Below are 72089 nucleotides of genomic sequence, written 5' to 3'. Positions count from 1 at the left end.
ATTTAGCGAATATATCTCGAATATTCGAATATATATTCGAGATATATCGCGAAATCGAATATGGCATATTCTGCTCAACACTAGTGTCCACTCGCACAGTTGCCGTCCGGGTCGCAGGGGGTGCTGTATTTTGCGTACCCACCGCCCGGGTGCACTTAGACTGGGGAGCCGGGTCAGGAAAGACCACAGTTGGTATCATGGACAACCTACCTGCCGAGGTGGTGCTGGGCAACGACATTGGCCCTCTGACTTCGGCTTATTTACCTACACCTGCTGCTGCTTGTCCCGTGACCACCCGCGTTGCTGGAATCAACCCACTTGCTGCTGAGAACCGGGTAAGACTACCTTCCCCCGACATGTACTGTAGATCCGGCACAATATCACAGTCTAAAATGGGAATGTGACAAGTTGGCCAGTGAGAAATCAGAGATGCACCGACACTATGTCATGTATTATGAGATGTCCCGTGGCTTGAACATTGAAATACACAAACAGGCGGAAATTGTCAAAAGATTAAATGGGATTTGCATCCAGGTGGTGCCGTATCTGTCCCAAGAGCATCAGCAACAGGTTTTGGGAGCCATTGAGAGAGCAAAGCAAGTGACTGTTCCAGAACTGAATTCTATTATTCACCGTCACCATCAGCTACCGACCTGGTAGGCCAATGGGAAGGCCGACGGACTGTCCAGGCAAACGGAACTTTTACCCTAACAGCAGACCGGACATCCCCAAGTTGATCCGAAAAGGATCAATCCGGGTCTGCCGGAGTGTTCCACAAAAGGGGAGTAGTGTAACAGACATATGCATGCTGCCGGGACATCGATAATCTTCATGCAGGGAGGACTACAAGGAACTGCATGGCTTGTCACAATTGGATGTACCACATTGTATTCTGAGCTCAAAGGGTTAATTGGACAATGGTCTCTTTCACTGCTAATTGCTAATGTACCCTTCGCATAGCTAATGAACTCTCTTTTGTGTAGGTAACAGCCCCCTGATGCTGATGGAGATTATGTGTGAGTGATAATTGTTTTAAAGGTTAATTGAATTCTATTGTTTGATCGAGCTAAGTAGGAGCCAAAATGTCTAGCGGCTGATTGGCTCAAGGAAATGTCATTGTTTCAAAGTATGTGTATTGAAGTCCCCCCTGGGGGGGGGGGTCATTTGTTTCTGTACAGTTTGTAACCAGATATAAGGAAGAAAAATGTGGCATTAAAAGTCAGTCCTGCTTGACTCTGCAAACGTAGCCCGTCTCGTTTCTTGGAAGGGCGTTCGATGGGATATACCGGCGGTACCTGCATATCGCAGCTTGCCAGGGAAAAGGACGTCTCCAACGGCTGATACCCTCTCCCTAGCTGGGTAGCCGTTACACAGGGCATAAGGAAAGAGAAAAATACATTGTATTTCCTCTATTTCCTCTCCATTCACAGTGACTGGTTGACCAATTAGAGGCTACCACAGCAATCAGGCAACACAGAATCGGGAGATCCAGGTTCCAATTGTTAGTACGGCTTGGTGACACCCCAATCCCTGTGCTGGGAGCTGGCCATGCAGCACACTCCCAGCACAAAGGGATATACGCATATATGCGGCCCCACGGAAAAAAGGCTTGAAGGGGTTACGTCAGGCTTGAAGGGGTAAAAAAAAATGTCAAAAGACATCCCCTAGACTAGAGTTATTGGAGCCAGTTTGCATGTATTGGTGCTTGTGGGGACAGACAGCCTCTGTACTAATTGGGAAGAACCAGCTATTACCAGCCGACCCTTCAGAGGTATCACTACAGAGGTTTTCTGCAGTCCACAAAAGAGGACTGGGTAGGGCTAATTACACTACCTGAAATATCAGTACAGCAGAGGCAGAGTGGAAAGTAAGTTGGGAACTCATTTGATTTCTGGCAGGATCAACAGATATTCTTCTGTATTTGTGTTCTTAGAAAGACAAAATATCAAGAATGGCGCATGTAATGTACATATGTGTTGAATATGTTTTTTTTTTATTTCATCCTGACATATACTTTAACTTTCTATCAATAAAGTGTATCTAGTGTTGGACTCACAAAGTTATACAAACATAAGTAATTAAATAGTTTTTCTTTTCCTATCACATTGTTTGTTAACTAACTCAACATTAGGCTAATACACCTATCTGCAGTAAGAATTTCAAGCATTCTAAGACAAGCTAAGTACTTATCTAGATACAGGATTACTTGGGCTTTCCTAGATTTATTTTTATTATACAATGGCTTTATTGCTAAATGAGTTTTGTATTATTTATCAGTTGTCTTAAAATGTTCATGACAGTGGGAACGTAACGTTTAATGCTACTTAAATTTAAACAAATGAAAATGGATACTGTATGAATAATGTAACACTCTGTAAATTTATTTTTGTTTTACGTTTTTCGAAAAATGTCCACATGGACATTTACAATAGATACAGGTTAACATGCATAGTAATTCATCTCACATTCTTTATGGGTGAAGACAGTTTAGAATACAGCCCTATAATGTTTTTTTTATATATATATATCAATTCCATTATTTTATTATATTGTGTGTATATATATACAGTCCTGATCAAAGGTTTAAGACCACTTAAAAAAAGGGAAACAAATCATATTTTACATTGTTGGATCTTAACAAGGTTCCAAGTGGAGCTTCAACATGCAACAAGAAGAAACTTTTTTTGAGCATTTAAATTAATGAAAACAACGAATAAACTAAAACAGGCTGTTTTTCAGCTGATCAAAAGTTTAGGACCACACCTCCAAAAAAAAAAAACTAAACCCCCCCAAAACAGAAATCCAACTTCCAAACATGAACTCAGTCATGAGTAGCTCCGCCGTTATTGTTGATCACTTAAAAAATTTGTTTCGGCATGCTTGATGCAAACCTTTCCATAAGGTGAGTGGGAACATTTCTCCAAGTGGTGAAGACAGCCGCACGAAGGCCATCTACTGTCTGGAACTGTTGTCCATTTTTGTAAACTTCCCTTGCCATCCATCCCCAAAGGTTCTCAATTGGATTTAGATCAGGGGAACACGCAGGATGGGCCAAAAGAGTGATGTTATTCTCCTGGAAGAAGTCCCTTGTCCTGCGGGCATTGTGTACTGTAGCGTTGTTCTGTTGAAAAACCCAGTCGTTACCACACAGACGAGGGCCCTCAGTCATGAGGAATGCTCTCTGCAACATCTGGACATAGCCAGCGGCCGTTTGATGCCCCTGCACTTCCTGAAGCTCCATTGTTCCACTGAAGGAAATTACCCCCCAGACCATTATGGTGCCCCCTCCACTGTGGCGCGTAGAAAACATCTCAGGTGGGATCTGCTTGTCATGCCAGTAACATTGGAAACCATCAGGACCATCAAGGTTACATTTTTTTCTCATCAGAGAATAAAACTTTCTTCCACCTTTGAATGTCCCATGTTTGGTGCTCTCTTGCAAAGTCCAAACGAGCAGTTCTGTGGCGTTCAAGGAGACAATGTTTTTGTAGAGGTTTTTTGTTTTTGAAGCCCTTCAGTCTCAGATGCCGTCTGATGGTTATGGGGCTGCAGTCAGCACCAGTAAGGGCCTTAATTTGGGTCGAGGATCGTCAAGTGTCTTGATGAGAGACCCTGCTTATGCAGTTCAGCAACCAGACCACGTTCAAAAAGGAAGAGTTTTTTTGTCTTTGCCATCACAACGTGTGACTACCCGACAGATAATGACAATGAATCCACATCTTTGCACAGATTTGGCCTTTTAAAGGCATGTGGTCCTAAACATTTGATCAGCTGAAAAACAGCCTGTTTCAGTTTATTCATTGTTTTCATTATATTGAATGCTCAAACAATGTTTTGTCTCACTCTCATTTCTTCTTGTTGCATGTTGAAGTTCTACTTGGAACCTTGTTAAGATCCAACAATGTAAAATATGATTTTAAACTTTTGATCAGGACTGTATATATATATATATATATATATATATATATATATATATATATATATATATATATATATATATATATATATATATATATACATATATATATATACTGGTATTTCTATTGTATATTGTTACAGCTCATGTTACATACAATAGATTAGAATATGATGGTCTTAAAGGTTTTCAGGGGATTTAATGTTAAATTAAATGTTGGCGATGTATTTAATTTTAAAGCTTGCAAAGACTTGTGTATTCCATCAAACTACATTGAAGCATGAAAGTCTCATTGCTTTGCTACCTGCACCTCACTGGAGATTGAACATGGAAAAATGAAGTGAAAGACAAGATTGGGCATGTTATCTGTCATTCAATGTAAAAACTACTATAAAAAATGTTTATTATTTATTATACAAGCAGGTCCTAAAATGCATTATTGGTCAGCTTGGGCACTGTCCTCTATTCTGTGGGAACCCATCCTAAATCTCCATAGATGGATCAAAATTTGGCCAGTTCAATAGGACTGGCTGAATTTCTATTAGTGTGTGGCCATCTCTATTCAAATCTTTGACCTACCTTTGTCAAATGAATGAGTCTGAAAAACTTTTCTCAGTAAGCAACTGCAGCCACTGATCAGTACATTGTGTAAGGAGTGGGAGCTGCTGTCAGAATACAATGTCCCAGTGAGGGGTTTCTCAATCCACCTTGTTTGGGTGGGCGAGGGAATCATTTTTTTTTCTTTCAGCCCACTGGCTGTACAAAAAAGAAACAAATCATCTTTGGCCAGTTTATGTTTTGACCAGAGGCAGGAGGATGGAGCCTGAGGCTTGGGTACAACCCTACATCTGCTGTTAGGTGTGAAAGTCTCCTAGAAGCTATACAGTTCTTGGTAGCTTCCTTCAGGATAAGCCTGCTTCAACTTTCTAGGAGACCAGAGCAAACATTAGCAATGGGGTTAAGCTAAGAATGCATTTCTGAAGCCAGGTTGAGTTCAAAGAATCACTATTTTGAAAACTGCATAATAAGTGCCACGATCCCAAGAAGGAAAGTAACTGTAAATCACGAATCATTCACCCAACAAATAATACAATTCAATCAATTAATTTACCTTGTCATGAGTTTTGTGTAGTGTACCAGTTAAGTGTAACTGCTTGAAGTATGCAAACATAGGCTGAAGAGAAACCTTTATGTGTGGGATTAAAAAAGCCTAACTTTCAGAATCAATGGCTCATAATTAGGGGCACTGTTCATGTTCAAGAAAACATTCAATTCTTCATTACAATTGAAGATTCGGTACCGAAAAACCTCAACCAAACATCTGCAATGTTTGAGTGCACTGAAGTTGAGGTAAAAAATGCACCAAAAGCCTTGCAGCATGCATAATCATATGGTTCTTTAAATTCCGGGGGGTTCATTAACATTGTTAACTTATACAGGAAACATGTACAGGGCTGGCTTATAATTTGGCAATGTATTGTCACTATAGATGGGTATGTAGTATTTAAAAAAAGTTGGGTTCCCCATAATATTCCAGACAGACTTTTAACCTGGGTGGCCAGGAACTAAAGGCCAGTGATCGTGTAGCCCCCTCACCCACCTATACCAGGCTGCATGCCTTTTAACATTGAAGGGGATGGTAAAGACTTTCCTCCTTACAATGCAGCCTTATACCAATGTTGAAGAGGTGGCCAGATATTGTTCCCCTTCCCGGGGAATGTCTACAGTGGTTCATTAGTGTCTCTTAAAATAAACAAATACACCAAGTTACACTCTTTTAATACAATAGAACACAAATTCATACTTACTGGATTTGATTTTAAAGTAATGTTTATTAATGTCTCAAGAAGTAAACCCAGTGTCAATCACATTATTTAGCATAATAATCTCTGCCAATCATATTGATCCATCACCTGCCAATCTGCACACACAGCATTCCTGCTGCTAAATGACACATTCCTGGTGGTGTTAATTTAACCACTTCCATACAGGGCACTTATACACCTTCCCGGTCAGACCAATTTTTAGCTTTCAGAGCTGTTGCATTTTGAATGACAATTGTGCGGTCATGCTACACTGTACCCAAACTAAATTTGTATCATTTTGTACCCACAAATAGAGCTCTCTTTTGGTGGTATTTGATCACCTCTGGGATTTTGATTTTCTGCATTATTTTTTGTTCCTTTTATAAAACATTGTAAATAAGTAAGTTTTCTCCTTCACAGATGGGCACTGCTGGTACTGCACTGATGGGCACTGATAAGGCGGCACTGATAGGCACCGATGAGATGGCACTGATGTGGTGGCATTGATGGGCACTAATATGCGGCACTGATGGGCGGCATGGATGGGCACTGATAGGCGGCACGGATAGGCGGCAAGGATAGGCAGCACGGATGGGCACGGATAGGCGGCACAGATGGGCACGGATAGGCGGCACTGATAGGCGGCATGGATGGGCACTGATAGGCGGCCTGGATGGGCACAGATAGGTGACACGGATGGGCATAGATGGGCACTGATAGGTGGCACTATCGTATGTGTTGTACTAAAGGATGCCAATCAGTGCCAAACAATGCCTGTCAATCAGTGATGCCCATTGTGGGCACTGATTGGCATCCATTGCGGGCACTGATTGGCATCCATTTTTTGTATCATTTTCATCCCTGGTGGTCTAGGGTGGCATACCTGTGTTTTTTGTTTGGCATCCCTGGTGGTCCAGTGGGCATCCCTGGTGGTCCAGTGGGCATCCTCGGGGGGGGGGCTGTGCTGATTATCGATCAGCACAAACCCCCCCTGTCAGAGGAGCAGCTGATCGGCTCTCCTCTACTCGTGTCTGACAGACGCGAGTGAGGAACAGCCGATTACCGGCTTTTCCTGTTTACACCGTGATCTGCCGTGATTGGACAGACTGACACCCTGCAACAACAATCGCTGCGATGCGTGCCCCCGGGGGCGCGCAGCTGTCAATCTGTCATTGGCGGGCGGCAAGTGGTTAAATTTCTTTGAGGTAAATGTAAGCTACCACAGCTGGGAATCTGTCATTTAGTGGTGGGAGTGAAGCTTGTACATCCCAACTGAATTCTGTCACTATTGACTTTAACAGTGTTTAGATTTGGGTTTAGAATTTTTGTCAATTTTCAACCTGTTTGGCCAAACACAGTCATGTGAAAACATTTCTAACTTATGGCCTCATTTACACTCTGTAATCTGTTTTGGTTGGAATGGCCCTTTTATCACTGGAAGATTTGAGTGCTTTTATGATAATTTTTTTTCTATATAAACACATTTAGCCGGATTCAGGTAGAGCGGCGTATATGTGAGCGGGCGTAGCGCAGCTCATATGCGCTACGCCGACGTAACATAGAGAGGCAAGACCAGTATTCACAAAGCACTTGCTCCCTAAGTTACGGTGGTGTAGCGTAAATGGGCCGGCGTAAGCCCGCCTAATTCAAAGTAGGCAGGTAGTGGGCGTGTTGTATTAAAATTAATCGTGACCCCATGTAAATGAAGCGCAGAACGAACGGCGCATGCGTGCGCATGCTCAGAATCACGTCGAATTTACTCCCTAAGATACGCACGCTCAATTAATACGACGTGAACGTAACCTACACCCAGCCCCATTCACGTACGACTTACGTAAACGACGTAAAATCCGACGGCAGTTCCGACGTCCATACCCTAACATGATTTAGACCAGCTATTTGGTGGTTTATCTTTACGCCTGACGCACCCCTTACGTAAACGGCGTAGCTTACTGCAACGGGCGCAAGTACGTTCGTGAATCGGCGTATCTCGCTCATTTACATATTCAATGCGTAAATCAATGGAGGCGCCCCTAGCGGCCAGCACAAATATGCACCCAAGATACAACGGCATAGGAGACTTACGTCGGTCATAGAAAGCCAAAATTCAGGCGTATCTTGTATTGTGAATTAGACGCATAGATACGACGGCGCATTCGTGGACTTTCGCGGCGTGTCATTAGATACGTCGGCGTAAGTCTTTGTGAATCTGGGCCATACAGTGTCATGTTTCACATGCTTGAGATATGCCTTTAAATGTTATTTGTATTCTGTTACTGGTTCCTCCCCTTCCTGTAGCTCAGTTTTATCCTGTATATTTAGCTCCAACTTTTGTCAATTTTCCCAGTAATGCATCTTAGACCCATGTCTCATGGAGTGGATCACAAAAGATATAAACATAAAGTGGATTCAAAAAACAAAAAAAAAACATTATGATCTTTTGACCTTTCCAATGTTCATTGTTGTAAGATCCTCACAGTTTATGCATTAAACTTCACAAGGTTTTCAAGATGTCGTCTGGATTGAGTCACTGTCTGTTAATTCAGCTAAGATTGGGTTATCGATATCTCATCACAACTGTAAGTTACAGAAATCACACTTTCAATACTTATGCCGCGTACACACGATCGGTTAAACCGATGAGAAGGTCTGATGGACCGTTTTCATCGGTCAAAACCGATCGTGTGTGGGCGCCATTGGTTAGTTAACCATCGGTTAACTTGTTTTAAAATTAACCGATGGATTCCTAACCGATAGGACAAAACCGATCGTTAGTAGGCACGACCATCGGTTAAAAATCCACGCATGCTCAGAATCAAGTCGACGCATGCTTGGAAGCATTGAACTTTGTTCTTTTCAGCATGTCGTTGTGTTTTACGTCACCGCGTTCTGACACGATCGTTTTTTTTAACCGATGGTGTGTAGGCGTGACGGACCATCAGTCAACTTCATCGGTTAACCGATAAAAACGGTCCAGCGGTCCGTTCTCATCGGATGGACCAATTGTGTGTACGCGGCATTAGAATGCAGAGTAGGGATGAGTCGAACACACCCTGGTTCCGTTCGCAGCAGAACATTTCACAAACAAGTTTTAAAAATGTAAGAAAACACAGTACACAGCTAGGGACAAGTCCTTTATTAAAAATAAAAGAAAATAAAAAAACATTGCAGCTATATAAGAGCTGTCATGGCGGGAGAGCGTTATATGGCGGGTGCCTCCCATGGAGGCAGGATCGAGTCAGCGTTTTTTTCTTTTTCTTTTTCTCCATATCCTCGCTTTAGAATGGATTACATCGCTGGAATTTATTTTTTTAATAAAGGACTTGTCCCAAGCTGTCTACTGTGGTTTTTAACATTTTTGAAGTGGTGGGGGTACGATTCACATAGGGGGCGGGATCTGGGGGCCTGGTACAGTTCAGGAGGGGGGCTGCTCTCTTGTCCCCCTCTTTTCCTGCGGCCTGCCAGGTTGCGTGCTCGGATAAGGGTCTGGTATGGATTTTTGGGGGAGCCCCACTCCATTTTTTTTTATTTTGGTGCAGGGTTCCCCTTAAAATCCATACCAGACCTGAAGGGTACAGTATGGATTTTAAGGGGGACACCTATGCCATTTTTTTTTAAATTGGTGCAGGGTTCCCCTTAATATCTATACCAGACCTGTATTTAAAAAAACAGTAAACTTAGCCCAATTTTTTGGCATAATGTGAAAGATGAAGTTACGCCGAGTAAATAGATACCTAACATGTCACGCTTCAAAATTGCACACCCTCGTGAAATGGCGCCAAACTTCGGTACTTAAAAATCCCCTTAGGCGATGCTTTAAGATTTTTTTACTGGTTACATGTTTTTAGTTACAAAGGAGGTCTAGGGCTAGAATTATTGCTCTTGCTCTAACGTTCATGGCAACACCTCACATGTGTGGTTTCAACACTGTTTTTATATGTGGGCGGGACTTATGTATGCGTTTGCTTCTGCGTGCAAGCTCACGGGGACAGGGGCACTTTAAAAAAAAATTATTGTTAATTTTACTTAAAAAAAATATGTTGACACTTTAAAAAATAAAATAAAAAAATATTACTTTTATTCCTAATACAAGGTATGTAAATATCCCTTGTAATAGGAATATGACATGACAGGACCTCTTTACAGTGAGATATGGGGTCAATAGGACCCCACATCTCACCTCTAGGCTGGGAAGACTAAAATAAGAAAAACAAAAAAAAGATCACGCTTCACAGCCAAAGCGGCGTAGTTTTTTTGAATGCAGAGGCTGGGTGTGACGTCATAACATTGCGCCCGGCCTCCGACGATCATAGAGACGCCGGCGACCATCTGGTCTGCTGGAAATCTCTATGATCAACATCTGAGGCCAGCAGATCATGTCAATGACTCACCAATCGCACAGGTGAGTCGGTAGAAGCACCGGTAGGTGGTGGGAGGGGGGGAGGTCCTCTCTCGCCGTCCTTAAGAACGATCAAGTGGCAGAACAGCCGCTATGATAATTTTTATGGTGTAGGGAATCGTCGGCTGAAAATGCCGATATCTGAATGATGCCTGTAGATTCCACCTGCAATTCCAAATCGCTAGGTGTGTACGGGGCCTGAGGCATATCTGAATGCAAAAATGCAACTTACCAGACCTTAGATGTGGTAGCTGCAATTCTATTGTTGTTTCATGTTTTGTTTTTTCCACCTGGCGATCCTGCCAGTAACACACTTCCTTTTCTAGGGTGACAAATGCTTACTCACTGTACTGTATCTATGAAGAAACAGTATTGTCACTCTAAGGCAGAACTACACAACACCTCAACCTAGACCTTTTCAATAGCAGGAAAGTGTTCTGTAGCAGTTGCGGCTGTTGCTCAATCGGTCGGGGGGCGTCAGAGGGACCTGATCTCCCTGACCCCCTCCATTGCTCCAGCCTGCACCTTGCACCATACCACAAACTCCCCCGATGTTGGCCAATCATGGCTCATGGGGACTAAGTCCACGCCCCACACTATACAAGGCTGCCTGCACAGCAGCCCTGTGTAGTGTGTTGTTGGTGTGGACAGAGAGATAGTGTGATTTAAATTGAGCAGGTTATTCAGTTAGCTGCAGTGTATTTCATATATATATATATATATATATATATATATATATATATATATATATATATATATATATATATATATATATATTTACAGCTGGTCTAATATCGATATATATATATATATATATATATATATATATATATATATATATATATATATATATATATATATATATATATATATATATATATTTACATATACTCTGCATCCTGTGTAGCCTATATCTGACTGCAGTGCATTCCTGGTGTACTTTTTCTACTACACTTCACAGCCATAGTGCACAATACAGTGCAGCCATAGTGCACTTGCTACTACACTTCTGGTGGTGTACACAATACAGTGCACCCATACTGCAGTTGCTACTACTTTTCTGGTGGTGAACACAGTACACAATATAGTGCAGCCATAGTGCACTTGCTACTACACTTCTTGTGGTGTACACAGCACATTGCACCTGTAGTTGCTACTACCTTTCTGGTGGTGTACATAGTACACAATACAGTGCAGCCGTAGTGCAGTTGCTAATACTACTTTTGTGGCAGTGTACACATTGCAGCCGTAGTGCACTTGCTACTACTTTTCTGGTGGTGTATACAGTGTCTAATACAGTTTAGTGTGGTGTTGCAAAACAAAATATACATCATGTCTGGAAGGCCACCAAGGAGAGGCAGACACTCACAGGCCACTAAAAGAGGGCAAGCAGGCTGTGTCCACAGTCACTCCTTCCATAGCCCCACCATCATGCACGGAGGAGTCCCCCGAACTATTTGACCACAGTGTCGGATACATGCTGCAGGAGAATGCACAGCGATTTGAAGGCTCTGATGTTGGTACCCAGGTTGAGGAAGAGAGTAACGTGAGCCTAGAGAGAGGGGTGCCCAAAAAGGACAAGAAACCGTGAGTCATGTTCCCCCAGCTGCAGCATACTGCCAAGTTTGCTCCAGTGATGAGAAGGGAGATGATGAGATGATGAGGTCACTGACTCTACTTGGGTGCCTGACAGAAGAGAGGAGGAGGAGGAGGCACATCTCCAATGCCCTCCAAGAAGCAGCTAAGGCAGCCACCCTATTGCATCACACCGCAGAGTTCCACAGGTGCAGGGTGCTGCTGATTCCCCGCTGATTTTGAAATGTTCTTTGGTTTAGGCCTTTTTTGACACATGTGCAGCACCGCTGCTGTTTTTAATCTATGTCTAAAGCAGATCAAGCATGGCCAAAACTTTTCTTGTGAAAAAAAAAAGCATGGCCAAAACAGCAGCCGCTTGGGCACCACATGCTTGACCAGACATATGATGACCTCCTATGCAGTCAGTCAATTGAAAGACACACATCAAAGAACAAGGCGGACTTCTGTTTAACAGGGGCATGTAATTACATTTTTTGATCGTATATTTCACAGTAGGGCATGTTCCTGCGCTCAACAACAGTATCTGTGAGGACTTACAGTGTTCTGGCGCCACCAAAACCAAAGTCCCAATTTTCTGCCCCTGTTTAACGGGGGCATGTAATTACAATTTTTGATCTAATATTTTACAGCAGGGCCCGTTCCTGCGCTCAACAAGAGTATCTGTGAGGGGTTACAGTGTTCTGGTACCATCAACACCTAAGGCCCAATTTTCTGCAGAGTATATAGGGCAGGCCGTATAGTATATATACTGCTGTTCAGAGTATATAGGGCCTGGGGGACCCTCACGCCTTTCCATTTATTAATTGGGTGCAGGGTACCCCTTAATATTCATACCAGACCCAACTGGCCTGGTAATGGACTGGGGGGACCCATGCAATTTTTTTCAATGAGTTTTATCTGTATTTCTGAGACCCGACAATTCATTACAGCCGTGATTTTGCTGCGGGACTGTTCTACATTACAGGCATACTACAGGCGCTGTCCATGTGACGGTGCCGACCAATTTGAATGCATCCTATCTGTACATGCAGAGAGGTATGGATAGGAGATTAAGGCACAGTTATTTCAAATCCCCGGACCAGTAAAGCGGCGACCCAATGTTTTATAGCATGTGATCGTGAGACTCAGGGTGAGCGGGACTAGGGGAGATGAGGAAGGGGGTCCAGTGTTTTCTGTTAACCACTAGCCGACCGCGCACCGTCATTATACGGCGGCAGGTCGGCTCTCCTGGGCGAGAGCCCGTAGCTATACGGCGGCTCTTTGAGCCGCCACTAGGGGGCGCGTGCGCGCCGCCGGAGGCGCGCGCGCGCCCCCGCTCGCCCCCGACTCCCGTGCGTGTGCCCGGCGGGCGCGATCGCCGCCGGGCACACGCGATCGCTCGTTACAGAGCGGGGACCGGGAGCTGCGTGTGTAAACTCACAGCTCTCGGTCCTGTCAGCGGGGGAAACGCTGATCTTCTGTTCATACAATGTATGAACAGATGATCAGTGTTTCCCCTAGTACGGCCACCCCCCCCACAGTAAGAACACACAGGGACATACTTAACCCCTTCCCCGCCCCCTAGTGTTAACCCCTTCACTGCCAGTGGCATTTTTATAGTAATCCAATGCATTTTTATAGCACGGATCGCTATAAAAATGCCAATGGTCCCAAAAATGTGTCAAAAGTGTCCGAAGTGTCCGCCATAATGTCGCAGTACCTAAAAAAAAATCGCTGATCGCCGCCATTACTAGTAAAAAAATATATTAATAAAAATGCCATAAAAATACCCCCTATTTTGTAAACGCTATAACTTTTGCGCAAACCAATCAATAAACGCTTATTGCGATTTTTTTTTACGAAAAATATGTAGACGAATACGTATCGGCCTAAACTGAGGAAAAAAAAACGTTTTTTTATATATTTTTGGGGGATATTTATTATAGCAAAAAGTAAAAAATATTCATTTTTTTCAAAATTGTCGCTCTATTTTTGTTTATAGCGCAAAAAATAAAAACCGCAGAGGTGATCAAATACCACCAAAAGAAAGCTCTATTTGTGGGAAAAAAAGGACGCCAATTTTGTTTGGGAGCCACGTCGCACGACCGCGCAATTGTCAGTTAAAGCGGCGCAGTCCCGAATCGCAAGAAGTTTATAGGGCTTTGGGCAGCAATATGGTCCGGGGGTTAAGTGGTTAAAATAAACTTACCCTTTAAAGAGGAGCTCCAGGCTCCTGTGTAAAAATTCTAAGTCAGCAGCTACAAAAACTGTAGCTGCTGACTTTTAATAAAACAGCCACTCACCTTTGCCATGATCCAGTGATGGGCTAAACCCAGCCGTTCTGACATTTCATCTTCTGTCTTTAGTGCTGGCATCTTAAGTGCGGGCCCCCTGCTGTGACAGCTTGCGGCTTCATTGCCAGGTACCTAGTGCGCATGCGCGAGTGGTGCTCCGCATTGTTAATAGTCCTGTAGTCTTCTGGCACTTCCGGTGTTTCAAAAGACTGTGAGGAGGGAGGGGAGAAGAACTGCCGCTTGCATAGGCAATCAGAGCAGAAGTGGGAGTGGGTACCTGTCAAAATCAGAGAAGGCATTAAAGCAGGATTTCCCCTTTTGGGTATTTTCATTTTATATACAGTACCTTAGGAAGACAAGCATTCCCGCTAAAACTATCATAACTTATATTTCTAATTGTTTTATGCACAGCCAATATAGCTCTCTATGACTGTATTTGTCTAAAGTTATATTTCTGCTGCAATAAAATGTATCTAGCTTTTTCTTTTCATAAGTGGCCACTATCAACACTGACCTACCTATACCAATTAGTGAAATAATTAACAACTTTAAATTGTTCAGAAATGATCATTCTCATGATAAAGAATTTCTCTCATTCCCATCAAAAGTAATTTCCACATATTTAGATTAGAATAAATTGGGATCTTAATAAGTCAGAATAATTTCACAGTGTGTTAAGGTGATTAACATTTGACACTATCATAAAGTACCTTGAATAAATCGTATTTTTTAGACATTTAGGAGTAGAGAGTTTAGCGAAAGTGGTTAATTGGCTTGTGTTCATCTGCTGGAAGGTGATAAGGATTCTATAAAAGTGCTTGAACTAAGTCAGAAATTAAAGTGGAAAGAAAATGGAAATGAAGTTGAGCTGTATTACTGGCACATTTTTGCAGAGGTTAAAAATATATAAAAATAAAAAACTTGTCACTCAACTGATCACTTGGGTGGTCTGTTATAAATGATAATGAACAATTTCTTATTTAATTTTAAAGGGGTTTAACATGTTTTTCTTGCTTACAACATTATTTTGAACATCTGTGAGACAATACAAAGAGAAAAAGGTAAGTTGCCTAATCCCTTTATAACCAGATCCAGGTGCAACAAAAGAGGGCAAATAATGAATGGATGTATTCTGGGCTTCCGATACGACCTTAGGAAAGCTGTGTTCAAAATTGTTAATTTCTCTTATGCCCTGTACACACGATCGGTCCATCCGATGAAAACGGTCTGATGGATTTTTTCATCAGATATCCCATGAAGCTGACCTTCATCAGTCTTGCCTACACACCATCAGTTTAAAAAACGATCTTGTCAGAACGCGGTGACGTAAAACACAACGACGTGCTGAGAAAAATGAAGTTCAATGCTTCCAAGCATGCGTCAACTTGATTCTGAGCATGCGTTGATTTTTAACCGATGGACATGCCAACAGACGATCGTTTTTTTCTATCGTTTTTTTAGCCATCAGATAATTTTAAAACAAGTTCCTAGTTTTTTCACCAATTGATAAAAAACCGATGGGGCCCACACACGATCGGTTCGTCTGATGAAAACGGTCTGTTTTCATTAGACGAACCAATCGTGTGTATGCGGCATTAGACTAAAAGGGGTTGTAAAGGTTTGTTTTTTATTTTCTAAATAGGTTCCTTCAAGCTAGTGCATTGTTGATTCACTAACCTTTTCCTTCAATTTCCCTTCTAAATGTTTTTTTTCTTTGTCTGAATTTCTCACCTCCTGTTTCTCCTCAGTAATTTTTCCACCATCATCCGAGCTGTTCTGGCTGGGGGTTAATCAGCGTGCTCGCCCCCTCCCTTGGAACGACATCCCTGTGGGGAGAGGCTGTGTTCACAGATCTCTCGGAGATCAGCGGAGAGATCTCCTGCTGAGCAGGTGGACCGATGAAAGCGGGTCCGTCCCCGTGTGGAAGGGGCCTTACACACAACTGGCAAAATTACATGAATTACTGTTTTTAGCCAGCCTCAGGACAGCCATACATGGACCAAAATGTGGTCAGCTCAGCAGGGACTGGCCAAATTTTGATTCATGTATTGGCAGGCTTTTACAGAAATTGATCTACTTATCTACTTCTCTACAACCAGCCTGGGAGTATTTTTCGAACAATCAGTGCTTTAGCTGGTAGCACTTAACAAAGTACTCTGATGACAGGGAAGGCTTCCTGCTGTCAGAACACAATTGCATAGTGGGAGTGATTCCCCATCTACCTTGAATTTGTGGATTGGGAAATCCGGTATTTTTTTTCATTAAATTTGCTGGTTCAATGAAAAAATGTTTTATTATTGTATGTCCAGATTTTCTCTGATGTACAATAACTTTCAGACTAGGCAGGGAAGGGGAAACACTGTAAACCAATAAGAGTGTACTGCACTGCATGTTTAGAGATGGCCATATACAATGTAATCTGATTATACAATTTATTTTAGTTTGAGGACAAATCTAAACAACTGATTCAATTTATATACTGTACAATCTATCAGTACCTTGCACTACATAGTTGATGGTAGATCTAAAGGGTATTGTACAATTAGGTTGTATAGTGTATGGTCACCTTGACACTGAGATCTTCATAAAAGAAATAGAGAGATAGTAGTTCTTCTTCTGTGTCAAATTATGGGCTGGGGCATGGGGCCTAGAGCTGCTCTTTGGCATGAATGTCTTGATTACACTACTAGAACTGAAAATATATTCACCGAAAGTCAATTATTTCTGTACTCCGGGCAAACACATGAATACACATAGCTGTTTGTGTGGAGTACAATCATAGTTGATTTTGCTGTTTGCAATATATATGGGGCCTTGCATTCAAAACAGGCATTTTCATTGATTTTGCCTGGAAGCACATCCCCATGGGACAGGCCAAGGGTAATGGGACTTCTGATAGGATGTTCATTGATTGTTAATTGTTGTTTACACGTTTTCTGGCCTGTATGTGTCAGTAAAGATTAATTTGCTGATTTCCCAATGATGGAGGGACAGCCTTTCAAAACGTAACCTTGAGCAGCATGTGATATATTGTTCATAATAATGTCTTAAGAGCAATAACATCCTAATGGAGAGCAGACCTTTTTTTACATGCCTTGATATGGGTGAATAACCTATCTGAACAAATACTAACCTAGTTCTAACAAGAGAGATGTAGCAGAAGCTCTCTCTGAATCTGGCTGTCATTCTACCTAGACATATTGACAAATGAAGCCCTCTGTGCAGAGCCTGTGGTCTTTTTTTTTATTGTGACAGCAAATCTCACACTTTGGGATTTATTTAGTCAGAGGTATAGGTTTGAGATCTGTAAAAACTGAACCTTAGGTGCTACAAATACACTGGCTGCACCAGATACATGTCTTACTGCAAATTTAAACCCAAGAATAAAAATGTTGAGCGTTTCTGCTCTAAAGCCTCACAATTTCTGCTGCAGTCATGTATTTAATTTGAGTTGTCAACTATATGGGTTATGTGAAAAGAAAAGTAGAGGCTTCCATTGATGACCTCTTGTTATTATTTGCTTGTTTTGCTGATCCTCTGATCTCCATTCTTTAAGTTTCTGAACCCAAACCATGAGGCAAATAAGGCCTCCTGACTCTACTTTGTCTTTTTGAACTTATTTGTTCTAATTAGTGGCTTGGAAGCATAAAAAGATGTAAGTTGGAATAAAAGCCAGACAGGCAGTATCTTTAGAGGAAAGTCAACTATTGCAACCCCAATATTTTTGGCCTGAGAGACTTATAAAGAATTTGCTTTGATTATCTAATATAAATGTAACATGAAGGACTGGTAATTTACAAATATAAGATATAATGACAAAATAAATTTAAGAAAGAGAGGGTGCCAGATCTGTGACTATTGGGTGTGGGGTTGTGGTTTTAGGCTAGCTGCGGTATTCCGAATCTCCTTTTTTCTTCACTTCTTCCCTTTTTCTTGCCCTCTCTCTTATCCTCTCTCTCCTTTTTGGCCTTCCTTCCCCTTTCTTCCTTTTTTTTGGTTGTGTTTTTGTTAGATTTTTAATTTTTTTCCATAATTTTTTTTGTTACATCAGAGCATTACTGTGCAAAGACATATTGGGCCAGATCCTCAAACGAATTACGCTGGCGTATCTATGGATACGCCGTGTAATTTCAAAGTTCCCGCGTCGTATCTCTGTTTTGTATCCACAAAACAAGATACGATGGAATCTGGGCTCGATCCGACAGGCGTACGTCTTAGTACACCGTCAGATCGTAGGTGCATATTTACGCTGGCCGCTAGGTGGCGTTTCCATCGAATTCCGCGTCGAGTATGCAAATTAGCTAGATACGGCGATCCACGAAAGTACGTCCAGCCGGCGCATTTTTTTACGTCGTTTGCGTTTGGCTTTTTCCGGCGTATAGTTACCCCTGCTATATGAGGCGTATCCTATGTTAAGTATAGCCGTCGTTCCCGCGTCGAATTTTGAAAATGTTATGTCGTTTGCGTAAGTCGTTCACGAATAGGGATTTGCATAGAATGACGTCACCGTCGTAAGCATTGGCTTGTTACGGTTTAATTTCGAGCATGCGCACTGGGATACCCCCCACGGACGGCGCATGCGCCGTTAAAAAAAAATGTCATTTACATCGGGTCACGACGTATTAACATAAAACGCCCCCATCACATAGATTTGAATTGCGCGCCATTACGCCGGGAGAATTACGCTACGTCGCCGTAACTTTAGAGGCAAATGCTTTGTGAATACAGCATTTGCCTCTCAAAGTTGCGGCGGCGTAGCGTTACTAAGATACGCTACGCCTGCATAAAAATACGATCCGCTACGTGGATCTGGCCCATTCCTCTTTTGTCATGGCAAGTTGCACCTCGTGCTCACTGAGAGGGTGAGCCAAGTGGCGATCCAGGGTTGTGGGCGGATGCCTACCATATTGTTGCGATCTTGCCCCAGCCAGGACCGACTCTGTGACGTCAGTCGACAGCAGTCTTCAGCCCGCTGTCTGCTGAAAACGGGTCACAGTAGTGCAAAACAAAACTGCACTCCTGTGATCCACAGAAGTACAGCCAAACAAGCTTTGGCTGTACTTCTCCTCTAAGGTTATACTTTAGTAAAATTATCCTGATGGCAAAATGTTTTAGGGATTGAACTGCAAATACTTTCTAATTATTTGCTTTTAGGGAAAATGTAACTCTTTTGGTTCATTTGGAATTGACTAAATGAAGAATGTATAAAATAAAAGTTCTAACTCATACAGTACTTGGCTCAGTCACTAATTGCCAAACATTCCTATGCACATCAAATTCAGTAAATATGCACTACAAGTTATGTTTATGAAATCACTTTTAAATAACTGAATTTTTTTATTAGAACCATTTCCACTTTGTTACATACTACATTATACTGAACAAACACTAATCTTTAATTCATTTCTGTAAACACCTTAATTACAGGCTTTAAATAAACAACTTAGTTAAGAGAAAAAGGGAACTTAACAGAAGCTGTTTTTTTCAAAGCGCATGTACAGTATACTGGTCACCGCATGACCTGAATACGTACTTATAAAAATAATATAGGTACAATAGCAATAGTGTTTATAACTGTATCACAGTATTAAGTTATAACTAGGTCCTACTTTTTTCAGGGTTTTACTCTTTGATATATGATATGGGATTTTATTACATTATGTGTGGCATGATTATGACAAGAAATATGTTTGTGGACAAAATAACAAAAGTAACTGAAAGCGAATAACTTTAAAGTAGAAGCCTTATATGATTTTAATGCCCTGTTTGTAGTGGTCATTATTTTATTTTGTTTATTTACTTTGTTGACAATGTGTGCAATGAGGGTAAGTGAATTGGCATGGTGAACTCTTTCACAGTCAAGGTGTGTTTCTTGGACGAGCTTGTTCTTAGCAATAGGACCTGACACTGGCTCAGCTTTTTGGCTGTATATTATATATTCTGGGGGCTGACACGCTCTAAGTCTATTATTACAAAAGCCTTGGGACTGTTTTGTATGCGGGAGGGTAGATTCTCACAGGAGATGGGATTGCCTGGAATTGGGGGGGGTGATGTTTTATATGTGCTTGCTATTGGGGCCTGTTTTTGAGCCCTGCGAGGTTGAAGTTGTGATTGTAACTTTATATGAAAATCAATAAACAGAAATCCCCCCCAAAAAAGTGGAAGCCCAACCTATTCTTAATTAAGCTTAAAGGAGTTGTAAAGGAAACATTTTTTTTTTTGCTGAAATGACTGTTTACAGGGTATAGAAACATAATAGTTATCTGATTCCTTTTAAAAATGATTAAAAATAGATAAAAATCAATCATTTAATGTACCTACAGTTTCAGTTTCGTTTTTGCATGCTGTTTACTGCTTATGTGATGTAGAGACACAGAGCCAATACAGGGCATTAATGGTTTGTAAAACTAAACTGATTAGTGTTGAGGGGTTTTACACACACACAGTAATCACACCTCCTTGATTAGTGACCACAGAGAGAAAGCTCCCATGACTTTTTTCATCAGGAAACAGACAACCAGGAAGTATTCAGAACAGAGAAGGATTAGAGCAAAAACGAACACTGAGGACATGAAACCAGGACTGCAGTAAGGTAAAGGAAGCTATTTAGCTAAAAAAAATCATTTAGTGACCCTTTAAAGCGAATGTAAAGGAACATTTTTAATTTTTTATAAATAACAAACATGTTATACTTACCTGCTCTGTGCAATGATTTTGCACAGAGCAGCCCCAATCCTCCTCTTCTTTGGTCCCCCCCACGACTGCCCCCATAGAAAGCCACTTGCTATGGTTGCACTCCTGCATGCTCGCTCCTGATCTGGCTCTGTGAGTCAATAGTTACACAGAGTATGGCTTGGCCTCACCCCCGCTCCCTCCTCACTGGCTGTGATTGAAAGCAGTGCTGCTGTTTCAGAGCCAAGAGGGCCTCTTCTCTTGTGCACATTGCTGGATAGAGATTGGGCTCAGGTGAGTATAAAGCTTTTTTTTTACCTTAATGCATTGAATGCATTAAGAAAAACACTATAAACCTGCTCCCACCCCATTCTAAATCCTATTCTATCTACCGTGTGAAAGGAAGATGAGTATACTTACCTATTCTGAGCACAATCAAGTCCTGTTACATGATCAGCTGTCGGAGGTGGCTTCAGTGCAGAGGAGTGACCACAGATGCCCCATAGTAAGTCTATGGTTGACGTCATCACCTAAGCACTGCAGCCATTGTTTGTGATCTCTCCTCTTCACTGAAGATGGCCCCTGGGATTGTTTCTCAGCACCCAAGTCATGTAATTAACCTCATCATCATCATTACACTGCAGCTGTGGGAACATGACTGCCAATTTGCTGTTTATTAGTGTACCCCCCTCTCTGTAGGCTCATGTTAGTCCCTTCTTTTAACTGAGAACCAAAATCAGAATCAAGTAATATATGTACATCCTCAAGAAGCAAGTGGCTGACGCTGAGTTCAAATAATTCAGCTGACTCCTCCATGTATGATGCTGGGGCTATGGCAGGAGAAGTTGTGGACAAGAGGGCAGAAAAAGCCACTCTGGCAGCTGCTGTGGACTGCGCACTAGTGTCAGCCTGGGTCATAGAGTATGAGGATGGTTTAGTAATATAGTACACCACCTCCTCTACATGCTGTGGCTGGATAGCACGGGCAACATCACTAAACAGAGACAAAGGTGCCCTGCCTAAGGACAGACTATGTCCACCTTTGCCTGTGGACACAGACAGTGCTGGCCCCCTCATAGGGGCATTTAAACATCTGCCTCTCCTTGTTAGCCTCCAAGACACGATGGAGGGGGTTATTACCCATATTTATTAGAAACTGGAAAATGTGTGATTGGATGCATATTTGTGAATAAAAAGTGGTGTTTATTGCACTTTAAATTCAGGACTGATGCTGGCAGAAATGTAAAAACTATATAAAACAATATATATATAAAAAAAGGGAACACCAGTGTGTTCACTTATTGTGCCTCTGGTATGCTTGCAAAATGGAGTTCCACACTCTTATCGTAGCAGTGACTGAATTAAGATAAAGTTTCAGGGGAGTTAATTGAAGCCATAAGGATGCCAGTAGTTGCTTAGGTGAACATCCAATTACAGTTTCCTCTATTTGTAGCAACGGATGCTGCTGCCATGAGGCCCACCATCTCCTCGATTTATCTAGCAGTATAGCCTTGTAGTATTTTTTTTTACTTCAGGAGCACTAAGGCTGGCCGCGCTTGTAGGAGTGTATAAGGTGGAGTGACAGACTCAAGGGTGTTTACCATTCCAGATAAACAAGTTGAGGATCCTCTGAAGCTTGGCCAGTTGATCTTGCAGAAAGGTCATAGGGATGAAGTGGAACAGGTAAAGGATATGAGGCATGAGAAATATCTTGACTAGGGCAATTTTCCCAGCCCAGGATGTTTTTAAAGAGCATAAGCTAAGGGATAAATCCTGCAGTTTCTTAAAGGGATTGCATACTATGCATTAAGGTGAAAAAACACCTGGCTGTGCCTGGCCCCCCAGCACCCCCCCCCCTGTTTTACTTACATGAGCCCTGAATTTCTGTGGACGCGATCCTGCATCAATCTCCCCACGGCTTCTTGTCTCTTTATTGTATAGATTGATAGCAGCGCAGCCATTGGCTCCCTCAGGATAGAGCTTCCAAGAGGGGGTTATCTATTGCGAGGAGGAGCTGCGAGAGCCGCCATGGGACCCAAGAAGAGGACGATCGGGGCCACTCTGTGCAAAACAAACTGCACAGTGGTGGTAAGTATGACATGTTTGTTATTTAAAAAAAAAAAAAACTGAACCCATAGTATCACTTTAACCACTCTATCCAAATTAATCTAGATTAGAGTGAGTGAGTGAGTTAGTGAGTAACTTGTATAGCGCAGCAAATGCGAACTTAATCGCCTCAAGGCGATTGGAATCCAGCGTCGTAACGGTCTTTCAGATTAGTTGAGGGCATTATCAATTAGATGCCAAGGTATGTTAGTGATGAGGCTGGGGCCCAGGGGAAGGGGGATAGGTCAGAGATTATTTTTTTAGTTGGGGGTCCAAGCATATTCCTAACATGCAAGATTTAGAACAGTTAACTTTATAAAGAGAGACTTTGCCAAACTGGGTAAGGAGTTCGGTAAGGGCCGGCAGTGATTGTGTCAGATTGGTAAGTGCAACTATCACGTCATCTGCATAAAGTCCTATCATATGGGCAGTGTTACCTATTTGAAAGCCAACTATGAGGGGATGTGACCTAATTGCCTCTGCCAGTGGTTCCATCAATAGCACAAAAATCAATGGTTACAGGGGGCATCCCTGTCTGGTGCCATTGGTAATATTAAAGTGTGTAGAAGTAACACCAGACATTTGGACTCTGGCAGAAGGGGAGGAATATAAGTTCATTATAGCAGTAGCAAAGGGGCCATGTAAACTGAACTTCTGTAGGACAGCTGATAGATACCCCCAATGTACTCTATCAAACGCCTTCTCTGCGTATAAAGATAGAAGCAGTGATGGCGTTCAGTGATGTTCTGTCCACTGAATGAGATTAATAAATCTATTGCCATCTGGGGATTGCCTGTATGGGACAAATTCTACCTGATCGGGGTTGACCAAATGTGTCATATATCATGAGAGATGGGTGGCCAAAAGTTTTGCGTAAAGTTTGGTATCAGTGTTGAGCAGTGAAATGGGTCTATAATTGTCTGGATCCATGTGTGGCTTGCCGGGTTTGGAAATGGTGACAATCACTGCCTCTAGGGATTCCTTGGGGATTCTTCCAGATTCTACAAAGTGAGAGAAAGTCTTACATAGTTGGGGACTAAGAATGGTGGAGAAGGTCTTGTAATATTCATTACAGAAGCCGTCTGGCCCGGGGGCTTTATGTAAAGGGAGGTCACAGATTGTGTCTTTGATCTCCTGTTCTAGGAACGGCTAGTTTAGTTCTGAGAGTTGGGCGGTCATAAGAGTAGGCAAGCGTATAGGATATAAAAAATTATTGATCTGAGTCAAGTCAGGTGAGGGTTCAGTAGTAGAGGTGCTGACGTTATATAGTTTGGAATAGAATTTGCTGAAGCATTCAGCAATAACTTTGGGGATGCATACTCCCAGAGTAGTGAGCATGAAGGAGATTCTGGCTATCGCTTCTTTTTGTTTAACTTGTTATCCTAATATGGCACCAGATTTGTTGCTATGTGTGTACCAGTTGAGGCGGAGCACTAATCAGGAACTGAGGGAGGCGGGCCTGCTAGAGAACTTCATGGAGACTTTCTTTTACAGTCGCTTCTCCTGATGGCGACCCTGGTGGGGAACATCAGCGGACCAGTGTCCCCTCAAAATAACTCAACACACAGCCAATAATGTCTAAACCGCTGGCAACAAAAGTGAGTACACCCCTAAGTGAAAATGTCCAAATTGGGCACAATTAGCTATTTTCCCTCCCCGGTGTCATGTGACTCATTAGTGTTACAAGGTCTGAATGGGGAGCAAAAGGGGAGCAGGTGTGTTAAATTTGGTGTTATCGCTCTCAGTCTCTCATACTGGTCACTGGAAGTTCAAATTGGCACCTCATGGTAAATAACTTTCTGATGATCTGAAAAAAAGAACTGTTCTACATAAAGATGGCCCACCTGCCCCTCATCTATCCATTGAATGCATGTGCTCCCACTGTGGAGACACTCATAAATTCAGTAGTGTTTAGAACTGTAAGCATACACAGGGTGCCGTGAAGAGGATTTGAAGCTTACACTTGCGTTTGCAAATGCATGCTAATTAAACCCCTGTTTTTAACGTAGACAGTTGGACAAGTTAATCTGGTTGGCTAGCAGACTGGTTGGTGAGTTGAGCTATGGAATGTTCTGTTTTTTACTTTTATGCATTTGCCCTTCCATGTGCTCCTTGCTGTAAAGGTCAGTTATAGGTGGGGGCAGGGGGCATTTGTTTGTTACTGGTGTAAATATGGTTCGGGGACACACTGGGCACCTTTGCTGCCACCGTGCTACTGCTGGCTGTCCAGTGTGCTCCTTTTCCTTTAAGGGGGTTTGGGCTGCCTCCAGGCCCCCCTGCCCCTCATCTATCCATTGAATGCATGTGCTCCCACTGTGGAGAAGCTCAGAAATTCAGTAGAATTTAGGACTGCAAGCATACACAGGGTGTCGTGAAGAGGCCTTGCAGCTTACGCATGCGTTTGCAAATGTGTGCTAACTAAACCCCTGTTTTTAACGCAGACTGTTGGACAGGCTAATCTGGTTGGTCAGTAGGGATGAGCTTTATGTTCGAGTCGAACATGAGTTCGACTTGAACATTGGCTGTTCGCCCGTTTGCTGAACAGCGAACAATTTGGGGTGTTCGCGGCAAATTCGAAAAGCCGTGGAACCCCCTTTAAAAGTCTATAGGAGAAATCAAAAGTGCTAATTTTAAAGGTTAATATGCAAGTTATTGTCATAAAAAGTGTTTGGCAGCAGTGATTTTAATAATGCATAAAGTGAAACAATAAAAGTGAAATATTCCTTTAAATTTCCTACCTTGGGGGTGTCTATAGTATGCCTGTAAAGTAGGGCATGTTTCCCGTGCTTAGAAAAGTCCCTGCACAAAATGACATTTCTAAAGGAAAAAAGTAATTTAAAACTACTCACGGCTATAATGAATTGTTGGGTCCCGGCAATACAGATAAAAGACAGCATGGGTTCCCCCTTAGTCCATTACCAGACCATTATGCTCTCCCGGTGTGACAGCTCTTTTATAGCTGAGAACGGGGCCACCTGTCACGTGCACGGGGGACCCCGCCCCCTCTCTGACACAAGGAGAAAGCCCGGGGTTACCCATTGATGTGTACGGGTGACCCCACCCCTTCTGATGCGTCACAGGAAATACGCATTGCTCCAAAGGGCGCAGGGTCACCCATACACGTCATTGGGTAACCCCGGGCTTTCTCCTTGCATCAGAGAGGGGGCAGGGTCACCCGCGCACATGACAGGTGGCCCCACCCTCAGCTATAAAAGAGCTGTCACACCAGGGGGGGCGTCATTCGGCCGGGCGCCTCCTATGGAGGCGGTATCGTTCGTAGCAGCGGTTTTTGTTTCCGTATCGCTCGAGACTGGATACATCGTTGGAACCTTTTTTTTATTTCTTTTTAATAAAGGACTTGTCCCAAACTGTCTCCTGTGGTTTTTAACATTTTGACACTTTTTTCGTGAAATGGTAGGGGTACAATGTACCACATTATCAATTCACATAGGGGGGAGTTCCCCTTTGTTAAAGGGGGCTTCCAGTTTCCGATAAGCCCCCCGCCCGCAGACCTCCACAACCACCGGGCAAGGGTTGTGGGGATGAGGGCCTTTTCCCCATCAACATGGGGACATCTTCCCCATGTTCCATTAGAAATGTAATTTTGTGCAGAGACTTTTCTAAGCACACTTTACAGGCATACTATAGACACCCCACAGCTACGAAATGTAAAGGAATATTTCACTTTTATTGTTTCACTTTAAGCATTATTAAAATCACTGCTCCCGAAAAAATTGCATTGATACATGTCCCCTGGGGCAGGATCCGGGTCCCTGAACACTTTTTATGACCATAACTTATCAGTAGATACGCCGGCGTACTTCGTTTGTGGATCTGGCCCTAAAGGTTTTAAGATCCTCAAGGTGCTGCCTAATACAGTAATGCCCTGTACACACGATTGTTTCATCCGATGAAAACGGTCTGATGGATTTTTCCATCAGTGGTGCCTACACACCATCGGTTAAAAAAACGATCGTTTCAGAACGCGGTGACGTAAAACACAACGACGTGCTGAGAAAAATGAAGTTCAATGCTTCCGAGCATGCGTCGACTTGATTCTGAGCATGCGTGGATTTTTAACTGATGGACGTAACCACAGACAATCGTTTTTTTCTATGGGTTAGTTAACCATCAGATAATTTTAAAACAAGTTCCTAGTTTTTTAACCGATGGATAAATAACTGATTGGGCCCACACACGATCGGTTAGTCTGATGAAAACGGTCCATCAGACCATTTTCATCAGACAAACCGATCGTGTATATGCGGCATTACTGCAATGTTTTATAGATATATATTAGTTCCAAATAAACCTTTAAACAAAGTAAAAAGAGGGGGGGTGGAATGGGTTGGGAGCTCACGGGAGCTCACGGTAAATACAATATTTATGACACAAGAATTAAATACCTGATTGTGCACAACCAACCCAAGTATAAAATACTGTGTAACTCCACTCACTACGCACATGTGTACATTTCAAATGTATTTATTGGTATAAAAAAGTAAATTGGAAAGACAACATTGTAAAATCATTAATCGCACATAGATCAAACATAGTGATACAACACAGAGTCCACCTCTAGATGGTAGGTAGATATGACCACAACAAATCAATCAAGGTGTTAGAAAAGGTGTATTATGGTTTCACCCCTTGGCTAATGTTGCCTCTCAATGGGAAGTATATATGTGTCCTTGTATCGAAACCAAAAGTTATGGCTAATAGATGGATGACAGGATTGTGAATTCCACTTGTTGAAACACTCCATAATGATATCCGGTTCTCTGACAAGATTCAAAGGGAAACCTTGCAGTTCATGCTAAGAATGCTTGTAAATAGAATGGATGAATCATATTAAAGCAGAGGTCTACACATTTTTTTTTAAAGCCAGCAGCTACAAATACTGCAGCTGCTGACTTTTAATAAATGGATACTTACCTGTCCAGCGCGCCCGCGATGTCGGCAGCCAAGGCCGAGCAATCGCTCGTCTCTCAGCTGCCCCCGCCGCCATCCTTGGTAAAGTAATCAGTAAGTGAAGCGTTGCGGCTTCACTGCCCGGTTCCCTACTGCGCATGCGCGAGTCACGCGGCACATCATTACTGGTCCGCGCTGTCTCCTGGGACCAGTCTGTTTCCCAGAAGACAGCGAGGGGTGATGCGAAGGGGCTTGACTCCCGTGGAAGTCTTATACAGGTATCTGCACCCCCTCCCCCTGAAAGGTGCCAAATGTGACACCGGAGGGGGGAGGGTTCTGAAAAACGGAGGTTCACTTTTTGTGTGGACCTCCACTTTAAAGTAGCTGAGGAGATGAACTAGTAACAGTGGTCCAGAGGAGGTGTAATAACCAGGGTTGGTGTAGGTGATGTAAAAGATTGTGTTCACTTGATCAACTGCAAGATATACCAAGTCCTCTGTGGCCTCCCTCTCACTGTACTGCTACTCCTCAAGAGAAGTGGGTACAGCAAACTCAAGCTACCATTCCTGGAAATTCAAGGCCAATTTGTAATCCAAGTAAGATGTATTGTGAAGTGAGACAGTACCATATCCAAATGAATGTTAGTATACTTATCAGATCAATGAAACATTGGTATCCTTCAGTGGAGTGGAATGAGCCTCTGAAGCAGCTGGCCGAGATCGGCAAAACCGGTCAGGCTATGCCACGGTCCACCTCTGGATGCTGTCTACTTGACGTTAACAGCACTTTTTATGGGATGGTGGTTTTCACAGGACAGGATTACCTCACTCCACTGAAGGATACCAGTGTTTCATGGATCTGAAAAGTATACTAACATTCATATGGATATGGAACTGTTCTCTTCGCAATGCGTCTTTCTCGCTTTGATTAACAATTAGCCTTCAGTGGCCGGGAATGGTAACTTGAGTTTTCTATACCTACTTAACTTGAGGATTAGCAGTACAGTGAGAGGGAAGCCACGGATGACTTGGTATATCTTGCAGTTGATCAAGTGATCACAATTATTTACATCACCTAAACCAGTGATATGCAATTAGCGGACCTCCAGCTGTTGCAAAACTACAAGTCCCATCATCCCTCTGCCTCTGGGTGTCATGCTTGTGGCTGTGAGAGTCTTGCTATGCCTCATGGGACTTGTAGTTTTGCAACAGCTGGAGGTCCGCTAATTGCCTTTCCCTGACCTAAACCAACCCTGGTTATTACACCTCCTCTGGACCACTGTTACTAGTTTATCTCCTCAGCTACCTTAATATGATTTATCCATTCTGTTTACAAGCATTCATAGCATGAACTGCAAGGTTTTCATTTGGCTCTTGTCAGAGACCCAGATATCATTTTGGGAGTGTTTTAACTAGTGGAATTCACAATCCTGTCATCCATCTATTAGCCATAACTTTTGGTTTCGATACAAGGACACATACCCTTGAGAGGCAACATGAGCCAGGGGGTGAAACCATAATACACCTATTTGAACGCCCTAATTGATTTTTTGTGGTCGGTCATATCTACCTGCCATCTAGAGGTGGACTCAGTGTTTTATTAGTATGTTTGTTCTATGTTTGATTGATGATTTTACATTGTCTTTCCAATTGACTTTTTGATACCAATAAATACATTTGCAATTTACAAATGTGAGTAGTGAGTGGAGTTACACAGTATTTTATACTTTGGTTGAGCACAATAAGTCTTTTATTCTTAAAATCATAAATTAGCATTTCCGTATTACTAAGGCCTCAGTTTAAATATAAATGAACAATATATTTCAGTATAATTCATTGGCAAGGGGTTGAGACTTTGTTTCAGTTCAGCTCTTTATCCATAAACTTTGTTAAGTGCTAAACAAATTCTCAATATGGTACCACTGAACAAACGATAATTAACACTATCCTTTCAGTTAACATCATTTTTTTGTGGCTAATTACAGCTACTGTTGCTGGGGGCCAGGTTTCTGTAATTCATCTTTCTAACTAGAATTGCCAACGGTACAATTTATTTGCTAAAATATAGCAGTTAGGTAATTAATTATTTTCTTGTCACTGTCAGGCATATCAGTGATGCCAAATCACTAATTAAAATGTTCCTTGACATTGGTGTCAGTGCTAATAGGATAAACAACTTGTACTTGCACAATTGTTAAACTATGATATATTAAAAATAGAAGATGCTTTTTAATGTTAAACATGCTGCCGTAATGGGATTTCAGTGAGAATTTTTGCTAGTATGTCAATTGTATAACACTTTATGTTATGCATGTATGGTAATTAATGTCATGAAGCAAATGTGATGTAATCAATAATGGTCACCCATATGTTTACTATGATTAGTCTAGCAGTGAAGGCTACATGTATCAAAAGACAATTTTTGATTGGATGCTTCCATTGACCCTATCCGTAATTCCTGGTTGGTAAAACTGTTTTCAACAGGACAGGAAGTGAGGGAGAAACCTTCCCCACTCTATCAAAGACTAGAAATAAATACCCTTTAAAACAAAAGTGTGGCCAAAGCTTTGGTGCCCATACTTCTCATGTGGCTCACAGGAGTACATGTACTTTTGTTCTTTCAAGACCCAGAGTCTTGGGAGAACATTCTGAGTTAGAACTGCTCTGGAAATATTCAGACAATATTTTTGGGATCCACCTGCCTGACAGCTGGCTCTACCTCTTGGCTGATGAGAAGCTACTGTTCTTCACTCTGAGCAGACTAAGAAGTGAGTGATCAACTGTCTTGTGATCTCTCAGTTCTCGGCACCAAAGTGGGACAGTTGCCACATCACACCGCTGCTGTAGCATGAGTGAGTGTGGATATTTGTTTATTTCATAACCTCATTCTTCTCCTTTAAGCTGCTTGGTCTCTTGGAGGCACCTGCTGATGAACTCTGGAATTGCACCACTCCAGTTCAGTGCCACAAGCAAGTACCCTGACTATCCTATATATTCCTGATACTGCCCTCCTGCACTTCACTTTTTGTGTCTTCTAATAATGAGGCTTCTGGTGATGTAAGCATTTTGAAATACAAATTTAGTGGTATGTGAGAATGAAAATATCTTAAGGGTCAGTTCTCTCTGCCTAAGTACCTGGTTCCCCTATGGCAATTACATGAGGTCTAACTTTCTCCTTTGGATTGTGTTTATTCTAATTTATGTAAAATGCAACAGAAGGTGCAAGTAAATGCAAAGGTGGATGAGAAAACCCAAAACTCAGATGAGAAGGAATCTTGGCAGGTGAAATCCCACTTTTAGAATATCCAACGTAGTGTTTGAGTCCACCAGGCTAATTTCCTTATAACATAAATACCACTTTTAGTTGGAAAATGTATTTTCTTTATCGTACATCACAGGACACAGAGCCTCATAGTAATTACTAAGTGGGTTATATCTCACCTTCAGGTGCTGGACACTGGTGTAATCAATTAGACAGAAGTTTCCTCCCTATATAACCCCTTCCATGCCGGGAGCACTTCAGTTTTTTCGCCAGTGTCTAATGTGATGTCACGGTTAAAGAATGTGCTAAGAAGATGCTCTGCTGAAGCCCCTGGTTGTGTAGCCCCTGGGTTAAGGAGCTACACAACCAGATCCATCCAATAGGGCCAGATATAATGCCAAAATGGATGGTACCCCGGCCTCGTGGAAGAGCAAGGTTTTGCCTGTAATGTTTCACTTAGGAGGACTGGACTCTGGGATCCAGCACTTTGTGGCATGTATTAAAAAATGCCCAAAGGTTTTCTGGCGGAGTGCCCTACAGGTCCAGGGAAGAGGCCTTCTTTATATAGGAACCCAGAACCTGAAGGGCACAACAAACCCACCGTTATGGGTGAAGGTTAGATCTGTCTGGTCCTCAGCAGTATCCTGCGGCAGGGATAAGGTAACTGAAGACAACCCTGAGAGAAAATCCTAGGGTTCTCTTCTGTGAGTGTTTGCATGTCTTACCTGTTTTCTGCCACTAGAGGGAGTAAAGAGACATACCTGGTGTAACGGTAAGGCCCGTGGGACCCAGAGGCTCTTACAGGGTGTGGGGTACTCCTGTTTTAGCTTCACCAATGACTCTTGTGTCTAGGCTCATCCTATGTCCACTAGGGGCATATGATGACTGAGAAATGATATCTCAGATTACATGAGATGGGACAGTAATGATAATTCACAATGTATTGCAGGATATCTTGAAATATTACAGGTTGTTGATTCTAAACTCAACTGGTCAATATAGTGATTCATTCATGTGGGAACACAGACTTTTAAGGGGGTAATTAAGTCTGCTACTTTCATATAAATTAACCTTAGTCTGGCTTCTAAAGACCTTTTCATTGTGTGATGCTAATTAACACTGTATTGTGTGAAGTTATATTGATGATAGATGTGGATTGTGAGATGTCTGACTTGCCAGCTGTAGTTAATTAGAATTGGGGGGGGCTCATTAGGAACTATTGTATGATGTTGTGGGTGGAGTGTGTCATTGTCCATTTGATTACTGCAAGTATTCTTTTTGGTGTATATAAGAAGCTTGATTTTCCCATTAAAAATCTATTCCGTTTGAACCAGAGACAAAGCTGTGTGTCTCGTTTCTGGGGAATCCTATGGGTCGTGTCCGTCTGCTGGATTGTGGAGTGTCGATAAGCTGTCGTGGGTTGGTGCAATGGAATATCGTAAATGGCGTTAACCCCTGACCATTACACCTGTTTTTTTACTTACATGCTCTCCAGGATGAAAGCTCAGTGCAGCCGGTCTGTGGATTTTCTCACACATTCCGCTTCAGGCTCTGCCACAAATGTTATAAGGGGGGTCCTGCATTGTCCTCTCTCCTCTCTCCCCCATCTCCCCCGCTCGCCACCGCCCCCTATGCGCGTGCGCTGTTCTCTATGGGAACAGCGGGGGAGGGGCCGTGCATCGGGCACAGCCCAGGTGCAGGGTGGTGTTGTTTAAAAAAAACAGACGCAAGAATCAAGAGTCCTGTAAAGCAGTGGGACATAGAAGCTTTTGGGGCATGTAAGACATTTAAAAAAAATCACAATGTGTCACATCATCACTGCTCTTTGCATTACTTTATTAAATAAATTGTATAATTAATTGAAAATAATTTCTAGTAGCAATGTTCTACAGTTGTAATAATTTTATTGTTTTCATGATGTCAACAATATAAAAAAATACTTTCTAAATAAATACTTTTAGAAATATTTCCCACCACACTTAAATAATTTAGCAATTACATGTTTTTCTATGCACTGTCAGTTACAATTGGTAGAAAAGTAAATGTTTTTACACGATATGTAAATAAGTTTGTACTATTAGAAAATGCATGTATTAACGGTTTGGTGCTATTTACATATTAAATGCATGTAATGAGCTTGGTCATACATATCCTAGGTGAATTTCCATATTTATTGTTATCATATATTTTAGACTGTTAATATAGGTCTATTTAATTGTGTTTATTATGCATTCTGCTAGATATGTAATTATGTTGATGCACTGTGTACCATATGCTTGTGTTAGTTTTACCTTCCCAGGGCAATGTGTGCAGAAGCCATAATGCTTTTTAGGTTTGTCCTTAGCAAGGTGAATAACCAAAGCCATATATCCTGCAGAGTTAGTGATACCATTATTTTAAAACGTGCCCATATGCTTTAACAATTTAAGATACAGATACATTTAACTTTTTTTTATGTGTGTAACAGATGACCACATATGTTACAAAATGACTGCACAATCTACTACCTTAGAACTAAAATCAAAATTATCTTATTCTTACAGCAGAAATTTTCCAAATTATGACCTGATACAGGATAGCATCCAGCTCACAACTGGGTCGAATTCTCCCTGCTGCACTGTTATCAACCTATTAGTTGGTTGCTGGGAAGACTCTGATGTAAGAACTCTAATGGGGATTCTGATGTAAGGTGGGCTCTGATAGGGACCCTTATGTAAGGGGTGACCTGACAAGAAGCCTACTGTATTCTGGCACTTCTCTCCTACATGTACAAATCATCATTCTTTTGCTAGAAAATTACTCAGAACCCCCAAACATTATATATGGTTTTTTTAGCAGACACCCTAAGGACATAAATGACGGCCATTGCAACTTTTTATCTTGCACAGTATTTGCGCAATAATTTTTCAAACGCCTTTTTTTGGAAAAAAATGGTTTCATGAATAAAAAAAAAAAAACCAGTAAAGTTAGACCAATTTTGTTGTAAAATATGAAAGATGATGTTACACCGAGTAAATAGATACCTGTCACGCTTTAAAATTGCACACACAACATGGAATGGCACCAAACTTCGGTACTTAAAAATCTCCATAGGCGACGCTTTGAAATTTTTTACAGGTTACCAGTTTAGAGTTACAGAAATAGAAAATAAAATAGCTTGAAAGAAAAGATTGTAATGTGTGTTAAGTAGATTTAAATATATATGTGAAGGTTCTCTTTTATCCAGGTCACGGTATAGATGATATTAGCTATCACATTCAACTGGATTGTTCTGTAATATTGAAGGTGTTTAGCAGATTATTTAGTTCTAATGACCATGCCAGGACCTGGATCACCTGTTGGTGGCACTGTGTTTCCCAGAGTGGAAGGTTATAGTTCTGGTGTCCAATAGTAATCAGTCTGCACCTGATGCTGGGTGTTGGGATGGTATTTAGTCCCTCCTCTACTATTACACGTTGTTCCAATGTTTTGCTTCCAGATACTGCTAACCGTTTATCCTGTTCCTGCTCTTAGTCATGATTTTGACCTCGTACCTGTACCCTAAACCCTGCTGCCTTGTTTCTACACTTCACCCTTGTTCCAGATGCCAGTTTTTATACTGCTACACATCTTTGGTAAAAATAAGTACAAATTGGTGCATATTATTTGGTCTTTGTGAAAGTTATGGAGTCCACAAGCTATGGTGCCAATATCTAAAAAAAATATCACACCTGAAGTACTGACGGCCTATCTAATTTCTTGAGACCCTAATATGCCAGAAAAGTACAAATACCCCCTTTTTGGAAATAAGACATTCTAAGGTATTTAGAAAGAGGCATGGTGAGTTTTTTTACGTAGTAATTTTTTTCCCACAATTCTTTGCAAAATCAAGTTGTGCTTAAAAAAAACAAGTAAGTAACAGTAAAGTTAGCCCAATGTTTTTGCATAATATAAAAGATGAAGTTACGCCGAGTAAATAGATACCTAACATGTCACCCTGGATGCACTAAGCAGGCTAGATACTATGCCATGGGGAGCAGAAAAAAAGTTAAAAGACCTGCGTAACAAGGTAATGAAACTTTACAAAGAAGGATAAGGATATAAAAAGATATCAAAAGCCTTGAATATGCCAGTCAGTACTGTTCAATCATTTAATAAGAAGTGGAAAATTTGGGGATCTCTTAATACCAAGCCAAGATCAGGTAGATCAAGAAAGATTTCAGCCACAACTGCCACAGGAATTGTTCGGGATACAAAGAAAAACCCACAGGTAACCTCAGAAGAAATACAGGCTGTTCTGGAAAAAGATGGTGTGAGTGTTTTTAAGGAGCACAATACGATGATACTTGAAGAAAAAAAAGAGCTGCATGGTCAAGTTGCCAGAAAGAAGTCTTTACTGCACAAGTTTCACAAAAAAGCCTGCTTACAAAATGCCCAACAACACCTTGACATACCTCTTTGGGCTTTTTTGTGACATTGGTGCAACAAAGGCTTCCTTATGGCAGCTCAACCATGCATCTCTTTTTGTTCAAGTATCATTAAATTGTGCTCCTTAAAAACAACCACGCTGCCTTTTTGGAGAGCAGCCTGTACTTCTCCTGTGGGATTTTCTTTGTATCCTGGGGAATTCTTCTGCCAGTTGTGACTGCAATCTTTCTTGGTCTACCTGACCTTGGCTTGGTATATAAAGAGCCCTAAATTTTCCACTTCTTAATAAGGGATTACACAGTACTGACTGGCATATTCAAGGCTTTGGGTATCTTTTTATATCCTTTTCCATCTTTATAAAGTTCCATTACTTTGTTACGCAGGTCTTTTGACTATTCTTTTCTGCTCCCCATGGCTTAGTATCTAGCCTGCTTAGTGCATCCATGTGAGAGCTAACAAACTCATTGACTATTTATACACAGACACTAATTGTGATTTAAAAAGCCACAAATGTGGGAAATTAACCATTAATAGCTATTTTAACCTTCTACATATCCCGCGGTTTAAATGTACATTAAAAAGGCTGGGGCCAATAATAAATGTTTTTTTAAAGATGATGCAAGGGTAGATTATATCCCTAACAATCTGACCATAAATGAATCCTTCGCCCTATCCTCTTTGTTGGTTAGGCGCGATATTACTCATATGATCCTTTTCGATGTCATAAAGATGATCATATAGACGATCCCTAAGACGTCTTGTAGTTCTACCTACATACTAAACTGATCACAACCTGCATGTACTGGCATTAACAACGTAACGTGTGTTACAATTGATAAAAGAATGCAGCTTGTGTGTCTTTTTCGTGGACATAGAGACAATGGTGTCCCCTCTTTGAATAAAGGGGCAGTAAGCACAATTGCGGCCCCCACATTTGAAGGTGCCCTTGAAAGATAACCAATTGCCACAATTGCCATTGTCCTTACTTGAAAAGAAACTGGGTGACAAAAGTGCACCCAGAGACGGTGCCCTTCTAGACACAGTACGTATGCCTCCTTTGAGGATTTCGGCATACGTTGGATCATGAGATAGGATGGGAAGGTGTTTGGTTACAATGCGTTTTAATTTCTGAAATTCCTTGCTGTATGCAGTGGAAAAAGTGGGAGTAGGATTGATAACCCCATTATCCCCGTCTTTAATCATCTTTATGACATCGAAAAGGATCATAAGACTAACGTGGCACGGCCTTGGAATGAGGTCCATCACAAGGACACCTCCAGTTTGGTTATTCAGGTACTAGAAAAAATTGTAAAACCACGAGAGGTTCAATATATTGTGTAAGCAAGAGGTTCGGTGGATATTTCTCTTGAATACTAGATGCCCCTCAGGATTAAATTTTGAGTGGGATGTATCACATTTTTATTAGTAATTTCCACCATCCTCATTCATATATTGATTATATATTGTTTGCATTATACTTTTCTTTGAATGCACACAAGTTTTCTTGTTCCAGGATTAGTTTCAGGACGTATATTTGGTTTATATATACTCCCTTTGTTTGGGATGAAAAAAAATCAAAACAGACCTTTTTTTGGTTATGAAATACACATTTACACCACGTAGATACGTCTTTAAGCCACTTAAGGACTGCCTCCTGCACATATACGTGGGCAGAATGGCATGGCTGGGCACATGCACGTACAGGTACGTCCTGTGCTAGTACCCAGCAGTGGGTCGCGGGCACGCGCCCGATCGCGGGACTCGCGGACCCGATCGCCGGTGGAGTCCCGCGATTGGTCCCCGGAGCTGAAGAATGGGGAGAGCTGTGTGTAAACACAGCTTCCCCGTTCTTCACTGTGGCGGCGTCATCGATCGTGTGATACCTTTTATAGGGGACACAATTAATGACGTCACACCTACAGCCACACCCCCCTACAGTTGTAAACACACTTCAGGTCACACATAACCCCATCAGCACCCCCCTGTGGTTAACTCCCAAACTGCAATTGTCATTTTCACAGAAAACATTTTAAATGCATTTTTTGCTGTGAAAATGACAATGGTCCAAAAAATGTTTCAAAATTGTCCGAAGTGTCCGCCATAATGTCGCAGTCACGAAAAAAAATGCTGATCACCGCCATTAGTAGTAAAAAATTTTTTTTTATAAAAATGCAATAAAACTATCCCCTATTTTGTAAACGCTATAAATTTTGCGCAAACCAACCGATAAACGCTTCTTGTGATTTTTTTAACCAAAAATAGGTAGAAGAATACGTATCGGCCTAAACTGAGGAAAGAAACAGTTTTTTATATATTTTTGGGGGTTATTTATTATAGCAAAAAGTAAAAAATATTGCATTTTTTTCTAAATTGTTGCTCTATTTTTGTTTAGAGCGCAAAAAATAAAAACCGCAGAGGTGATCAAATACCACCAAAAGAAAGCTCTATTTGTGAGAAAAAAAGGACGCCAATTTTGTTTGGGAGCAATGTCGCACGACCGCGCAATTGTCTGTTAAAGCAACGCAGTGCCGAATCGCAAAACCTGGCCGGGTCCTTTAGCTGCATTTTGGTCCGGGTCTTAAGTGGTTAATATTTAACGTTCAGTGTTTAGGGCTCGACCCACATCACACTTGTCATTTTATTTATTCCTTTGCTGTCCATAGATTTATGTTAATGACATTTTTCTTTATATTTCTTTTAGATGCAATGGATTTGTTTATATGACAAGTGTTGTTGGTAGTAATTATAACAACTTTAGTATATTAATTTATACAAATTTTAGCAACTTATTATATTATGTTTTTATGTTTTTGTTTATAAATAATTTCTCTTCATGCATACTCCTCATGCTTGTCGGGGTTTGCCCATATTACATCATGGGCATGACTATATTATACAAACATTGAACATATTTGTCTGCACATAAATAAATAAACAAATATTTAATTTAATTTATTGCACTACATGGGTCCAATCTTAATTTTAAATGTTATTTAATTTGATTTAATCTAATTCCATTTAATTTATTTCACTTAATGTTGGACCATGTTTTTATAACTATATAAATACACGTTTATATTCATAAATTTATTGCAGTTTTTGCGCACTTGCATATCAACAATTCATTGTTGTTATGTTTTATTTCCAACACAGATCAGCACCGTATTTATGAACAACTCCACATTCACACAAAGGGGGTTATTTACGAAAGACAAATTCACTTTGCACTACAAGTGCAAACTACAAGTGCAAAGTGTAAATCTGAGGGGTAGATCTGAAATGAGGCGAAGCTCTGCTGATTTTATTATCCAATCATGTGCAAGCTAAAATGCTTATTTTTTATTTTCCTTGCATGTCCCCCTCAGATCTACAGTGACTGCACTTCCAAGTGCACTTTCAAAGCAATTTCAAGTGCACTTTGCACTTGTAGTTTGCACTTGTAGTGCAAAGTGGATTTGCCTTTCGTAAATAACCCCCATAGTCTCCACATTTTATTACCACGATATCATTCATATCGGTTTTCATTTATATTTATTTAATAGCACTTTACCTTTGGAGTATATTTATATATATTTATTCATTTATTGTATTTCTTTGTATGTGTTCACATACACTTATAAAGTCTATATCATAAAATGTGTTTTAGGTTAGAATGTCACATACACATTTGTGTTTTTGTTTTTGATTGTTTTTGATTGTGCAGATGCTGTTCTGACCATGGGTTGTGTCAGTTTCAATCAGGTATCTAATTTTCTAATGCTGTGCAGACCAGCTTTAATTGGTTTGGATGCATTCAAAGTTTTCTATTTAAATCCTTTCAGATCCTTACACAACCCAGCTATGACTAAGCATCTATCCATGATGTGAAACATGTTAGCTTTTTTGTCCCCTATGTCCACTTTCTACCATTGATTGCAGTGTTGCATGAATTTTTGGATGTTATACAGCTTTGGATTTTATCCTTTGTTCATTTTGTTTCAATAAATCACCTATCAGAGTGCGGCAGTCCAGGAACATTTTTTTTCCACAGAGTCTGCACCTGTCAGTACTTCAGGGCGGGAGCACAGCATAGGTCTCAGGGCTTGGAGCGGTACTCTTTTCCATAGATAGAGCAGGCAGGCTAGTCAGTTAAGGTTACAGTGTAGAGGATATATATGCATCCCAGGTGTTGTATATATATTTATACACTGTATAGTTTAGCTATATCAGCTCTTCCTAATTTACTGGCAGGCAGGTGATTGTGCTAGCTGCAGTATTCTCATGTGGTGTACTGCCTGTGTCCTCTGCAGTGTGCACCTAAAGCTATGTGGTGTGTGTACTGCCCGTGTCCTCTGCAGTTTGCACCTAAAGCTACGTGGTGTGTACTGCCCGTGTCCTCTACAGTTTGCACCTAAAGCTACGTGGTGTGTACTGCCTGTGTCCTCTACAGTGTGCACCTAAAGCTACTTGGTGTGTACTGCCCGTGTCCTCTACAGTGTGCACATAAAGCTACTTGGTGTGTACTACCTGTGTCCTCTGCAGTGTGCACCTAAAGCTACATGGTGTGTATTGCCCGTGTCCTCTACAGTTTGCACCTAAAGCTACTTGGTGTGTACTGCCCGTGTCCTCTGCAGTTTTCACCTAAAGTTAGGTAGTGTGTACTGCCTGTGTCCTCTGCAGTGTGCACCTAAAGCTACGTGGTGTGTGTACTGCCTTTGTCCTCTGCAGTTTGCACCTAAAGCTACTTGGTGTGTACTGCCCATGTCCTCTGCAGTTTGCACCTAAAGCTATGTGGTGTGTACTGCCCGAGTCCTCTGCAGTTTGCGCCTAAAGCTACGTGGTGTGTACTGCCCGTGTCCTCTGCAGTTTGCACCTAAAGCTACTTGGTGTTTACTGCCCGTGTCCTCTGTAGTTTGCACCTAAAGCTACGTAGTGTGTACTGCCTGTGTCCCCTGCAGTGTGCACCTAAAGCTACGTAGTGTGTGCTGCATTTGTCCTCTGCAGTTTGCACCTAAAGCTACTTGGTGTGTACTGGCTGTGTCCTCTGCAGATTGAACCTAAATCTACGTAGTGTGTACTGCCTGTGTCCTCTGCAGTGTGTACCTAAAGCTACATGGTGTGTACTGCCCATGTCCTCTACAGTTTGCACCTAAAGCTACTTGGTGTGTACTGACCGTGTCCTCTGCAGTTTGCACCTAAAGCTATGTGGTGTGTACTGCCCCTGTCCTCTGTTTAACCGCTTAAGCCCCGGACCTTTAGGCAGCTAAATGCCCAGGCCAGATTTTGCGATTCGGCACTGCGTCGCTTTAACAGACAATTGCGCGGTCGTGCGACGTGGCTCCCAAACAAAATTGGCGTCCTTTTTTCCCCACAAATAGAGCTTTCTTTTGGTGGTATTTGATCACCTCTGCGGTTTTTATTTTTTGCGCTATAAACAAAAATAGAGCGACAATTTTGAAAAAGATTCAATATTTTTTACTTTTTGCTATAATAAATATCCCCCAAAAACATATATAAAAAAAATTTTCCCTCAGTTTAGGTCGATACGTATTCTTTTACCTATTTTTGGTAAAAAAAATCGCAATAGGCGTTTATCGATTGGTTTGCGCAAAATTTTATATATATATATATATATATTTTTTATACACAATTATCTGCCTTTTGATTGATGAATAAACGTGTACACATGCACAGATTAAATTTTTGTTCAAACTGTTGCAAATTGTTTTGGAAGAAATGTATTTTTGTTTAAATAAACCTTTTACCTTCAATGCAGAGGCTTGGCGATGGGTTCTAATGTTGCCCCCGCGTATGCAAAAGCGATCAGAAAATTAATTTATTTATAATAACATCTTGTTTCAACAAAGCTGCTGTTTCTGGCTAAGATTCATTGATGATGTGTTTGCTATGGGGGGGGGTCACCTATGAGAATGATGTTGTTTTATACCTACATTAATTAATTATTACCTAGGTTAAAATGTAACATTGTGTGCAGTAAAGAACAGATCTCCTCTCTTATACGTCCTTGAGGGTACATGAGAACCGAAAAGTGAGTGAGTGATTTATACACAAAGCCCACTGATAAAAATTGATTACTCCACTTTAAAAGTTTTCATCCACCAGGTGTGTTTAAGTCTATCCCTAGGAGTCAATTCTCTAGGGTTGCCAGAATTGTAACAGATTCAGTTACACAGGAGATTAGACCTGGGGAAAGGGAACAGAAACTGACTCAGAGAGGCTATCCCTTACATATGGTTCAGAAAGAGATGAATAGTTCAACGCAACCCTGTACAAATATTATTTCTGGTAGATGGATACTGTTTGTGTCACAGTATCATCCTTTTTCCTTTAGGATATATAATATTCTTAAAAAAAAAACATTTGCCATTCTGTGCCTCTTCTTTACCATCATAACGTAGAGGTAGAACTATACGCGATCGATTGGTTAGGGTAGATCAATTTTCTCCTCCCAAAACTATTATTACTTTTTTAGGACCTCGCAAATCAGGTTAATTTCCCTGCCTAAACTGCACCCAATGTAATTGTATGATCAAAAGGTCAAAATTCTCTCACCCACATAGAGGAACTGATATTAACATTAAAGCCCTGTACACAAGATCGGTTTGTCTGATGAAAACAGACCGATGCACTGTTTTCATCGGTCAAACCGATCGTGTGTGGGCCCCATCGGTTAAAAAAAAATAGAGCATGTTTTAAATCTTTTCTATGGATAAAAAAATGATAGAAAAAAACGATCGTCTGTGTGGAAGTCCATCGGTCGAAAATCCACGCATGCTCAGAATCAAGTCGACGCATGCTCGGAAGCATTGAACTTCATATTTCTCAGCACGTCGTAGTGTTTTACGTCACCGCGTTTGGACACAGTCGGATTTTTGACCGATGGTGTGTAGGCAAGACTGATGAAAGTCAGCTTCATCGGATTTCCGTAGAAAAAATCTGTCGGATTAGATTCCATCAGATATCCGATCGTGTGTACAGGGCTTTAGAGTTATTTTACATGACAATCTTCTTTTGTTGCATATATTATTAAACGTCCTTGTGGTTTACTCTATGTGGGTGAGACAACCCAGAAGGTAACAGATCGAATCGCCCGACACAAATATTCAGTTATGGATAAGTTGACTCAGTCTAGCTAGGCATTTTGTGGAAAAGGGACACTCAGTCTCACAGTTAAAATATATAGTAATTGATGAGGTAAAGAAAATCAGACGAGAAGGAGATTGTGAATTATCCTTAAAAAAAATTGAAGTAGAATACATTTTTTGCTTAGATACCCTTATTCATAGGGGCTTGAACTCTGATTTCGATTTGCATTTGTTTTTGTGATATAAAGTTCTATATCTGAATATATTTTCCCTGAATTCCACGCATATATAATTTTTTTCTGATTTATTATTTGTTTTCATGTATTATTATTTTTTTAAACTATTTATATATGAGGTTTTAATGATGGTTGTTTTATTTTTTTTGTTTTGTAAAAGGCTCAATACGGGTTAATCTCTTCTCCTCTGAACAGGGAATAATTGCCATTTGTTTGCTATCTTTCCGAATACCCACTGATAACAAATTAATTTTGTGTTATGGATACAAGATAATCACTTCAGGCGTTCATATTTCAGTTAATTAGTGTTAATGGATGTGCATATATATATATATATCTGTGAAACTTGTACGTTATTCAGATGATGTTCTAGCCTAAAAAAAGGGCCATTTGTACTTTGCCTGAAACTGTTGCTATGCTATTTGGAACATAACATGTAACTATTATCTTTTTTTGAACTCTTAATACAGTGTAGCAATCCCTGTTTTGTTTTCTCTATATGTGACCAGTGTAATTGTCCGATTGCTTTGCACTACATCTGAAACCGTTGTGCTGTTCACCGCACCTGTCTTGAATGAATATATATATATATATATATATATATATATATATATATATATATATATATATATACACAGACACAATATCTAAAAAAAGTGAGTACACCCCTCACATTTTTGTAAATATGTTATTATATCTTTTCATGTGACAACACTGAAAAAATGACACTTTGCTACAATGTAAAGTAGTGAATGTACAGCTTGTATAACAGGATAATTTGTTATCCCCTCAAAATAACCCAACACACAGCCATTAATGTCTAAACCGCTGGCAACAAAAGTGAGTACATCCCAAATTGTCACCCAATGTCCAAATTGGGTCGAAAGTGTCAATATTTTGTGTGGCCACCATGATTTTCCAGCACTGCCTTAACCCTCTTGGGCAAGGAGTTCACCAGAGCTTCACAGGTTGCCACTGGAGTCCTCTTCTACTCCTCCTACTGCTCCACCTCCTGTTTGAGCATGGGTTTAAATCTGGAGACATGCTTGGCCAGTCCATCACCTTTACCCTCATGTTGGCATTCATTGTTCCCTCAATGAACTGTAGCTCCCCAATGCCAGCAGCACTCATGCAGCCATGCTTGACTGTAGGCAGGACACACTTGTCTTTGTACTCCTTACCTGGTTACCGCCACACACGCTTGACACCATCTGAACCGAATAAGTTTATCTTGGTCTCATCAGACCACAAGTTCTGAAAAAAGGGGTGCGCCCCAGAAACACGTCAGCCGTTCCGCCATTGGGGTACCATCCGGTCCTTGGTATCATCAGGTCCTGCTGGCAGGAACCAAGAGACCAGTCTGATTGTTAGATAAGCGTGTATTCAAGCTCTCTTTGTGAGTAAGACAGACTATTGCTTTTATTTTATTCAATAAAACTTTTTTTATGGTAATGCACTAGGTCGGTGCGCCCTCCCCTTTTTTCTTTCTTTTTCATCAGACCACAGGACATGTTTCAGCAAACTGTTTTCCGGCTTTCTTGTGCATCATCTTTAGTAGAGGCTTCCTTCTGGGACGGCAGCCATGCAAACCAATTTGATGCAGTGTGCAGCGTATGATCTGATCACTGACAGGCAGATCCCCCACCCCTTCAACCTCTGCAGCAATGCTGGCACCACTCATATGTCTATTTCCCAAAGACAACCTCTGGATATGATGCTGAGCACGTGCACTCAACTCTTTTGGTTGACCATGACAAGGCCTGTTCTGAGTGGAACCTGTCCCGTTAAACCGCTTTATGGTCTTGGCCCCTGTGTTTCAGGGTCTTAGCAATCTTCTTATAGCCTAGACCACCTTTATGTAGAGCAACAATTTTTTTTTCAGATCCTCAGAGAGTAATTTGCCATGAGGTGCCATGTTGAACTTCCAGTGACCAGTATGAGAGATTGAGAGTGATAACACCAAATTTAACACACCTGCTCCCCATTCCCACCTGAGACCTTGTTACACTAACGAGTCACATGACACCAGGGAGGGAAAATGGCTAATTGGACTTTGGGGTGTACTCACTTTTGTTGCCAGTGGATTAGACATTAATGGCTGTGTGTTGAGTTATATTGAGAGGACAGCAAATTTACACTGTTATACTAGCTGTACACTCACTACTTTACATTGTAGCAAAGTGTAATTTCTTCAGTGCTGTCAGAAAATATTTACAAAAATGTGAGGGGTATACTCACTTTTGTGAGATACTGCATGTGTATGTGTATATGTATATGTATGTATATATATATATATATATATATATATATATATATATATACATATATATATATATATATATATATATATATATATATATATATATATATATATATATATATATATATATATATATATATATATATATATATATATATATATATATATATATTATGTACAATGGCTTCTTCAACAGATTGACCCAAATATACATTAGTACCTTCACCTCTACTGTTTATCATTAGACCAGTTCGAGTTTATACAAAGTCTTAAACTAAACTACATCCAATTGCAAACGTATAGAATAATTAACCACATGCCGACCGCCGCACACAGATATACGTCGGCAGAATGGCACGGGCAGGCACAAGGACGTATATATACATTCCCTTTAAGAAGCAAGCTCCCTGACTCCGACCGTGACTCCGACTGGGGAAACAAGCATGTCCCCAGTGTTCCTAGTGACAGGACAGTGTACACAGCTTCCTGTAATCGGAAGCTGTGATCACTGTCGTGTCACACACAGCCCAGCCCCCCTACAGTTAGAACACATTCCTAGGCACACTTAACCCCTGCAGCGCCACCTACTGATTAACCCCTTCACTTCCAGTGTCATTTTCACAGTAATCAGTGCATTTTTTTCAAAATTGTCGCTATATTTTAGTTTATAGTGCAAAAAATAAAAAACGCAGAGGTGATCAAATACCACCACTCTATTTGTGGGGAAAAAAGGATGTCAATTTTGTTTCGCAAAAAGTGGCCTGGTCTTTGATTCGGGGCTTAAGTGGTTAAATGATAATATCACATGAAGAAAACATGTATCTTTTTATCTTTCTCAAATCTCTTATTAATAGTAGATGCCACGTAATCTGAGAAAACATAATTTTCCTAATGTACAAATGTTTGCAATTTCAGTAATAATGATAGATCGTATATGTTATTTTAGAAACAGGGATGTGTGCCATTTGGGATTAATACAAGTGCATGACATCTAGAATTCACTTCTGATGCAGGTGCAGATTTTATATGTCAATAATTACATATTTCCATGTAAAATATTATTAGCATGTAAAACTGCATCTAAATCTAACATTGCTGGAATGCTTTTTGCACTGCATTGGATACATCCTTGGCAGTATTGAATTTTTACCTATTAAGAAAGTAATATAAAAAGATTGCTATATCTTATATTCCCCCAGGCAATGGCAATCCAACATTTACATCACATATTGAATTAAATGGCAATATGGATTGTCTAGGTAAAACATAGAACACGTATTCTCATTAATAACTTTGTTTCATCACACTAAATTGAATCTATGTTGTTTTTTCTTCTATATATGATTCCGCATTGATATGCAGACTGACAGCAAGGGGTAAGCCTGCACACATAAAACATATGACAATATGGAGTGTCTAGCAGAATTACATAGCAAACACACTGAATGTTGCTGCATTCTGTCATAAAATGTTCCCATGATTGATTTCCTTTAGATATAGTAATCGCTGTGTTTGTTCAGTGCTCACATTGTCAGAACAACAGATGTATCTATAAATAACTCACAATCAAGATTGATCTGTTTAATAATGGACGTTCTTTTCATGTGCAAATGGTTGAAAATTATATTTATGCTGTTTTTTTTTTTACCAAGAAAGCATGCATGGTTTTGTGCACTTCCAAGGTTTATTCCAGTGACAACACGATGCCTGTGACATTACAACATCCATTCTCATTAACCTAATGACAGGTTTCAGATTTAGACCTTTCTGTAATAAAACTGAAGCATTAGGGAAACGTAAAACTCACAGCAGCTATTTTATTGGTACATTTCATTGAATTTGTGTCCACTTCAATCAGTGTAATAATTTACATGGTCATACCATTTTGCCTGCAGGCTCTTCCCGTGGAAAAACAGATTTTATATGCAGACAATAATAAAGACATATTGATTTTTTTAGGCTAGAAAGTGATTATTATATTTTGGGTCATGTTCAAAAACCTAACTGTCCATTTAAAAAAAAAATAGTTTTTGTTTCTATTAGCAGAATAATTTTATGCATAATAAGCAGCCTCTAATATGTTTTGATTCTATTAAAGCAATAATGCTGGATCTTGGTATGAACAACATGAGAACGAATGTTGGGCTACAATGGTTTTAATATATTTGTATATGTGCAGTTGTGTCCTTGTGCTACTTATAATAATCAGGTGGTGTGACAATTTTTCTTAGCACTTGCACATTTAAATGTTGACTTTAGGCAACATATAAACCTGTTTACTGGTTTACTAATGCCATTGAGGGAACATTTCTGCTGGACTCCATTTAGCAAGACTATCAACTTACCTAGAGTGCAGGTGTATTTAAATTCCATCTTAACACTAACTTTCAACCACACTAAGGTGTCCGTTTAATAAACTGTGAAGTTTTTTCTCTGTTCAGTTCTTGGCAGTTCTCAGAGGAAAATGATCTCCTCTGCAGCCGGTTTAATAAACTGAGAACTAAAGTTCTCAGAGGGAGAACAGAGGAGAAGTTTTTCCTCTGAAAACGGCTGAGATCTGTGTAAAAGTGGGTGGGCTGCCTGTAATCTTGTGAGATATTGTGAGATTACAGTGCAGCCGAGTTCAAAAAGTGAAACTAAAGTTTAAATATAAAGTTTTAATATATATATATATTTTATGTTGTTAATATTCATTTTTAACCCACTGGTGCTGATATTAGGAAGAAATACGCCTTCTTCCTCTTATTACACCAGCTTCTCTCCCAGATTCTCCACCTCTGAGCTGGTGAATCTGGAAGGGAGATATTTCAGTGGAAGAGCTGTGAAATCTTCAGATCTCGGTTTGTTAAACTGGCCGTTTGTGCTGTGATGAGGAGTGAAGAACATGTTCTCTGCTCCTTATCTCTGTTTATTAAACCGGCAATGCTCTGTGATAAGCCGTGATCATCATGATCTCGGCTTATCGCGGTATAATATGCAATTCACAGTGCTTTTAGCTCAGGAGTGCACCCTTATACCAATAATGTTATGCTATGCATGTACCAATACTTATTGTAGACTGCAAAAGCAATGGAACAGAGGTATAAATATTGGCCTGATGACAAAGGGTGTTTATAAACCAGGGTTTCTAAATTAACTGGACTCTAAGGAACCAACAAAGTACTCACCATTCTTTATTGGGTAGAAGAAAAGGATAGGTGTGGGGGCAGACACCAAGTTTGTACAGACTAGACGTGCAAACTGAAATATTTTGTTTCGGAATTTCGTTTTCGTCCTAAAAATAAATGTATTTAGTTACTCCCGAAATTCGTTTTGATTTACTTTGTTTTTCGTTAGAAATTGCATTCGTCCGAAAATCCGAATGAATTAAGGTTGAATCTGTTATTGAAGGCTTTATGGTGTCTGTCGAATGTTCAAAGAAGATTTGACGGAGCAGCGAAACTGTACGACGCCGCGATTGTACATTTCTGGTTGAATGTTCAGCATACAAGCTAGCTATAGTAGAATTCTAATGTTGTATGACTAGTAATAATTATATTTATTAATTATTATTACTAGTCAACCAACATTAGAATTTTTCTATAGCCTATGGGCCGAGCATTTGACCGGAAATGTACGATTGCAGCGTCGTACAGTTTAGCTGCTCTGTAGAATCTTCTTAGAACTTTCGACAGCCTAAGCCTTAACACCATAAGCCTTCAATGACAGATTTGACGTTTGTATGTTTTTCGATGCTTTGTCGAATCTTCGTCGTTCATGTTAAATTGTCAAGTTAGTTCTAGCTATTTTACTGCTCCTCCTCTTTGGTTACAATCAGCCAATAACATTTATCATCATCATTATTTCTATTTTACTTCCCTCACCCAATTACAGCAGCGATCTTTTCTCTCTATAATGTCGAATCTTTTTTCTCTATAATGTCTAATCTTTTCTTTCTATGTAGAATAATCTTGGACTAATAGAGTTAAGGTTAGGCACATTCGACCACAGGTTCGATAGATCCAGATTGTTATTGTCAGCGTCATGTCGAATCTCCTATCTATATAGAACTGTTGTCGCAACGAAAACGAAAATAAAGCATTTGTTTATGTCGGATCTTTCGGTTTTCGTATTGTGCGCTTTCGTTTTCGTTTGTTAAAACGATAACAAAAATACCTGAAATTCAGACGAAAATGCATTCAGACGAAAACAAATGCACATGTCTAGTACAGGCTGTGCAACTACACAAGGGTCACTAGGAATGCTACGGGTCCTTCCTCATTTTCCTGATGAGAACAATGGGTTTTCAATCGTCCTGGACTAATAGATGTTAAATAATGTGAGAATATTGGTCAGCCTAGGAGTACTGAAGTCCAAGTTGTGCGACAATGCACTCCAGGGAAAGAGTTTTCTTTGACAGTCTGGGAGAGATGAGTTGTGTGATGCTTGTCTTAGTTGAACCCGGGTGATGCAGGATGTCAGAGTGGTATGTTTGAAGGGGACAATGCCAGGGTGAGTACTGCAGTAAAAGCTTGTGGCTTATTGCTGTTTCCTGCAAACTAATATTGTTTCTGTTACTATATAGAGTTTAGCTCTCTATTGCATTGTCTCTGGTGGTAAAGAGTGGCTTGAAGGTTCTTATTATAATTTCAGTACGTTCTAAATTATTGCCCTTCATTTACATCCACAGAAAAACCATAATAGAGGCATTGAACAAACATGTAATTTTTTCAATGTACGTTTTAGAATAACACTGTCTAAAAAATATGTAAAATAGCTTAAAGCAACACATTTTAATAATTGAGGTCAAGACAAGATACAACATTAATAGATACTCGAGTTGGTATTGCTATTGATGCACTGTATTTACACAGAGAACGTTTCTTAATGCAGCACTAACATGTCATAATTTACTGTGCTAATGCTATATACATTCTATGCACAAAAGGTTAGCTGTGACACTCCTGCTGCATTGAACCTTATAACTTGATATATTTTGATTTGTATATTTGCTTTTAGTATTTCCACAGTTACACATACGACCAAATAACCTTGGTTCATTTAATTAAATCCTATTATAAACAGTGCATTATATTCAATACATTCATTGCTAACAGAACATAAATATTAGAAAAGCAAAGAAAGAAATGGGTTAGTCGTTTTCACCACTGCAACAATTCAGAAGGATGTGAGGTTGGAGAACATACCACAACTGTTCAGATTTACATTCAGATTCAAAATACTTCATTATTCCCAAAGGAAATGATAAAGATACAGTTACATTCAACAAAGACACAAGATCAAAATAATGAATAAAAACAAGACACAAAAAAAAATAATACTTTACAATCAATAGATATAGCAGTTTTCTTGCTGGTTCTTGCCGAGAAAACCATGCATGTGTACGTGGCTTGAGATGCAAGAGTTGCCATAACAAACCGTGCGTGTGTACAAGGTTTTCAGGTTTCTCATCAAGAAAACTGCCCAGAATCTCGACGAGAAAAATAGAGAACCTGCTCTATATTTTCTTTTCATTCTCGGCAGTGTTTTCCTGCCCGAGAAACCTGAGCGTCTGTATACTTACCTGTCGCCGTGGGAACCCGCACATGCTCAAAATGACTTTGACGCATGCGTGGTAGCTTCCTAGGCATAGGTAGGGTGTAGCAAGATGGTGGCGACGGCATCGAATGTGACGAGCACATGCTCGTGGTAGTCGATGACGCCACCGTGTTCGTGCCATTAAAAAAACGGCGGTTCTTTTGAATGGAGTGCCTGTACACTCGGCCAGCAAGAGATTCTTGCCAAGAATCTCGTCAGGAAAAACTACATTTTTTTCCTGACGAGATTCTGGGCCATGTGTATAGGGCTTCAGAGTATTCGAAGGTGGATTTTGCCTTCTAAGGACAGCTTTAGAACAACTGTTAAGTTTCCATTTCTGTCTGTCCACACAGTGAAGTTTTCTGTTAACGTTCTGTCTCAGTGACACCATGTCCAACCCTGACTAGGAATGGTTAAATCTGCCCAGGTTCGAATTTCAGAGGGTTCATTAAACCCTGTTTGAGATTTACAAAATCTAAACTTTAGCAGCAGATCTCATTGAAGTTTATGGGGGACTAAATTTAAGGCCTCGTGCACACGACTGAGAAACACGTCATAAAAGAAACATCGTTTTCCTTGACGAGTTCCTTGTCAAGCTTGTCGAGAATCTTGTCAAGCCTTCTTTGGGTACACACTATCAAGACAAAATCTCGTCGTTCTCAAACGCGGTGACGTACAACATGTACAACAGCACTATAAAGGGGAAGTTCGATTCCACTGGCACAACCCTTGGGGCTGCTTTTGCTAATCTCATGTTACAGCGTGTTAAGTAAAAGTTTGGTAAGAGGCGAATTACGCTTTTCAGTCTGTTACAGCGTGATGAATGTGCCATCTCCATTACGAACGCTACTTTTACCGAAGGTGCGCTCCCGTCTCATACTTTATTCTGAGCATGCGCGGGTTTCTAAGCATACACACAAACATGTTTCTCATTGTAAACCAGCCCGATGAGAAACACAACGAGGAAATTGAGACTCCCGACGAGAAAAAATAGAACTTGTTCTCTTTTTTTCTCGTCGAGAACCACAACAGTTTTCTCGACGAAAAACATACACACGACCGTTTTCCTCGGCAAAAAAAGCTCTGCCACCAAGTTTCTTGATGGATTTTGTCGAGGAAAACGGTCGTGTGTACGAGGCCTAATACTTAATTCTGCCCATTTTCAAGGCAAGTTATTCTAAAAAAAGGCATGGGAAGTTGAACACTGCAATGCAGGAAAGTTAAGAAAACAAGAAAAAAATATGTGTACAGTGATGTCTTTTTCTTGGTAAAATAGAAAAATCACAAAACATTTAAATTAAATACTTGGCAGATGCCTTTCAGGCCTTGTACTCACGACCGGATCTGTGCGCTGAAAACTGTCTGCCGGACAGTTTCCGGCGTACAAGGCTGATTTTTGTTTGGTTCCGCTGGTGTGTACAAATTACCGTCGTACCGGAACGCGTGCACGTAAACTACGTACGACGTCACTATAAAGGGGAAGACCAAACTTAATGGCGCCGCCCTCTGTTCCTCTTTTGCTAGTTACGGGTTTGCTCGTGTTAGTGAAGGTTTGGTTAGAGCTGATTCGCGCTTCTCGGTCTCCAGGCTTTGACAGCGTGTATTCACGGGTTCAGTGCGTGTGCTTGCGGTAACGTAGTTGTCATTCGGCTATAGGCTAGCAGGTTGTTTCTGCTTTTGCAGTTGCATCCTGTGCGCTCGTATCTGTTTGTCACGCGTTTGTCGCAGGTAGTGCTGGATTTGCGAGTGCTTTCTGTTTGAGTGTGTTCTTGACTGACCAGCCGGCCGGTTTGAAGCCATGATGGAGCAGCAGCGTCAATTTTCGCGAGTTGGTGCTGTTTATGGGATGGCTGCTGGATATGTTCATTTTTCCAGTACTTTGGCCAGAAACAGGGGGCGGAGGCGTTTCTGGACCAAGAATTGGTTGCGCCAGCGTGACCAGTTCTCACATATGCCTCTGCTTAGGGAACTCCAGGAGAATAATCCTAATGACTTTAGGAATTTTCTCCGCATGACGGACCCCGTATTCAACAGTCTGCTGGAACTTCTGTCCCCCTATATCACGAGGCAGGACACTGTGATGCGCCAAGCCATCACGGCTGAGCAGAGGCTTATTGCCACGTTGCGGTACCTGGCGACTGGGAGGAGCCTGCAGGACCTCAAGTTCTCGACAGGCATCTCTCCGCAGGCGCTTGGGGTCATCATACCGGACACGTGTGCTGCCATCATCAAAGTTCTGCATGAGGAGTATATTAAGGTAAGTTTCCTGGCTGTAATAATGTGGCCAACTAACTTTATTTTTAATTTCCCAGATATGCTGTGTGTTTAACTAACGTTCCCTTTTCTCCCTATGCATGTTGATATAAGCTTTACATGTTTTATTCTTGACCTACCTGCATATTTGTCCCTTACCCAATATTAACCTGTCCAGCATGCTATCCTAGGGACAAACCCACCTTTCCATTTTTTAAAACTCGAATTTTTGGTTTTTGTGTCCCCCCCCCCTTCAAACTTTTTTAGTCCCCATCAGAGGGCTGTGGAGTCTCTTAATTAAGTGTCCCTATATATTTCATTCCCCAAATTCTCCATGCACATTTTTCAAATGCAATTTTAATACTGTGAATTTTCACAAGGATGCTTGTAGGATGTTTTTGTGCCAAAGTACTAAATCTCTTTTTTTGTTTGTCCCCACAGCTACCCTCCACACCACAGGAATGGCAGTCTGTGGCTTCCCAATTTGCCCAGCGGTGGGATTTTCCAAACTGCGGTGGAGCAATAGATGGGAAACACGTCCGCATTGTGCCCCCACCCCACTCGGGGTCCTACTATTATAATTACAAGGGTTATCATAGTATTGTGTTGATGGCGGTGGTGTCGGCACAGTATGAGTTTCTATATGTGGACGTGGGGAAGAATGTCTGATGGGGGAGTGTTCGCACGGACTGATTTCTATGATCGTCTCCAAGCTGGTGGTCTGGCATTGCCACCAGATGAAGAGAATGTGGAAGGACTTCCGTTTGTGTTCCTAGCGGACGAGGCTTTCGGGCTTGGTCCTCACCTCATGCGGCCTTTTCCCCAGAGGACCCTCACCTCAGAGAGGAGTGTGTTTAATTTTCGGTTGGCCAGGGCTCGGAGGGTAGTCGAGAATGCCTTTGGGATACTCACCAACCAGTTCCGCCTGTTCAGGACATCGATACATCTGGCGGAATATAAATTGGACACTGTTGTATTTGCCTGCTGCATTTTGCACAACTTTTTACGCAGGCACTCCCAGACGTACCTACCCGACATCGGTTCTGAGGCAAGACTACCCTCAGATCCCCTTCCCGGGCTGGACACTGGTCGCGCTGGCTTGGCCCCCCAATCAGCTCGTGAGGTACGCGACAAATATGTTGAGTACTTCATGGGTCAGGGGGCCATTGCTATGCCAGATCATATTTCTTTCTAATTCGGCCCCCAAAGAAAGGAATATTCTCACAAATAATAAATAATTAGACCATTGGACTTTATACAGTTGTTTGTCATTAATGCTTTTTCTCTTTTTATCTGTCTTCCTGGTTCTCTAACTAACTTCTGCCATTTTACTGCATAATTGATTTCTCCACTTTTAGTAATTAACCACATTTTGCACAGTATTCACTCATCTACAAACAGGGTATTGAGTCTAGAAATAAGAAGCAACTCCATTAGAAAATTTGGAGGTCAAGTTTTTTAATTTTTGCTTGTTCATGACCCCAAAAATTATTTTATATTTTTTTCATTACTCCCTGCTTTTGTACTTAGGAGTCTACAATATTTTTTAATTTTTTTTTTTTTTTTTTCTTCAGGTAATTCAACAAAAAATCTTATGAAGATTATACATTTTTTTACAAGTTCACAGTTTTGTTTATCAAATATAGTTCGATTTATTGTTTACATATATATATATATATATATAGAATATTTTTGGTGGGGTGTTTACCGCCTTTGTATTTTTTATTCTCGGCATATTTTTTATGCCCAAAAACCTATATTTTTTTTTTTATATTTTTTTTCAATTTTTTTGGTGTGTTTTTAAATACGAATATTTGTTGTGGAGATTTAGGAGTCAAATCTCGACTTCACTAAATTCAGTGATTAGAGAGATTTATAATTCTATATATATATCTTTTTTATTTTTTTCGGTGTTTATTCTTTATGGTCTAAACTTTATAGTATCCAAAAATGTACAACATGGTCAAAAACTAAAAAAATAAAATTATAAAAATATAAAAATTCACAACAGCAGTCAGTCATGGTGTGCTTTCACACTGGAACACGCCAAAATTTGAAGATACACACATTCAGTGCAAACTCGCCAAATGTCATTGGTTCAACAGACAAATGGCCACATGTGCTATCTGACATCATGGGTGATCAATGTCTGTGTTTTGTGGGAGCAAACCCTTCCTCTCAACTACTTGAGGATGGAGGAGGGGGTTGGACCCACAAAGCACAGACACTAGATATTCTGTGATGGCAGATAGCACATGTTGGCACACTGTGTGTGTATCTTCAAATTTTGGCGTATTCATACTAGTAAAACAGTAAAAATGTTTGTGGGGGCGGGGGATGGGCGGGGGGTGTTTCAGTCTTTGACACGGCCCATCATGTCAATAATATTTTTAAAATTAGATTCGATGACCATCATTCTTTGCCGCATATTGTCCATTTCCGTGCTGCATTCCAAAAGGACATTTGTTACATTCTGTTCCATGACAACCATCCTTTCACGCATATTGTGCATTTCAGTGCTGCACTCCATTACCTGTTGAATAATTATAGCAGCACTTGCACGTGAAAATATTGACACACCATCCTCCTCCCCTAAAAACAAAAAAAATGGTAATTTCCTAAATTATTTTTGGATGAGGACTATCTACATATGTATTTTTTAATCAAGCTAGGGTGACACTGACCTGATGGGCTTCTCCTTTCCACCTCTTCGACATCTTCTATCACTCCTCCTTCTTCCACCACCTCCCCATCATCTTCTATCACTCCTCCTTCTTCCACCACTTCCCCATCATCTTCGACTCCTCCTTCATCCATCAATCCACCTTCTTTCAATTCGCCAAATTGTTCTTCTGCCACTTGCCCTTCATCTGCTATAAATTCTAAGTCCAAAATTACTTCTTCCTCCTCTCTTCCTTCCTCCTTTCTTCCTTCCTCCTCTCCTTCCACATCCTCTTCTCCTTCCACATCCTCTTCTCCTTCCACATCCTCTTCTCCTTCCACATCCTCTTCTCCTTCCACATCCTCCTCCTCCTCCACATGTTGAGCTGGAAGATTTTGGCCTTGTCTGGCCCTCTCTGCCTCCTCCAAATGCTGGCGACTTCTTTCCCCTTAAATAACAAAAAAAAAAATGTAGACTCATCAGCACACAGATATTGGAGAGCATAAATCGCACACATTGCTTAGAAGAGGCTTTCATTTAGTTACTTTTATCTTTCACCAAACCTACATTGTGGAATTACTTCTATGGCAAGCTCTGATCCTGCCCCTTTTTAGCAAAGTGACACACATGGATGTCCCCCCTAAACTGTATTTCTGGGAGACCCTACCAAAACCCATTTTTGATTTGGGGAGACACAGGTGCTCTGCATTGCAGATGTGAAAACATCTGCTTTATTACCACTGTTTTTAGAATGAATCCTGTTTGCCTTTCCCATTCTCCTAATTCTATTTTTTAGAACTAGCTTTTACACAATGTTTACAAACAAAGTTTTTGGCCAGTGAGCCATGTCCAGGTGTGTTGTTCCTGGAATAACCGAGCCTTTCTCAGAAACTATGTGATGTTACGTGGTTTACTAAGAACACTATTTGTAAATATGTAGTTATTTATGTCATAAAAAATAAATGACAACATGTCTTTACAATTACAAGCAGGCCAAGGAGGCAGATGGTGAAATATACATGGCAACACATTATTGAAGACTATCAACCCCCCCCCCAACCCCAAAATATATTTACTTACTTTTACGCAGAATTTTAAGGATCTTCTTCATCTGATGTGGCTCCCTCAATTTTAAGTCTGACCAGCGTTTCCTCAGCTGTTCCTTGGACCTGGTGATCCCAAACATCCTCTGCATTCTCCTCGCCACCTTGTCCATAATATGTGCCTTTCGGCGGTTAGGGGTCTTGTATGGCCCTAATTCACCATCATAGTCCTTCCTCCGCATGATGGAAACTAACTCCACCATTTCCTGGAACCGCATATTAGTGGCTTTATATCTTCTTTGCCTTGATCGGGACGTCCCTGCCTCTGTCCCTTCACTTGTGGCATGAGAGCATCGTGCCCGCTCGTGTGACATCGCCATCTTTCCTTTCCCACAGAGATTATGGGCGTGGAAAAGATGAATTGTTACGCCATGGGCGGAGAAGAGGGCGGCGTTTAATACATACGCGGAGTGTAGAGAATGCAAACAACGTGTTTACGTAGGTTACGCAGAGAATCTTCGAGCGCATCCAGAACATACACAGTTAACGCCATATTTCCTAAACACATTGATTAGGGGCCTAGCAAAGGTGACGAGGGCGGGGTTTAATAAATACGCGGAGTGTTTAAAAGGTGCACGCCGTGATTACGCATCTTACGCGGTAATTAGGCGAGCGTGAGAAACGAGGAGCGAGAGACAGGAAGGTAAGGAAATTAAAAATGGGATCAGCAGAGGCCTATAAAATGTAGACACATGGGATGGGGGTTTGGGCTGTTGGTTGCACCCTTTTTAAGCTATTCTGTCTATGGGGTACCACAATGTTATTTTGGTATCCAAATGCTTTTCGACAACTCACAAAATAGAGATGTGAACAATGCTGTACCTCATTGACAAGTTTTTGAATGGTGTATTCAGATCAGGCAAAGTATTGTTCAAGTGTTGGTTGTACAGAGGTCATTAGGAAGTGTCTTTTATGTCATCCATTGTCAGGGGCATGAGATTTACACATGAAAGAGTGCCTAGATGAATACTGTCATTTGTAATCATTGTTTATTTTTCTATATTAAAAATAGTTACTGCAATGTTAACAATGGCTCTGCATCTAGCAAATCAATGTTTGGTACAACCAATGCGGCCGAGCTGCCAATCATTGTTTAAACAAGAGAGACTGTGTTTGTAATTAGATATAGGTAATAAATTTGAAGACACATATTATATCAAGGTCAACGCTGATCCTTTTGAATATTTATTTTTCTTTGGTTTATGTTTTGCGAATGTAGACTCAAAAAGAAATATCATATTTTATAACGGGAAATGGACCAACTACAAACCAAGGAAGCTATAGAGGCCTTACTCCAAAAATATCAGGACACGCCCATCCTGTGGAATTCCAAACACGCGTTATATTGCAATAAAGATGTACGAGCGGCAGCACTAGAAGAGCTAGCAAACTATATGCAAACATGGGTGCCAGGATGCACTGCCAACATGGTGAAGGATAAACTTGCCAACGTGAGAAGCACATACAGAAGAGCATATAAAGCTAATAAAAGCAAAAAATCGGGAGCAACAGCAACACAAGCAAAGGAACCCAAACTGTGGTATTACAAACAGATGGCTTTTTTGCGGGACGAAATGGAAGGCAGGAAAACGATGTCGAGTCTTGCTTCCAACCTTTCCTCCATGCTACCTTCCAGCGGACATTCCCCAGATGACCACAGCCCTGCAGAGTCGGAGGAAGAGGGCCTGGCTGACAGAGATGCAGATCTGCCACCCTTCGATGAGGAGGTATAGTAGTTTCCTCTATATTTCTGGCGTAAATAATTATTGGTGGATTAATGATTTGATATTGTAAAAGAAAAGCCAAGCTGGGAAAAAGCACAAAAAAAGGTGTACAGACAAATAGGTGTCAGGGATGACAACTGCAGGGGTCAGAAGTAGAGTGTATTCAAGTAATAATGAACAGAAAATACGAAACGAAAAACAGGAAAATTAGTGTGGTTTTATTTTGCGAAATTGTAAAAAATGTCCTTTTTTTTGCACACAGGAAGAAGAGATCAGCCAGGAGGTGGCAGATCCTCACGTGTCTGTCAGCCAGGAGGAGGCCGGGGTCAGTGGCAGCCAGGAGGAGGCCGGGGTCAGTGGCAGCCAGGAGGAGGCCGGGGTCAGTGGCAGCCAGGAGGAGGCTGGGCCCAGTGGCCTGCAGCAGGTCCCCCCGGCCAGGAGAACCACCACCAGCCAGTCTTCTCCCCCCCAGGTGAGGCCATCAGGCCGAAGGAGGCAGTTGAGGCCTGTGGAGGAGGCAAGCCTCCGCATGATACAGGAGGCAAGCGCCATCATGAGGGCCCCCCTCAACCCCACAGAGGCCTTCAGTGCCTCATTGGCCCACGATTTGAATGAAGGGGAGGAGGACCAGAGAAGACTGGCAAAGGCCCTGATGAACCAGGTCCTTTGGTGGATGCAGAAGGGCCTGCTGACCCCAGACACTGGGCTATGTGACCCGGCCCGGCTTGCGGAACACCATCCTCCTGCTGCCACATCGACCCCACCTGCAAGAGCCCGTGTTAGATCCGCTGGAAGGCTGCCTGGAGGGAAGGGTGGAAAGAGGAGGAAACGTTGATTCTCTGCCTTCCATTTCCTTCCACATAAAGGACATATTGTTTGGACTACCACAGTTTGGGTTCCTTTGTTTCTGTGCTGCTGCTTCATATTTTTGGGTTTGGCTCCTGAGGCTTGGAAGTTTATCCTTCACCATGTTGGAAATGCAAGTTTGCATATAGTTTGCTATCTATTCTAGTGCTGCCGTTCTGTTTATTTTTTGAGATGACATTTGACTAAATAAAAGGCTTTTTGCTTTCATTTGAAAACATGTCTATTGTTTGTTAGTTATACTGTGGGGATTATTAGGCAGCAAACCTTTAATAAATATACAATGGGTCATTTACAAAGGACACACTCCTTGGGGGGGGGGGGACATTTGGTGTGCCAACATGGTTCAATATTCTCAAATGAAACACAAAAAAATAAAAATTAAAATAATTAAAAAAAAAAACATGTAAAAAAATATTAAACAAAATGGTGACATAACTAGAAACAACAAAAAAAAATAAAAAGATGCACATTCCTTTACAAAAATGACTACTATAAATTATGGAGGACCACCAACCAAAACACACGTCTGGCATAGAAAACCTTATTAAAGGATTACATCACAAGCAAGAAATGTGACATTTCAGTATGGGACAACTCTATTGAAATTGCATCAGCAAGAGAACGGGGTTATTCTAGCAAGAGAAGAATTAATAAAACGAGGCAAGAAACTGTAATTTAGTGTGCCTTTTTAAGACATTGTTCTCTTGCTAGAATAAAAGGTTTCTAATGACGAATGTGCCATATCCCAAACAAACGCGAGTTTTACCTGAACGAGCGCTCCCGTCTCCTCATTTGGACTGAGCATGCGCAGGGTTTTTGTACGCTGCTTTTGTGTACAGACGACCGAACATGTCTGACGGACACGATTCCAGCAGACTGTTTTAAAGCAAGACCAGGAAACAGTTGTTCGTTGGAAAACGGTCTGGCCGACGAATGTTTGCTGGAATCCTGTCCGTTACTGCCTACACACGAACGAACATGTCCGCTGAAACTGGTCCGCGGACCAGTTTCAGCAGACATGTTTGGTCGTGAGTATGGGGCCTAAGATCACTATATGAGATAATGTTTCCCTACAAGGGTCTCTGCCCACCGGATACCCATTAGGGAAGAGATACATGCCCTCTACATTATACTAGGCGTATGGAATTAAATTAAGGTAAGAAAATAGACACACTCACTTATATATTGTTTATACGTGTTTCTGGCATCTCTGCTTGACTGCTTGACTTGTTGTCCAGTGGTTTTACCCAGGATATTTATCTCCAATGTAGGTTACTATACCCATAGTTGGTTAAAAGTAGGGTGTGTACTTATCTACCCCTAGCTGGGACACTGATTATACCCCAGTAAGTACACTATGATATTTCATCCTTTAATAGTGTTTACAATGTATATGTACCACTTCCACTCCTTTTATACCAACTTTGCACTGTTCATTCCAAATGTGACCCCTTATCTACCTTTAGGGGGGCGTGGACACCTACTCTCACTCACTCCATATGAGATCACTTATTACTGTATTTTTGTAAGTAACAATTTGCATTCTAAACATTAGTATGTACAGTATGTTTTATACAGTATCTCACAAAATTGATTACACCCCTCACATTTTTGAAAATATTTTATTATATCTTTTCATGTGACAACACTGAAGAACTGAAACTTTGACACAATGTAAAGTAGAGCGTGTGCAGCTTGTATAACTGTGTAACATTTGCTGTCGCCTCAACATGACTCAGCACACAGCCATTAATGTCTAAAACGCTGGCAACAAAAGTGAGTACATTACTAAGTGAAAATATCCAAATTGGTCCCATTTAGCCATTTTCCCTCCCCGGTGTCATGTGACTCATTAGTGTTACAGAACTCAAGTGTGAATGGGGAGCAGGTGTGTTAAATTTGGTGGTATAGTTCTCACTCTCTCATACTGGTCACTGGAAGTTCAACATGGCACCACAATATTTTGTACTTGTTTGCTATAATAAATACCCCCAATTAAAAAAAAAAAGCTATTTTTTTCTCAATATTCTTCTACATATTTTTGGTAATATAAATCGCAATAAGCGTATATTGATTGGTTTGCGCAAAAGTTTTGGCGTCTACAAAATTGGGGAAAGATTTATGGCATTTTTATTATTATTATTATTTTTTACTAGTAACTGCAGCGATCTGCGATTTTTATTGGGATTGCAACATTATGGCGGACAAATCGATTACTTTTGACACGTTTTTGGGACCATTGACAATTACACAGCGATCAGTGCTATAAAAATGCACTAATTACTGTGTAAATGTCACTGGCAGGGAAGGGGTTAACACTAGGGGGCGATCAAGGGGTTAACTGTGTTCCCTAGTGTGTGTTCTAACTGTAGGGAGCTGGGATTGACTGGAGGAAATGACATATCATGGTTTCTAGCCAGTAGGATCTTATGATCTGCCTCTCCTCTCCTCACAGAACAGGGTTTTGTCTCTGTTCAACCTCTCATGCCTGTGATCATACGTGGCCCTCTTAAAGCGACCAATGTACAGCTACGACGGTTTGCAGGATCTTGCCGACCTGCCGCAGTATAATGAAGACGGCTGGTCGGGAAGTGGTTAAGCATATGAAAAAGAGGGGGTGTAGTGGCGCTTGCCAATAAGAAAGAAATAAATGGTCAATATAAATAAACGCACATAAATGTAAATGCCTGACCAATGTATCCAATTAAAACGTGTTCCACTCCTAATTCCTTATATCCCACCATACATCAACAGCCATGATGAGAGGGATGGATAACGTGAAGATAATGAATATCCAAGGTATATGATTGACTAAAAATAATTTTTCGGTCATCAAAAAATATTTGTGAAGAATAAATATATAAAGTGAAAACCCCTTAATGGGTGAAGATAGTCCAGTGCAAAAATGTAATGAAAATATATAATAAATAGTGAAAAAGGTAAAATAATAAATATATAATCAATATATAATACCAATAAATAATATATGCAAAAAAAGTCTATAAGTGCACAATCACGTGCTGTATAAATAAAAGTGTTCAAAAATAGCAGTGTTTCAATAAAATTTCCAAAGTGCACAGTGCTCCAAAACAAAGTCCGGTAATAAAGTGCTTGATTGAATATTCCCCAAAGTGCAATAGTGCTTGAAAAATAATGCTGCAATCCACCGCACGATCACTTAGTGTAGTTGTGCAGACCAAACTCCAATATATAGTAATGCTAGCCTCTCACCTTAAACAAGGCTATAATGAGCCTGTAATGATGTCAAAAGCCCAGCAGATTCAACTGCAGATCTGTGTCTCCAGGTCAGCCCCGCTGCTCCAATCAACCGGCCGCAGATCCCCCAGATCGCTCCCAGAATGGCACTCAATGAAAGCACAGTAGAATCCCCATAGTGTAGTAGGTAAACACGGTTTTAATACAAGTAATGTAGCACTTACAATTAAAATGACTGCAATCAGCATACAGATGACAACAGCAGTGTGATTACGATCTCAGCAGGTCTCCGTTCTCGGCCAGGAGCGGAGATGACGTCACCGACGGCTCTCCTCCTTCCTGACGCGTTGCGTGGCTGATCGACGCCACTTAGTCATCCTATGACTAAGTGGCGTCGATCAGCCACGCAACGCGTCAGGATCATATGATCTTCGGTGTGTGATCACCTTTTAGTAGTGGCTGCTGTTTTTAATTTCTTACTTGATTTTATATTATTTTAATATTCAGCTTTTAGTGCCCTTGGTTAGAGTGGTTTTGCGCATTAGTTCCCCCCCTTATACAAGTGGTTAAGCATACCTTCACTTTTCATGCTTCTGCTTTCTAACCTTAGTCTCATAGCTTGCCCATCCTATCACAAACCTGTTATCATAATGGGTATATGAAAAATACTTTCCTACTGTTCATAATATTTTCTCATACCTGAACAATGATAATATTATACTATCACACCACATCTTAGTATCTAAATTATTTACACTAGAAGGAATGTTTTAATAAGTATATCCTTTTTTTTTTCTTGGTGGTAATCCGGAGCAGTGCTCACTGTAAGTTCAATTTCCCTCATTGGTGGTAATGTAGTTCATGTACCCCACAATTTTTCTGCCAATTTGGGTGTCCCAATTTTGATACTACCTAGAACTGTGGCCTACTTAACACATTTTCTTTATTGGATACGTTTACCTAGCCAAATTTCCAATGATGCGTAAAACTACTTCCCTTATCTTTCTATCCTCCACTTTATTTTTTTATTTTTGTATAATGTCCCTGCCCCATTCCTCTGCACTTTTGCCTTTCCTCCAGGGAGTTATTCCCTATCCTCACAACGTTGACCATCCCTTTTTAATCAATGCTTATTGGCTCTTTCACTTCCTTTGAAAGGGACAAGGAACCCATACTCTCACCTGCAATAAACAAATATGGCCAATATAGCTTGACTATACAAAACACGTTCCATCAGTGCTGAAGGCTCCAATATTGCAGATAAAGATTGATAGCTTTAGCACCCCAAACTAAGAAACAAACTCGCATAGTGTTTAACCAAGAGAATAATTTAAAGGGGTTGTAAAGGTAAAACAAATTCCCTAAAGAGCTTCCTTTACCTTAGTGCAGTCAGGACGCTCTTTACTTTGCAGATAGAGAAAGGAGCTGTGTGTTAGTGGGCGTCCTGACTCTCCTGCTAGCCCCCTCCCCCTCAAGAGGCTTTCTCCACACCAGGGAGAAAGCCTTGCATTACTGTGTGGAGTTACAGACAGAAGAACAGGAAGTGAGGATTTCTCAGAAAAAATAAGGACATTTAAAAGCAAAATCGAAGGATGAGGTAAGTGAAGGAGGACTGCACTAAAGTAAAGGAAGCTCCTTAGGGAATTTGTTTTACCTTTACAACCCCTTTAAATTATTCTCTTGGGAAGGAGCATATCTGACCTCTAAGTATTTATGGGTCAACAACAGAGGTGAGCGCACACAGAGGGGTGAAACACTTTGGATAAAGTCTATACTGTAATACTGAGCTCCTATCTCTTTCTGAGCACTGGAACTCGACTGTTCTATATATACACGGACTGGTATTTCACACTGAGAAATTATGGTTTATAGTTTGAATTCTTTAAAATAATAATTGTGAATATTATATATGTATATTGTTACATAGGCTGGAAATTAGAAGATTTTATTGAGAGATAATAAGCATTTCTCAGCCCACAAGGGAATTTTTGTTATTTATTCAGATTGAGTTGTATTTACTGCAGCACTGCACTTTATTTAATTATATTATATAATGTGTATATAGAGTGCCTGGAAAAAGTATTCATACCCTTTGACATTTTCCACATTTTTTCATGTCTTGTCAACTAAAAATGTAAATGTATTTTATTGGGATTTTAGTGATAGACCAAAACAAAGTAACAATGAAGTAGAAGGAAAATTCTAAATTGTTTTCAAAATTGTTTACAAAAAAATCTGAAAAGTGTGGCATGCATTTGTATTCAGCCCCCCCCCCCCCTGAATCAATACTTTGTAGAACCACCTTTCGGTGCAATTACAGCTTCAAGTCTTTTTGGGTGTGTCTCTACCAGCTTTGCACATCTAGATAGTGACATTTTTGCCCATTCTTCTTTAAAAAATATCTCGAACTCTGTCAGATTGGATGGAGAGCATTTGTGAACAGCAATTTTCAAGTCTTGCCACAGATTCTCAATTGGATTTAGGTCTGGACTTTGACTGGGCATTCTAACACATGAATATTCTGTGATCTTGACCAGTGTTTCTAAACTCCAGTCCTCAAGGCACCCCAACAGGTCATGTTTTCAGGCTTTCCATTATTTTGATCAGTTTCACTGCCTTAGTAATTACCACAGCCATTTCATCTGAGGGAAATCCTGAAAACATGACCTGTTGGGGCGCCTTGAGGACTGGAGTTGAGAAACACTGATCTAGACCATTCCATTACAGCTCTGGCTGCATGTTTAGGGTCATTGTCCTGCTGTAAGATGAACCTCCGCTCTAGTCTCAAGTCTTTTGCAGACTCTAAGGCCCCGTACACACGACCGAACATGTCTTCTGAAACTGGTCCGCGGACCAGTTTCAGCAGACATGTTCGGTCGTCTATACAGCCGAGCGGACAGGATTCCAGCGTACATTTGCCCGCCAGACCGTTTTCGAGCGGGCAAATGTTTCTAAACTTGCTTAGAAACATGCCCGCTGGAATCGTCTGTACAGACCTACCGTACATGTCCGAGCAGCCGCCATCCCTCGCATGCGTCCAATGATTTCGACGCATGCGTGGAAGCATTGAACTTCCAGGGCCGCGCACGTCACCGCGTCATCGTCGCGGCGACGGCGCGGCCTCGTCATCGCGTATCGTGTACGCGCGGATTTCTGTATGATGGTGTGTACAGCCATCATACAGAAATCTCCGGGCGGGTATGTACGCTGAAAACGGTCTGTGTGTACGAGGCCTAACAGGTTTTCTTATAAGATTGCCCTGTACTTGGCTCCATCCACCTTCCCATCAACTAAGAGCAGCTTCCCTGGCCCCACTGAGGAAAATCATCCCCACAACATGATGGTGTGTTCAGGGGAATGTGCAGTGTTAGTTTTCCGCCACACATAGCATTTTGCTTCTTAGACCAAAAACTTCCATAAAGGCCAGAATTGTGGAGTGCGCGACTTAGGCCGAGTACTCACGACCAAACATGTTCGCTCGAAATGTCCGACGGGCTGTTTCCGGCGTACAAGGCTGTTTTTTCATTTGGCCCGCTGGCTTGTACACACCAGCGGACCATATTTCCCTGCGGACTTGAACGCGTGCACGTAATCCACGTTTGACGTCACTATAAAGGGAAAGGCCAAAGTCAATGGCGACGCCCTCTGTTCCGCTTTTGCTAGTTACGGCTTTGCTCGTGTTAGTGAAGGTTTGGTTAGAGCTGATTCGCGCTTCTCGGTCTCCAGGCTTTAGCAGGTAGTATTTTCTCGTTCAGTGCGTGTGCTTGTGGGTACGTAGTTGGCATTCGGGTACAGGCGTGCAGTTCGTTCTGCTTTGCAGATTCGTACTGTGCGTTCGTATCTGTGTGTCGTGCGTTCTTTGCAGGTACCGCTGGATTTGATTGTGCTTTCTGTTGGAGTGTGTTCTTGACTGACCAGCCGGCCGGTTTGAAGCCATGATGGAGCAGCAGCGTCAATTTTCGCGAGTTGGTGCTGTTTATGGGATGGCTGCTGGATATGTTCATTATTCCAGTACTTTGGCCAGAAACAGGGGGCGGAGGCGTTTCTGGACCAAGAATTGGTTGCGCCAGCGTGACCAGTTCTCACATATGCCTCTGCTTAGGGAAATCCAGGAGAATAATCCTAATGACTATAGGAATTTTCTCCGCATGACGGACCCCGTATTCAACAGTCTGCTGGAACTTCTGTCCCCCTATATCATGAGGCAGGACACTGTGATGCGCCAAGCCATCACGGCCGAGCAGAGGCTTATTGCCACGTTGCGGTACCTGGCGACTGGGAGGAGCCTGCAGGACCTCAAGTTCTCGACAGGCATCTCTCCGCAGGCGCTTGGGGTCATCATACCGGACACGTGTGCTGCCATCATTAAAGTTATGCACGAGGAGTATATGAAGGTAAGTTTCCTCATTTTAACCTCACAATGTGTCTTTAATAATGTTGGCAACTAACATTTTTTTTTTAGTCCCAGATATGCTTTGTGTTTAACTAACGTTCCCTTTTCTCCCTATGCATGTTGATATCAGCTTTTACATGTTCTTTTTATTTTGGCCTACCTGCATATTTGGATCTTACCCAATATTAACCTGTCCAGCATGCTATCTTCTGGCCAACCCCCACCTTGCCACTTTATATTTTTTGGGTTTTGTTTTCTAAAAACAGTTTAAACACCCCCCACCCCCCCTTAAAAGTGTTTTTGTCCCCATCAGAGGGCTGTGGAGTCTCTTATTAATTAAATGGGCCTATCTATTTGTGCCCCGAAATTCTCCCTTCATAATTTGCAAATGCTATTTTAAAAATGTAAAGTTGCACAAGGATGCTTGTAGGATTATGTTTGCAATGTTTATGTGCCAAAGTACTAAATCTCTTTTTTTGTTTGTCCCCACAGCTACCCTCCACACCACAGGAATGGCAGTCTGTGGCTTCCCAATTTTCCGAGCGGTGGGATTTTCCTAACTGCGGTGGAGCAATAGATGGGAAACACGTCCGCATTGTGCCCCCACCCCACTCGGGGTCCTTCTATTATAACTACAAGGGTTATCATAGTATCGTGTTGATGGCGGTGGTGTCGGCACAGTATGAGTTTCTATATGTGGACGTGGGGAAGAATGGCCGGATGTCAGATGGGGGAGTGTTCTCACGGACTGATTTCTATGATCGTCTCCAAACTGGTGGTCTGGCATTGCCACCAGATGAAGATAATGTGGAAGGACTTCCGTTTGTGTTCCTAGCGGACGAGGCTTTCGGCCTTGGACCTCACCTAATGCGGCCTTTTCCCCAGAGGACCCTCACCTCAGAGAGGAGTGTGTTTAATTTTCGGTTGGCCAGGGCTCGGAGGGTAGTCGAGAATGCCTTTGGGATACTCTCCAACCGGTTCCGCCTGTTCCTGACATCGATACATTTGGCGGAATATAAATTGAACACCATTATATTTGCCTGCTGCATTTTGCACAATTTTCTACGCAGGCATTCCCAGACGTACCTAGCCTCCATGGGCTCTGAGGCAGGACTACCCTCAGAGAACATTCCTGGCCTGGACACTGGTCGCGCTGGCTTGGCCCCCCAATCTGCTCGTGAGGTACGCGACAAATATGTTGAGTACTTCATGGGTCGGGGGGCCATTGCTATGCCAGATCATATTATTTCTTTCTAATTCGGCCCCCAAAAGAAAGGAATATTCTCAGAACTAATAAATAATTAGACCATTGGACTTTATACAGTTGTTTGTCATTACTGCTTTTTCTCTATTTTTCTGTCTTCCAGGTTCTCTCCAAAAATAGTGCACTTTTAGTGCCAAATTTACTTACTCAGATGTATTAACTAACCACATTTGCACATTATTCACTCATCTACAAACTGGGTATTGAGTCTAGAAATAAGAAGCCACTCATTTTTCTGCTTTTGATGTCACAACTGATTTTTTTAATTTTAGTCATTTTTCTACAAGAAATGTTTATTTTTTTGAGAAAATATTGGCTTATAATTTATTTTTATTTTTTCTTTATTGACAGTGATTAGCAATAATACAGATCTAAACACAATGTAATAATAATTTCACTGAAACTATACGCCATAATTGTTTGGCTTGTCTCCTATATATCTATCTCTATCTCTCTATATATATATATATATATATATATATATATATATATATATATATATATATATATATATATATATATATATATATATATATATATATATATATATATATATATATATATATATATACATTTCTAAACATATATTTTTTATACTTTTGTTCAAAATTCAAGGTTTTATTTATTTTGTTTTTCAATAACCCAGACTAATGTCTATGTTTTTTATTTTTGGTTATATTTTTAAAAAAAAAATTTTTTGCATTTTTCTAATTTTAATTTTTTTTAAAGAAGACATTTATTTACATTTAGAAATGTTTGGGTATTGTTTTTCTACTAAAATATTTTTTGCTTTGTATTTGTTTGTGTATATATTTTTTACAATAATTTTAACACAACCAAAAAATATTATCTTTTTTCAAGATAATTAGTTAACTTATATCTTTAGGTGAGATTTCTTGTTCGTTGTGTGATCTGAAACTGTAAACATTTACAAACAAAAAAAGATCAACACCAAACCAAAATATAAAAAAAGAACAGCAGTCAGTCATGGATGGTGTGCTTTCACACTGGAACACGCCAAAATTTCAAAATGCACACATTCAGTGATAAATCGCCAAATGTCATTGGTTAAACAGACAAATGGCCACATGTGCTATCTGACATCATGGGTGATCAATGTCTGTGTTTTGTGGGAGCAAACCCTTCTTCCTCTCAACTACTTGAGGATCGAGGAGGGGTTTGTACCCACAAAGCACAGACAATAGATAGTCTGTGATGGCAGATAGCACATATTGGCACACTGTGTGTGCATTTAGAAATTTTGGCGTATTATAAAGTACAAAAATTAAAAATTGTTTTGTGGGCGGGGGATGGGCGGGGGATGGGCTTTTGTGTTTCAGTCTTTGACACGGCCCATCATGTCAATGATATTTTTGTAATTCTGTTCGATGACTAGCATCCTTTGGCGCATGTTGTCCATTTCCGTGCTGCACTCTGAGATGACATTTCGCACATTCTGCTCCATGACGACCATCCTTTCCCGCATAATGTCCATTTCCGTGCTGCACTCCATTACTTGCTGTACAATTATTGAAGCACTTGCACGTGAAAAATGTGCTACACCATCTTCATCCCCTAAAAACAAACAAATTGGCATTCAAAATATGTAAAGAGTTTCCGGCCTATCTGCATATGTTTGGCCCTATTAATGTTGGGGTGACACTGACCTGATGGCCTGATAATTTCCACATCCCCAATTTCTTCATCTTCTATCACTCCTCCTTCTTCCACCACCTCAGCCTCATCCTCCACGACTCCTCCTTCTTCCACCACCTCCCCCTCATCATCCACGACTCCTCCATCTTCTTCCATAACTCCTTCTTTATCCATCACTACCCCTTCAAAATCACGCAATTCTGCTTCGTCAAGTTCCGCCTCATCTTCACCAAATTCGAAATCCAGAGTTAAGTCTTCCTCCTCTCTTCCTTCCACATCCTCCTCTCTTCCTTCCACATCCTCCTCTCTTCCTTCCACAGCCTCCTCCTCCTCAACATGTGGAGGTGTTTGATTTTGGGGGTGTCTGGCCCTCTCTGCCTCCTCCAATTGCTGGCGTCTTCTTTCCCCTATAAGAAATAAGAAAAAACAAAAAGGTATACTCATCAGCACACTGATATTGGATATCATAAATCGCACACATTGCATAGACGATATGATGATTTTTGTTTGTTTAGTCTTTCAGCAATCCTCCATTTTTGGCGTAGTTCTAGGCCAAGCTCTGATCCTGCCCCTTTTTTGCTAAGAAGTGACACAAATGGATGTCCCCCCAAAACATTAATTCTCGTCGACCCTCCAAATAAATATCCTTTGATTGTTGAGACACAGGTGCTTTGCATTTCCAGATGTTAAAACATCATCTTTATTTGCATTTTGGAGAATGAATCTTGTTTGCCTGTCACATTCACTCAATTTAATTTCTGTGATTTTGCTATTCAACAATGTTTGAAAACAAAGTTTGGGGCCAGTCAGCCATGTCCAGGTGTGTTGTTCCTGGACTCACCTCGCTTTTTTGCAAAACAATGTCATATTACGCGTGTTTACTATTTCACAAAATTTGTTTAAGGTTGTTATTTGACATAAACACAATACAGTATCTACACAGGTTCAAAAGTACAAGCAGGCCAAGGAGGCAGATGTAAAAAACTACATGTCAACACATTATTGCAGACATTCCCCCCCCCCTTAAATAATATGGACTTACTTTTACGCAGAATTTTGAGGATCTTCTTCATGTGATGTGGCTCCCCCAATTTTAAATCGGACCAACGCTTCCGGAGTTGCTCCTTGGACCTGGTGACACCAAACATTCTCCTCATTCTCCTTGCCACCTTGTCCATTATGTGTGACTTTCTACGGTTCGGTGTTTTGTAGGGCCCACATTCACCATCATAATCCTTCCTCCTCATGATGTAAACCAACTCCACCATTTCTTCAAACGCCATATTAGTGGCTTTATATCTTTTAGGCCTGGATCGGGACGGTCCTGCCTCTGTCCCTTCACTTGCGCCATGAGAGCTCCGTGCCCGCTCGTGTGACATCGCCATCTTTCCTTCCCACAGAGATTAGGGGCGTGGAAACGAGGAAATGTCCCATCATGGGCGGAGATGAGGGCGGGGATTCTTGCATATGCGGAGTGTCGCGAATGCCAACAACGTATTGACGTAGGTTACGTGGAGAATATTCGCGCGATTCCAGAACCTACACAGTTAACGCCATATTTACTTTTTCAATTGATTAGGGGCATGGCAAAGGTGACGAGGGCGGCGTTTCATACATACGCGGAGTGGATAAAAGGCGCTTGACGTGATTACGTAGGTTACGTGTTCATTCATCGAGCGTAACAAACGAGGATTTGGAGAGAGGCAGGTAAGAAATTTAAACATGGGATCAGCAGCGGGCTATAAAATGTAGAGCCATGGGATGGGGGTTTGGTCTGTTGGTTGCACAGTTTGATTAAGCTATTATGTCTCTTGGATACCAGAATGTGATTTTCGTACCCAAATGCTTTTGGAGACATCACAAAATAGAGATGGCCAAAATGCTGTGACTCATTAGTAATTATGTAGGGTGTATTCAGATCAGGCCAAGTATTGTTCTGTGTTGGTTGGACAGAGGTCATTAGGAAGTTTCTTTCAGGTAATCAATGCTGAGGGGCAGGATATCTACACATGCAATAGTGCCTTGATGAATGCTGTCATTTGTAATAATTGTGTATGGTTGTACATTTCTATTATTTCCTGCAATGTAACCAAAGGGGCGGCATGTAATAAAAAAATGTTAGCTACAGCCAACCAATGGGGCCGAGCTGGCCAGCATTTTGTAAACAAGAGACACTGTGTTTGTATTTCTATATAGGTCCTAATTTTTTAACAACAGATTCTATCAATGTAAATGGTGAGCATTTTTTTAATCATGTTTTTGGTTTCTTGTTATTTTTGTAATCTAGAATAAAATTTTAACAATCAACATTTACCAATGGATCTCCTGCAGACCCAAGAGATTATCCAGCACTTGCTGGATAAATTTAGGGAAATGCCCATCCTGTGGGATTCAAAGCAGCCCACCTACCACAACAAGGACGTACGAGCGGCAGCACTTGAACAGCT

The sequence above is a fragment of the Rana temporaria genome, chromosome 1, assembly GCF_905171775.1.
Source record: "Rana temporaria chromosome 1, aRanTem1.1, whole genome shotgun sequence".
Lineage (NCBI taxonomy): Eukaryota > Metazoa > Chordata > Amphibia > Anura > Ranidae > Rana > Rana temporaria.
Note: the sequence above shows the minus strand (reverse complement) of the source record.